Source organism: Syngnathus scovelli, chromosome 22 (assembly GCF_024217435.2).
Source record: "Syngnathus scovelli strain Florida chromosome 22, RoL_Ssco_1.2, whole genome shotgun sequence".
NCBI classification, from domain to species: Eukaryota; Metazoa; Chordata; class Actinopteri; order Syngnathiformes; family Syngnathidae; genus Syngnathus; species Syngnathus scovelli.
In genome coordinates this window covers 6,119,841-6,188,408 of record NC_090868.1, presented here as the reverse complement: position 1 = coordinate 6,188,408, position 68,568 = coordinate 6,119,841, and the positions used below count along the sequence as shown (strand labels likewise).

General features: G+C 42.7%; 3 protein-coding genes and 3 long non-coding RNA genes across 8 annotated transcripts; 2 read left to right on the top strand and 4 right to left on the bottom strand.

Moving 5' to 3' along the window:
• Positions 1 to 1,470: 1,470 nt before the first annotated feature.
• On the bottom strand, positions 1,471 to 4,343 carry lum (lumican). Its single transcript, XM_049760631.1, has 3 exons — positions 4,178 to 4,343; positions 2,730 to 3,605; positions 1,471 to 2,639 (listed from the first exon to the last, which is right to left on the bottom strand). Exons 2-3 carry the CDS (start codon positions 3,598 to 3,600, stop codon positions 2,485 to 2,487), a joined length of 1,026 nt encoding a protein of 341 aa, XP_049616588.1. The 5' UTR covers positions 3,601 to 3,605; positions 4,178 to 4,343; the 3' UTR covers positions 1,471 to 2,484.
• Positions 4,344 to 8,532: 4,189 nt separating this feature from the next.
• Positions 8,533 to 23,538, bottom strand: dcn (decorin). Its single transcript, XM_049760624.1, has 8 exons — positions 23,346 to 23,538; positions 14,057 to 14,265; positions 11,918 to 12,030; positions 11,220 to 11,433; positions 11,018 to 11,131; positions 10,849 to 10,942; positions 10,269 to 10,407; positions 8,533 to 9,226 (listed from the first exon to the last, which is right to left on the bottom strand). Exons 2-8 carry the CDS (start codon positions 14,259 to 14,261, stop codon positions 9,026 to 9,028), a joined length of 1,080 nt encoding a protein of 359 aa, XP_049616581.1. The 5' UTR covers positions 14,262 to 14,265; positions 23,346 to 23,538; the 3' UTR covers positions 8,533 to 9,025.
• A 10,011-nt stretch (positions 23,539 to 33,549) lies between these two features.
• On the bottom strand, positions 33,550 to 39,601 carry LOC137839838 (uncharacterized). Its single transcript, XR_011086178.1, has 3 exons — positions 39,455 to 39,601; positions 38,729 to 38,800; positions 33,550 to 35,583 (listed from the first exon to the last, which is right to left on the bottom strand). It is a non-coding gene; the product is annotated as an uncharacterized lncRNA (long non-coding RNA).
• LOC125992073 (uncharacterized) lies at positions 36,348 to 41,082 on the top strand. Of its 2 annotated transcripts, XR_007489521.1 has the most exons (3): positions 36,348 to 36,451; positions 36,574 to 36,689; positions 40,161 to 41,082. It is a non-coding gene; the product is annotated as an uncharacterized lncRNA (long non-coding RNA). The 2 variants fall into 2 exon arrangements; XR_007489520.1 differs by lacking the exon at positions 36,348 to 36,451 and having other exon boundaries at positions 36,487 to 36,689.
• Positions 41,083 to 41,493: 411 nt separating this feature from the next.
• Positions 41,494 to 43,439, bottom strand: wu:fc23c09. The gene is made up of 2 exons (XM_049761659.2): positions 42,886 to 43,439; positions 41,494 to 42,601 (listed from the first exon to the last, which is right to left on the bottom strand). The coding sequence occupies exons 1-2, from the start codon at positions 43,437 to 43,439 to the stop codon at positions 41,503 to 41,505; spliced, it is 1,653 nt and encodes a 550-aa protein (XP_049617616.1). The 3' UTR covers positions 41,494 to 41,502.
• A 4,026-nt stretch (positions 43,440 to 47,465) lies between these two features.
• Positions 47,466 to 51,241, top strand: LOC125992069 (uncharacterized). 2 transcript variants are annotated; one of them, XR_007489516.1, is made up of 3 exons: positions 47,466 to 47,611; positions 48,052 to 48,107; positions 50,121 to 51,241. It is a non-coding gene; the product is annotated as an uncharacterized lncRNA (long non-coding RNA). The 2 variants fall into 2 exon arrangements; XR_007489515.1 differs by having other exon boundaries at positions 47,810 to 48,107.
• The last annotated feature ends 17,327 nt before the right edge of the window (positions 51,242 to 68,568 follow it).

Sequence of the window (68,568 nt, the reverse complement as noted above, 5' to 3'; positions counted from 1 at the left end):
GACGAAAGTCTCCTCTGATTATATCTTGTCAAAATGGTGAAGCATATTGCAAAATGGAACAGAAACCACAAAAATATCTTCCTTCTTTTGCTTCCCCCCTCAAGTACACCACTTAACATTCTCAACATTGTCCATGCACCGCAATGTGAAAAAGCACAAAACCCAAAACTCCTTACCAAAAGAGCATTGGACAATGTGTTCTTGGATGTAATATGTAAAAATATAGCTGCCAGTGTTCTGTATGTGTCTGTATGCATGTGTTTTGTACACACAAGCCAAGAGCTCTGAAAGACATTTGGCGGGCCGACCTCAAGTAGTGTCAACGAGTACACAACAGACAAGGCTAAGAACCAAACATACAGATTGCCATGTACCCGAGCCAGTTCGCCTAGCTAGTTCCGTTTGCACCTTATTGTCCACATAAAAATTGATACATGCCCACAAAACTGTATTTGAGTCACAATTACCTCTTATAACTATCAAAATTGGCTAGCTGACTAGCCAACTGGTGAGAGCTTTGATACTGATGGTAGCAGCTAGCCATGTTAGTAAGCACAACACTTTTTTTTAAATAAACTACCGTAATTTCCGGACTATAAGCCGCGACTTTTTTCCCAAATTTTGAACCCTGCGGCTTATAGTCAGGTGCGGCTTATATAAGATTTTTTTTGGGTGATTTTTGTGATGACTTGATCACTTTTACACACTCGTAAAAAGGCTGTGGACCACTGTTGTGCGGTATCTTGAAGAAAAAAACAACAACAAAAATACTATTTTGAAACACTACTATGGCTGCTGCTTATTCTGGCTGTGTTGCTTGTGACTATTATGAGTTTTAGTAGGAATGCACGCTAGGTGACCTGCGTCAAAGGGCTCTAAACCCTTTCTCTTACTCTGCCATGTGACTCAGAGATTACACAAAGCAGTGGCACTGTTTGGACCATTTGCATTGTATTAAAACCCAATCAATCAGCATTTAAATTCAATTCTTCTGACATTTTGCTCATCAAAAACAAGTTGTAATGAATGTGAACTTTTAATGCATTTTATTCAGAAGGTTACTTTGAACCCTGAGGCTTAAATGGCGGCGCGGCGTATTTATGGATTTTTACGGCTTTCTGTGTACTGTCTTTCTTTGTAAAAAAAAAACTCATGTGCACGTGCGGCTTATAGTCCAGTGCGGCTTATGTAAGAAAAAAACTAAAATATCCCTGAATTTTAGCTGGTGCGGCTTATAGTCCGGTGCGGCTTATAGTACGGAAATTACAGTATATCTCTGTCGGCACCCATCCAAATAATTCTACAAACTCATACATGCTCCCAGCAAGCTATGTTAACATAAAGCTAACACTGAACACAATTTTAACTTAAAGAAATTCCACAAACGACTTTACTTAACTCTGACATGGATTTTCTGACGTGTTTCAATGCGACCACACTTTATATCAAAAAGCTCCATTCATACTAATGTATTGGGAAAATTATTTATTCGAACTGAGTTCCTCACAGTGAATTCATGAGCATTGCCCGTTCCAAAGTGGCTCCAAATCAAAGAAATGGAAATGAACCAGACAAGATATGCTTTGTGACAATGTCAGGTTAAGCCATTATAGACAACTTCCAGAACTGCAAAAGCTGTAGTTTATTATCAAACCAATGATACCATTTGAATTCATGCATGAAATGGAAAGAATACAAATCAGCAATGTGCATGACAAACAAATATGTGACGACTTAGCTTCATTGATTGATTGATTGATTGATTGATTGATTGATTGATTGATTGATTGATTGATATAACCTTATGTATCCCACAGTGGGGAAATTTTCTTGTCACAGCAGCGTACAAGAGCATGAGCTTTTGTTTGATTTTTCAAAAGTGAAGAAAGTACATTTAAATTTTATTCATGATTACGCTGAATACGCGGACTTTTTTTGCTGGCCCCTTGCACAGCAACGGCTTTATTAAAGACGATACTATACATGCTAAACACGGAACATACAATACAAAGACAAAGTGAAGCTACTATAGAGACTTTGGAGATGCTAACGTCATTGTTTACTCCGTATTGTCTCCGTTTGACAAGCTAATGTGTAATGGGAATGTTTGACGTGTTTTTTTTTTTTTTAAAATCAGTTATATGTGAGCAAGTTGGTGACTAGCTTCATCATTTGGATCTACAACAATGTGCATTCAAGACATTTGATAGCTACATCACCTCTTTTTGTCGTTACAAAGCTTTATTTCTATAAAAAATTTTTAGGGTTATTTTCCAATGAGTTTTTTTTTTGTATCTACAAATACTTGGTATGGTAACTTTAACATGCCCTGCCATTATATACTGTCATAATTGTTTTTAGATTGTCATTAAGAATTATACTGCTACTTTTTTTCCTTGTCAGTGATCGTGTGATTGTTGAGGATTATTTCAACTAACGTTGAGTACATTCATAAATGATGGAGGGCAAATGGAAGTAAGTTTCTTATTCAAACAGGATCTCGGAGGCCACGCGCAAGCAGTTGGAGGTTTCAGGGGGCATGCTGTGGGCTGTGATGTTGTTGGCATCCAGGCGCAGATGGTTCAGGTGGGAATAATTGATGGTGGTCACGTATTTGCAGAAACTTGACAAATCAAACTCTGTAAGAAAAGGAGAGGATTTGGTTAAAAATTGATTGTGATGTTAACACAATAGATTTGAAGGAAGACAATGAGCCAGTGCCTACTCACTGTTGATCTCATTAGCTTGGAGGTACAGTTGCTCCAGCTGTTCGTTGATATCAGGAATGCTCTGGAGCTTGTTGAAAGACAGGTCCAGCTCCAACAGTGATGTTACGTTGAACACACCCTCTGGGATTCCGGAGTCAACCAGCTTGTTGTGAGACACCCTCAGGTAACGCAGACCCGGCACCTTACCCAGGTAGCCTGAGCTAATGCTGTCAATATCGTTGTAGTCAGCATATAGGATCTCCAGTGAGGCTGGCATACCAGCGGGCAGCTTCTTCAACTTGTTGTGGCTCACGTCAAGGGACAGCAGTCCCTTGGACCCTTTGAACGCGCCGGCGATGGCATCAGAGGTGAGCTCATTGTGTTGTACGTTGACAGAAGTCAGATTTTCCTTGTCATTCAGGAGACCAGAAGGGAACTTGTTCAATTTGTTGTGCGTAAACTTGAGCTCTTCGAGAGCCTTGGAAGGAGGGATCACTGGCTCAGTGAGAAGGTTGTGGCTGAATAAGAGTTTCTCCAGGGCGGTCAGTTTGTCGATGGTACCTGCTGCAATCTTCCCGTTGGTGATCTGGTTATTATCGAGGACCAGCCACCGCAGTTCGGAGGTGACATTATCAAACACGCCAGACTTTATTTCTTCGATCTCGTTATTCTGGAGGTACAGGTACTTGATTCCTGAAGGCACCATCGGCACAGCTTTGAGCTTGCGGCTGTCACAATACATGGCGGTCGGGAAATTGACGGGACATTCGCACTCGCGGTCGCAGTTTGAGGTTGAGGGTCCTAAGAAGTTGGGTGACACATAGTCGTAGTCATACTGGCCTAGTGCCAGGCACACAAGCACTGCCAACAGGTGTACATGGAGAAGAAACATGGCTTCTGCAAAAACAATGAGAAACAGAGAAGATGTGAGGTGAAGATCAACAGAGCTTCAAGCACCAAAATAAAAAAATCAACCAAGGAGACTGATTCAACAGCACTGCCACACCCACTCCCCTGAAGCGTTATATAATCATTGAAGAGTTCAAGACTGGGAAACCCAAAGGAGCAATTTAAACCCTCGACAACGAATCATCTATCACCTTCACAGATTTCTGTGCCTACAGAGATAACGGCAGATGTAATGCAATACAGATGTCCCAAAAATCCATGAAGGTGCCTGAGTGCTAAGTGCCTAGGGTCGTCATTTAGCACTTAGTCCTACCATTAATGGCAGTCCTGCAGAGGATGGACAAGCACAATAATTTCAAACTTGGCCCAAACCGATTGCATTTCCAAAATTATCTTCATAAATGCAACAAGCTCAACCCTCGAGAATTCCTTGCTACCCTTTTGTTCCATGCATTATCTTAATCGCTACACCATTCCAGAGGAATTCAAAAGCTTACATCCGCAAAACAATCAAATGGGCAATCGATCAGTCACTCTGTCCCTGCAACATACTTGCTTACCTGCGCTCCTCTCACGGCGTACTGTCTGTGTTGGGTTAGAGGGCCAATGGTGGTAGAACACTTTGGTGTTCAAAAAAAGTAGACGTCTCTGGAGAAAAACACAGGAGAGAAAGACAGAGGGGGAGGAGAGAGAGCGAGAAAGACAGAGGGGGGAGATGGAGAGACATAGGGGAAAAAGGAGGAGTAAAGGAGGATGGCGGCTGGGAAATGGGAGGAGGAGATTTTTTTTTTGGGGGGGGGGGTATGGCAGTGATTGAGGAATTTTCCTGCAAATTCAGGCTGTAGGAAACCAAAAATGTCATAAGGATGGATGCAAGTGTCCAAAACCAACAACAGGTGCAACCAGATCGATGGGTGTCATCTTTTTTGGAAGCATCTTGGTGATCACTTTGGGAGATGTGGTTGTGTGCCAAGTAGATTGAGGAAAAATCTGAATACCCAGAGTCTTATGAGTAGGAATAAATTCTCAGTTTTGGAAAGCCTGACAAAACGCTGCCACGAGACGGCCGGAAAAATCTTACATAAGATAGAAACTGCAATACCAAGTACTTTTAGAAGGGAACTAGAAGCAGATCGCATCCATCTCATTTTTCTTTTAATGTTTTTATACAAACACTGCATTCTTTCCTCTCAGCACATTTGGATTTGGAAGGCCAGCAATTGTCTGACTCGACCACAGGTGTCAAACTCAAGGCCCAGGGGCCAGATATGGCCCGTCACATCATTTTACGTGGCCCACGAAGACAAACTGTGCATCAAATTCGTGTGTCATTACTGGAATTGCAAATTGTGTTCACGTTTAAAAATATCTTTTTTTTTTTATATTTGACCAGTTTTTACTAGTCTGATTTAAAAACGAGTTATTTGTCAGTTTGTTTTGTAGCTTATACTGTATATAGTATGAGGTGCTCATACATTTATTTGGGTTGACAGTCATAATGGCCCTCCGAAAGAAGCTATGACTACAATGCGGCCCGCGAAAAAAAACGAGTTTGACACCCCTGGTGTAGTCCATGGGTGTCAAACAAATAACTCGTTTTCAAATCAGACGAGTAAAAACTGGTCAAAAATATTAAAAGTGAAGACAATTTGCAATTCTAATAATGACACGAATTTGATGCACAATTTGTCTTCGCGGGCCACATAAAATGATGTGGCTGGCCGTATCTGGCCCCCGGGCCTTGAGTTTGTCACCTATGGACTAGACCCTCCCAATGGTTCTCTATTGAGAACGGAATCTGGGGGGCTTTTCCTTCTAGGGGGAAAACTTTGGGGCACAGTACGGAAGATGAGCCAAAGGCCTCCCCCATTTATTGGAGGACGTTCATCACCCTGTCAAAACACGGCAGGATGTCACAGCGGCTGCTTTTGATTGGTCGCACTCTGTTCTGTTGCTCCACCAGACGGAGAATCCAGTGTCCTGTCAGAGAGACTGATTACACACATGTTCTAAGCATTACCTCCACCAGTGAGATTAGGTTTCACCGCCATTTGGTAGACTTTGCGGACTTCGCATTGTACAGGTTGATGCAGTTTAGGATTCTTTTGCCTTGGATGAGGTTTGTGTTCTACCAACTAGTTGGAGATATAGGTTTTCATAACAACTAACTCAACTTGAGGAGTCTAATTTGTCCATATGCTAAAGGTTTTCAACCTTTTTTTTGGATATTACCAAGGAAAAATCATGAGTTGTTTTTGAGACAATAACATCACTTTTGTTTTAACTAAAATCATGAGTGCATTCATGAGGCAGAGAAAGTGGAGAAAAAAGCTAATGGGCTAATGGATTGCGAACTGAAGTAACAATCCTGGGCAGACACTTCATTGAGAAAACTGTCTGATTTTCCTTGGAAATATACACAAAAAAAAAGGTTCAGGTATTTGGTACCAGCTGATGTGATTTGTCCCTTATGGTCAAGAACATTTTCAGTCCTTTTGAAAACCTTTAGCATATGAACAAATGTTCTTTCTTCATAGACTGTCAAAAGGTTGCATTTTTAGCTACTAGTGTTGCATTAATGCTAACCACAGAAAATATCCAATGACTAACAGCCAATGCAATACAAAATAAATTGTGTAGCTATTCATACAAATCCATCTCCATTATTAATCTGATTATTTCATTTCTGTGTGTGCGTTAGACCTAGCAATAATAAAAATCGTTTTATGTACATTTGTTTTATTGTTGTTGCACTGGGAAAAGAAGGCTTCCCAGACCTACCGACACGCTCACCGAGTGAATAAGTGCAGAGAAACGCTCCAATGCAACGCACATTGTTGGGAATTATGTCAAATATTCTCATTAGATTCTATGAAAATGTGGAAGATCTTTGCTGTTGTGACAGTTCGAGTCATGAGTTGTTTTTGAAACACCTTTTGAAACAATAACGTCTTTGATGGAAACAATAACATCACTTTTGTTTTAACTACAATCATGAGTGCATTTGTGTAAACCCCACCCGTTAATTCTGTGTGTGTCTGCTTCCGCCCTTTTGCAAAAGTCGTTGGCCAATGAAGACAACTCTCTGCCTCTGATGAAATTCTTTGTGTAAATGTTAGTGAACCCAACACACATGCTCCGATGGGGCTGTTCACAGAGCCAGGCACACGCAGTATTAGCAAACACGGATATTCTGGGATGCCTTGGCACTGACACACTGAGTCCTCTAATAAACTCTCAGACAAGCAGTCAGACGCCACCTTCTGTCCCTGCCGTGCGGCCATGTGGTCACTCACTGCAAGCCCTCGTGGTGCCACATGTGCTGCACAAGCCCAGAAGAGAACCTCCACTAGTGATAAGATTATTATTGGAGGGGTTGGTTTAGATCATTCTAATGGGATTTGGTGTCAGATTAAATATTTTAACAATCGACGCCATGAATCAGTGATGCATCTGCTGGAGTTCAGGGTACGTTTGAAACTGGCTGCGAGGATCGATTCAGCGTGTGACCAAAGCAAATGGAAAAATGATTACCCCCCCATCCCCCACCCCTCACCCGCCTTTAGTCTACATGACACGTGAATGAAACTGGCGTTGGAGCCACCCGCTGAATTATGGGTAATGAGCCAAGGGGAGGCAATTAGGCTTACAGGACTTGACGACAGACAAATTGAGTGTGTGTTTTTTGTGTAGGTGTTTGTGTGCGAGTCAGAGAATAGCAGCAATGTTCCTCACTTCCACATGGGGGCAACAGACTGATGCATGAGGAAACCTCGTCCACACCAAAATATTCACCATCCCCAACATCTTCTGTGGTTTCTGTTTCAGGCTTCATTGAGTAAATATGTCAATCCTCATTACTTATTTTTCAGTGATACAGAAAATGTGCGTCACACAATGAGAATATTTGTTTGGTATCAACAAAAAGGCCAAATGAGTCAATAGTGACAGATGCCATCTGGTGGTTGAGATTCACTTGGGGGGTATGTGGACTATCATTTCTGGTTTGGATTGTTGTAAACCATTTCGAGCTAGTTTGATTCCACGCATTGACATGGAAACCAACGTAACGACAATGTAAATACCTGAAATGGACTCCGCTCCTCCTGGCAACCCTTGCACCTTGTCATCGTCATCATCAGAAAGCACTTCTTGGTTTTCTACCATCTCTAGATGGAGCCACCATTCCAGGCTTGGTCCTCATGTTGAAGTCCTGGAAAAGGTACATTTGATCCCAGCAGCCCGTTTTTCAGGGCTACTGTTTTCACAGATGTTGCAGCAGAAGATCGATGTCGATTTTCAACCGCAAAGAACTTATTTGAAGCTAAATGCTTTGTCTCACCCACTGTGTCCCGCTCCATTTCATTAACGTAAATATTCCCACAGTCTCTTGAGAGCTCTAAATCACAGAGGCCGAATGTGCTCCTTGTGTCAATATTTTTTTGTCTCGGACCATAAAAGTGGTCACGTAAAGTTAGGCGCTGCAAAGGTGGTGTTTCCTGCTCGCTAGTGGACCAGGATGTGGTATCATTCTGGAGTCCTTTTCTACGACCAACTTACCTCTTGGCTTTGTTTCCCAGGAAGTGTTTGATGACAATGCACAGTTTGTGTCATTACAACCATCGCAAAGGTTTTCCATGAGTATTTTTATTCTTTCAGGACACCTTTAGCGGGAGCTCCCTGCTGTGGAGATGTTCCTGATATATTAATTAAAAGCTTAAGCTATGATAAGTGCTTGTGCCTTTTGTATGCCATGAGAGGTTTTATACAGTATTTATATACAGTGTCTATACATACAATTCCACACCAACTTAGGGGTGCTGCGGTGCACCCTCTTCTTGAAACAAAGTAGGGGAAAGCACATTAGGAGGTGAATCCAGAATAAAAGCATGCATATAAATTTTTGGGCATGACATTTAAAACATATATGGTTTATTCTAAATTTCGAAAGGAATCTTGTTTCTCACTGGACAGCAAAACCGGAAAAGGAGAGACGAGTTTTGAGCGTAAGGAAGTGATGGAAGTCACGCTTCTTCAACACAGAAATGACTGAAAACTTTCTTGGCTTTGCCGCCTGTTCCACAGGCCTCGTCTACAAAAAAAAATAATAATAACTGTCCCGTAGGATGCACGTGACTATGCTACAGTATGAGTGTGAGAATATAATGCAGCTCTGGAGTGCGTGTTTTCTGCAAGCCATGTTTACTGTCAACTGAAGCTGAGCTGATTAACGGTAAAATTAAAACAATGTAATAGAACAAAAATGTGCTTGAGGTCCATGATCACCATCAGGAGGGAGTTGGGTCAAAGTGATGACACACACTTTCATACGCTCATTTACAAATGCACACTTCCTCTGTGGTGGTTGTGGTGGTGAAGAATAGCGAGTGTTGGGGACAGAACCCTCTCTACTTCTTCCTGTAGTTGCCCAGCTGGATGGCGGAGCGGTCAAAGACACAACGGAAGGTGATGGGCTGCACTTCCCAGTAGGGAACAGGATTGCTGAAGAGGCTGATGCCCGAGTACATGGCCTTCTTTGTATTGAAGCCGGGAGGGCAGAAGTCCTCTATTCCCACCGCACCAATCTTGTTGGCATGGAGGTAGACCACCTGCGGGAAGGGAGTGAATTAAGGCCTTCAAATTTAATAATTAATTGACAAATAATCGATTAGCACATTAATAAACTTTTAATAATTGAGTAATCATTTAGAATTGTCCAAATCCTCTAACAGTAATTATTTATTAACTTTTTTAGTCATTCATGAAAAAAAGCTTTTACTTTAATCAAAACAAGACATTTCTAAATGTCTGCTTTTACTTCTGTAAACAATAACCGCACCAGTAACTGAATCAGTTTGCTGTGTAAAAGATAATTTATTTAAACAATACATAATAAACAATAGTAAATGGGGAATTTGTTTTGTAATACACTGATGCAAAATAAAAATGTTCCGATTAATCGATGGAATAATTGTTAGAATAATCTAGAAATATTCGATAGAGACAGCACTGATAGTACTCGAGTTAATTAATTACAGTGTACAACCATTGTTTCCAGTTTATAATAATCACTCTAGATGACAAGCTAATCTGATCATAATGCTACACTGGAAACCAAGATGTACATGTAAACTACCAGGATAGTCAAGAAAACCGAGGCCAAGCAATCTAAATTTGGATCCCCTGAAAAAGAAAATGCTGACCAAGTTTCATGGCAATCAGTTGAGTTATTTTCGCCAAATCCTAACCACTCCAAAACGTTGCTGCTTGAGCACATAAATCAATTAAAACTCACAGAGGTATTGAGACACGCACAATTATATAACAATAGTAAAATATAATGAGCAATCTCACAAAGTGGATGGTTGCGAAATATTCCGACTCATTTCCAATGAATCCCGCAAAGAAACTGTTTCTCACGAGAGCCAGCCATTTTGGGGTCTCGCAAATTCTTGCGCAAATGGGGTGAAACATGCCATGATTGTCTTTTCAGAACATGAAACGCTTTAAAAGAGAGAAAACACACTTGGAAAAAAAATAGGACGTTAGTGGTCCTAACTGAATCCATGTGACGATGCTTTGATCAGAACAAACAAGCCATGTGTCATTGCTAATTAGCTGGAACCCAATCATTGTAATCACGAGTCTAACCTGGATATATTTGTGGTCGGGCAGGCCGGGGGGCACGGTGGTCAGGGCGTTGTTGTCAAGATGGAGCTCCCGCAGGTGGGGGACGTTCACCATGGTGCCGTTCTCCACCAGGCTGATCTCATTATGGCTCAGACCCAGCCTGTCGGGAACAAGTGACATCAGCACTTATCTCATTGTATTATTATCGTACAGAAGTAGTAGCCAGTGAGAATATTAGAACATGGAAACAGTCTTCTTGCACCTGTCCGCTGTCCCATTCCAACTTAAGTATGACAAAATGGAAAGTGAAACACATTCTATTGGTGCTGAAACAAAGCTCTCTTTGTTCATTCCCAATTTTCCACAGGTTATTTTATGTCCAAACCAATCATTTCGACAATCCCACAACTATCGCTTGCTTTGCCAATTTGTATTCAAGGAGATGAAGAGATTTGAAAAGGATGAGAAATCCCAAATCTATTGTAGTGTCAATCTTGAAGGAAGTGAGGCCCAAATATAGACTGCAAACTAAAAAGAAAGTCCATCAATTCTGGCAGACTAGATTGATGTATGTACGAGAGAAACAAAACATTTGTAATACTTGGCCAGCTGCTTGAGTCCCTTCATACTCTCAGCGGTGAGCTTGGAGATTTTGTTTCCATCCAGGTGAAGTTCTGAGAGTGAGCTCGGCAAACCTTTGCAGAAAAAAACAACACCGTGGAGACATCATTGCTGAAGCTGAAAAAAATCGTGTTAAATTAACAGAGTACCTTTGGGGATCTCCGTAATCTGAGTGTCCGCAATGCGAATATAGGAGACTCTCTTGAGGTCAGCGAAAGCGCCGGAATCGATCCCTGCGCTCTTCAGTGGGTTGGATCCCAGCTCTGAAATGAAAATTTAATCATGGGAAGTATGCGGACAATATGCATTCTCTGTGGAATACACAACGGACGTTTGCTGAATTTGATTTACCCATGACGATGACCTGGGACATTCCCTGGAAGGAGGCCTTCTTGATCTTGGTGATCTCATTCTCATGGATGCGTAGCTCCTGCAGACTCTTGGGCATGTTGGCTGGCATCTCCTTCAGATTATTCTTGGACAGGTAGAGGCGCTGCAGTTTGGTCAGTGGGTTGAGGGCCTTGGCGTGGATGCTGCTGATCTTGTTGTTCACCAAGATCAACGCCTGCAAATGGAAGAAAATTGGAAACTTCAACGAGTGCTCTGTTTCCAATCAGCACAATACTTCTGCATTGTAATTTGGAGGAATGACATAACCAGAGGACATGAATCAAGCCAGACCACAATGCTTTGCCAAGCCTATAACCATGTGTTCACACATCATAAAAAAAATATTTTCCAAGGCAGGTACCGCCTTGCACCATCCGACTCAATGTTTGGTCTTGTAAACACAAAATAAGCTAGTTAAAGTCCTTCCAGAATTCTGACATTTACATATCAAGTTTCTCAAAAATATTGTATTCCTCCAAGGTCATTGTAAACATTTCCATGACATACAGGGAGCTTATCAGTCGTCAGCACAAAGGGGGGGGGGGGGGGGGGGGCTGAGGGAGTGGCGGTACCAGAGGATTCGCCACTTTCATTGGAACTGGTGAATTCGTTAGTCGGTAGGTGTGTGGAAACCGAAAGACAGATCCGAGCTCCCTTACATGTAGCCCTTTGAGGTTCTTGAAGTCATTCTCCTTAATCTCAGTGATCTTGTTATTCTGCAGGTCGAGAAGGGTGGTGTCATCTGGGATGTCCTTGGGAACCTCCTTCAGACCTGGAAAAAAAAAATCCGGACACACCAAGTAAAATAATTCAAAATGTTTCTACATTTGAATGCTCACCAGGATTCAAAATTCTTACATCCCTCAATCACTTTTTGGATACATTTTTTGAGTCCACATAAGGTCCAAAAGGCTCAGTCCCAAGTGACCAAATAACATTCAATGTTCTCCGAGGCACACATGGCAGGAAATGGAACTGGAAACAAATTTCCTGAGCGACATACCTGCATGCCAACCTCAGGTTTTAGCATCACATGACGAGCCGCGGATGCCTCGCAAAACCGACACCTGCGTTCAAGATGAGAGATGTTTTGAAGGAGAGGCATCTGGCGGCTACAGCGTTTTGCCATCTGTGGCAACACGCAACGGGTTCATTTACATTTGAAGGGTGAATAAACCGATAATGTTTTCCAGGTCTGGTTTGAAGTTTGAGCTCCTCAGCCCATTCTAACAGATTTATTTCACATCAAACTTAAAAAATATTGCTGTAAAACAAAGGGTGCGGCCCAACTGGATATAGTAAACTTTACGCAACACTTGAAATCTGGTGGCCAATATTGTGTTGAGTATGACAAATCAGTAGGCGATTGTCGTCCAGGAAATGGATAAGAGAAGTACTGTAAGACTCGCCCCCATAGTTTTCCATCATCATGAATCACACCGCTTGATAGCGAAGCCGTTTAAATCACTTCTAATACGTTAAGCAGATTTCCTCACCAAGTCTGTGACAGTGGATCACGACAATGTGCAGTTTCTGTTTGATGAGTATTTGGTCAAGTACAAACTGTGCACTCAGCAAACAATGGCTCTGGATTGTTTGACATTAAACAATCAAATCCAGGTCCAGAAAGCTGAAACCCTGCCAAAGTTTGGTTTTTGCTTCTAATCAACCCAGGCTAATCAACTAGCTCCTGGGAGTTAGCTTGTTTACCTACCAGAAAGCATGCTAGCTCCTGTGTGTTAGCCTGTTTACCTGCCGGTTGATTAGAAGTACTTGTGGCTAAAGCAAAACTGGCAGGGTTCCTGGACCTGGATTTAACACCTCTGCATTAGAGGTGGCTCAGTACTCGCATTCCGTCCTAAAGACTTGTAAAAAAACACACACACACACACACATGAAGAGAATGGAAAAATAAGAAGTTTGCAAATTGAGTAATTTCCTTGTCAAGATAGTGACAAGATCTGGAATTTGTTACTCAGAAAATGTTCCACAGGGATGGGTTGATTGCAGAGTGAAAATCTTTCTACAGCATGTACGAGACAACATAAGGACCTTTAACTCGAGTAGCCCCGCCCCCAGGAAACCACTTGCGTCATTCCACTAATTTGGTCATAATGAAAGTCACCTGTCACCCTCGTGTTTGGTGTACCACTTTTAATGTCACATGTTTCTAATCAACGTACACGGACAAAGCCTCCTGGTGGCTCTCCACTTCCTGTTATTACCATCGCCACGACGACAGCCACAGTGTTTTCCTAACCCTTGCTAAGTGTCGTTTGAACCCAACTGGGTACTGCTACCGTGGATTTCATGTATAATGTTTATGTTGAGTATGTCAGTCGCCTGTGCGGCTTTAAAGAATCTAGCCATGGAGTACTGATGCAATGGAACACTGTTTGCCCATTATCAGAACATCTCAGTAAAGATAGTTGTTCTGCACTCGGTGTTTTACGATCACCCACCCAGTTTTTCCATGACTCTTCGCTTTACCCTGAAAGTGGAAGGAGCGCTTTTTCTTGTATATGCTGTACGTGAGCTTAGACAAACATGGAAGATAACGTTGGGGTAAACTGTTGTGACTGTGGAGTGTGAATGTGGTCTTTAAGTGGTCTCTTCGAAGAACATTTGGACTTCATTAACATTGGACTGTTCATCCATTCCAGGCCTATCAGTAACACAATTTCCACTCATCAGATTTAGACTGTGAAATGCTGCTGTTTAAGAACTGAAAATCCCTTGCGGTGTCGGGTGGATGGATCAATAACACCAGGAAATTTTACCCAACCTAGTGGTCTTACCGAGGTCAGAACACTGGACCACACGCAGGTGGCACTGGCAGCGGAATGGGCACTTGGGGCCTAAGGTTTCATCCACGTCTGTGGGCTCCTCGGGCAAAGCCGAGCCGGGTTCATCCTCCATCATGAAGTCTAGGAAGACAGATTGACGGAAGGGAAGTGCCCAGCAGGCGGTGACCAAGAGTAGAGAGAGACAGGCCGACCTCATGGTGCTGCTCGTGGAGTGGAACATGCAGAAAAAGGGACAAATGTCAATGGATTTCTTCACCTTGGAAATGAAATTGGATTATACTGTAGTTGTCCAGTAAATAAAACAGGTGAAGGGAGATGATGATGATGATGTTGAAGGTTAAAGCTAACAGGTGGTGTTTGAAGGCCATAGCAGGTTAAAAGCTTGGTTGTCATTGGACAAACTCGACCGGCTTGTCACTCAGAGGAGCAGACAAGATGTGTCATGAAGACTTTTTGTCATTGTGATGGAAATTATTTCAACTGAAGATTTTTTATCTCCTGTTTATTTGTGTTGTCATTCATTCTATTCATTTTTATACAAGACAATTCATCTGATGGCGCCGCGGATGGCTGCCACGGTGAGTCGCTCTCTGTTTCTTTGTCTTATTTTGTGTGTTTTCTGTGTCTTCTGCTGTCCATCCCGGATCACTTCTACTAGAGAAGCAGTGTTAAACATCGGTCAGTCTTCTTCTGGTATTTTCTCTCCTGTTCTCTCTGACTCAGACTGTTTGTCGGAGATTTTAGCCGGAGCGGCGGTGCTATACAAGCTAGCGCGACGGCGGCGACGCGGAAAACGAGCGGGAGCCCTCGTAAATCTGAGGCAGAGAGGGTTCCGTTCTGCCCTACCGTCAATTCATCTGGCGAATGTCCGCTCCCTGGCGAACAAGATGGACGAACTGCTGCTCCTCACTTCAAGGAACACGGACTTCAGCAGATCCGCCGCGCTGTCTTTTGTTGAGACGTGGCTTAGCGAACGAACCCCCCACCACGCCATGGAGTTAGCTGGGTTTCGGCTAACGCGTACAGATCGCAGCGCGGAGCTCTCCGGAAAATCAAAGGGAGGTGGTCTCTGTTTCTACATTAATGAACGTTGGTGTACCGATGTCATGGTGTTGAAAGAGTTTTGCAGCCCTCTCCTAGAAACACTTTTCATAAACTGCCGGCCGTTCTATTCACCACGGGAGTTCACCTCGATCGTCATGGCGGCTGTTTACATCCCACCACACGCACGTGCGAGTGAAGCCACGCAGATGCTGGCTGACCAGGTGACAGACATGGAGAAACTTCTACCAAATTCACTAATCATTGTTCTGGGTGATCTTAACAGGGCGAACCTCGCACACGAACTCCCCAGATACAGACAGCACATAACGTGTCCCACCAGAGGGGCACAGACACTGGACCACTGCTACACCGTAATTAAGGATGCATACCACTCTGTGGCTCGTGCAGCTTTAGGACTCTCGGACCACTGTCTAGTTCATCTTATCCCTGCCTACAGACAGAAACTAAAAACTTCTAAGCCTGTGGTGAGGACTGTCAGGAAGTGGACAGTGGAGTCAAGGCAGGACCTCCAAGCCTGCTTTGACTGCACCGATTGGAGTGTTTTTGAAGCTGCAAATTCAGACTTGCATGAACTCACTGACACTGTCACATCATACATCAGTTTTTGTGAGGATCTGTGTGTGCAGACTAAGACCTTCTGCACGTGCAACAACGACAAACCTTGGTTTACACCGAACCTTAGGAGGCTGCGCAAAGTCAAGGAGGAGGCCTACAGGAGCGGCGACCGGGACCTGTTCAAGCAGACCAGAAACACACTGAACCAAGAGGTCAGGAAAGCCAGGAGGTGTTACGGGGAGAGCCTGGAGAGACACATCTCTGCCAATCCTGATCCCTCAACAGCGTGGAAAGGCCTGCAGAGCATCACGGGCTTCAAGAAACGAACCCCCCGTCGTGTGGAGAGCCCAAGGCTCGCTGACCAGCTAAACAGGTTCTACTGCAGGTTTGATCGGTCCTCCCACACAACGGGACCTCCTGCAGCACAATCCACACAATCCACATACTCACCTCCCCCCACAACTGCTCTGTCCACACCTCCATCACCGTGGTCACCGACTCTCTCTCTTGCAGAGGCCGCGCCCGCACTCCAGATTCGCGAGGAGGAAGTGAGCCAGATGTTCCGGAGACAAAAGATCAGGAAGGCACCGGGCCCAGACGGCGTGTCACCTTCCTGCTTGAAAGTCTGCGCTGAGCAGCTGGCGCCCACCTTTGCACGGATCTTCAACCGTTCCCTGGAGCTGTGTGAGGTGCCCTCGTGCTTCAAGAGCTCCACCATCGTTCCAGTGGCCAAGAAGCCCGCCATCACAGGTATGAATGACTATAGACCTGTTGCACTGACATCTGTGGTCATGAAATCTTTCGAGAGATTAGTACTGAACCACCTGAAGGATGTCACGGGCCCCCTGCTGGACCCCCTCCAGTTTGCCTACCGGGCAAACAGGTCGGTGGATGATGCGGTCAACATGGGACTGCACTACATCCTGCAACACCTGGACACCCCAGGAAAGTACGCCAGGATCCTGTTTGTGGACTTCAGCTCGGCGTTCAACACCATCGCTCCTGACATCCTCCAACAGAAGCTCATCCAGCTTGCGGTGCCTGCCTCCACCTGTCAGTGGATCACCAGCTTCCTGACCAACAGGAGACAGCGTGTGAGGCTGGGGAGCATCACATCTGACACCCTGACCACCAACACTGGAGCCCCTCAGGGATGCGTCCTCTCCCCACTGCTCTTCTCCCTCTACACCAACGATTTCTCCGCAAGTGACTCTTCCGTGAAGCTCCTGAAGTATGCAGACGACACCACTCTCATCGGACTGATCCAGAACGGTGATGAGACTGCGTACAGACAGGAGGTGGAGCGGCTGGTCCACTGGTGCAGCCAAAACCACCTGGACCTGAACCCGCTCAAGACCGTGGAGATGACAGTGGACTTCAGGCGAGGCCCTTCACCACTTTCACCCCTCACTATCCGCAGTAATACTATTCTCTCATCAGACACCTTCAAGTTCCTGGGAACCACAATCTCCCGGGACCTGAAATGGACCGGCCACATAGACTCTGTCCGGAAGAAGGCCCAGCAGAGGCTGTACTTCCTGAGACAGCTCAAGAAGTTCAACCTGCCACGGGAGCTGCTGAAGACCTTCTACACTGCCATCATCCAGTCTGTCCTCTGCACCTCCATCACTGTCTGGTTTGGATCGGCCTCCAAACAAGACAAGCACAGACTGCAACGGACAATAAGGACTGCAGAAAAGATAATTGGAATCAACCTCCCATCTATCCAAGACTTGTACCTGTCCAGGACCAGGAAACGTGCAAGTAACATCTCAACAGACCCTTCGCACCCAGGTTGCAGCCTGTTTGAACTACTCCCCTCCGGACGCCGTTATAGAGCTCTGTACACTAAAACCAGCAGACACAGAGACAGCTTCTTCCCCCAGGCTGTCGCTCTGATGAACTCACACCACTCTTAGAGTCTCAGAGTCATTACTGTGCAATAACATCCCGCTTGCCACACCTTTTTTGTCTACACTGTTTGTACTATGTGTCCTCTCTGCATCCATTGCAGCCTGGTCATCCTAGAAGAGGGACCCTCCCATCTGTGGTCTCTTCTCAAGGTTTCTCATTTCCCCTAGCTGGAGTTTTGAGTTTTTCCTTGCCCTCTTGGGAGTTTAAGATCAGGGGGTGTTTGAGAATATCTTTCGTTCTTCACATGTCCTGAGTGTTGTTGTTAGTCACCTAAATGTTGAACAGAGGCTGTGATTTACCGAAGTCAAATTCCTTGTTTGGCACGCTCAAACATGGCGAATAAAAAATTCTTGAATCTTGAATCTTGAAATAGGGTTTGCGATATGTGGGGTGCGAACCGATTCAAGGACAGTTTTTTTGAACGATTTTATTTAATAAACATTACATATATGAGACATAAGAAGTTGATTCATTTATTCAGCACAGTAGTTGTGATTATTTTAACACTTAAAGCAATACCATGATGAAGACAACTTTAGTTGTCACAGAGTGATTAAAAGACGATAGAAGATACAACCACGCATTTACGGCTGTTTTAAAAAGAATTTCGATTGGCAAACAGAATAAACCGCCCCTGTGAATTTAAAAAAAATTTCATTCGGATTCAGCCTTGTTAATTTCGACTGAGGTATTTATATGGAGCTTTTTCATTCCGTTTGGGCATTCGGTTTCATTCAAAGCAGAATACATGTGAACGGGATTAAAAATTCCTGATTAAAAATTCCAATACATGCATGAGCAAAGTTTGTTAAATGCTCTCCAGTCAATATGATGTAATGCACAGCATTAAGACATTTTTGGTGATCTTATATAGCAAGACTTTGATGTGATGAATATGACCCCAGGGGGATTATAACATGATTTACGAATATGACATAATGAATCATATTGCAGTAAAAAAACGACATTATGAATTGCCATACTTTCTTAATTAAAAATGATACGTATAGTAAGACTTTATGGTATATTTTGTGCTATATTTTGATTTTCACCAACAATCAATAATGCATAGTTATGCAATAATTGGCTCATCTAAAATTGTAACAATTCGTCCAACAATACAACTAATGAGGTAATAAAAATATAAATTGTTTTCGACTGCCATTTTTTACAATTTGCCTGTTTCCAACCGCAACACACACTCGCTGACCTTTCGCAACGCAGTGACCCGTCAGTCTTCCTTCCATGCTTTGTAGTCTCTGTAAGCTCCCTAATGAAAGGGCACACATGAGCCACATGTGGCTAACAAATGATTTAGGGCAAGCGGGACGCAGAAACCGAGGCGTTTGCCACCGATTGACTGTTTATGCGCTTGTATAATCCGACGGCATCTTTACGGCGCTTGAAAGTGTGAATTTTGTCAATTCGAGATGAGGTTACATGGGGCCGCAGGGATGACAGTTTGACCCAAGCCATAATGATAACCCATGTCCAGCAAAAATGCCGCAATCCCAGTCTCCAATCACTTCCATGAAACTATAAAGGACCATCATTAGATTAGTAATCTTTTTAAAGAAAAGCCACATAGGTTTAAATTGCTTTGCTTGCTTGCCTTGTTTTCTAATGTTAGTTGCAACAAAGGCTTCTTGTCTGTGCTTCAAGAGATCCAGAGTACATGTTGTTCCACTTTCCTCACAGGCTGAGTCATCTTGGCCATGTCAAGCGCTCTTATCTCAAAAGAAGTACATATTCAGCAGAAAAACTAAAGACATCTTGTCTGCACACATGGTGGGCCAAGTTCTCTGCAAATGCCTTTAGGTTGTTTGTTTAGGGTGAGGTACTTCTTTGGAATTGTTCATTGTTGGGATTGTACGCACATCTGGCAGCACGCAACGACCTCGAGCATTTCTGTCGATGCGCGTGGAATAACAGCTTTCACCGTTAATTAGTCGACCGTGTCTATCGCTTCTGACCCATGACGTCTGCGCACCCCCGTCCACCATTTTGTCCCCGTAAAGATTTCGTCACCCTTCTGCAAGACAGCCAGTTTTCCATTGCAGCTAATCCCGACTGTAAAACAAGAGTGCTGCAGGATCTGACACTTGGTTCGTTTGTCTTTTTAGGCCACGCACCATCTCCCCCAAAAATCCACAGAGCTATTTTGTTTGATGTTTCTGTTTGATTTGATAAAACATGGAGTCTTTTTCAGTAGGGGAGTGTAGGGTGCGTCAACTGTCAGGATGTTGGTCAAAATGTGCTCTTTACATTTTCATTGATCTCAAGTTCAACTAGCTTTTTTAAATCATGCTTTTTTTTGTGTGTGGGGTGGGGCAACCAAGTTCAAAAGCAGAAATGGTGCATCCCCTCCCAAGAAAACAGCGTGAAAAGGGTTGCTTAACAATTTTATTGATATAAAACATTGTTTAGTTTGTTCCAATTATTTTTTTTGCTTTTATGAAATTATATTTTTTGAAAGCGAACCTCCGCACACCTGATTCCCCCAAAAACTGTATTCATTGGCAGTAGCTCAGTTTATTTAGGTTTGTGTGGCTAGACATGAGGCCTTTATTGATTTATTGGCTTCGTAACTCCACACACTGCAGATGTTGTAATTTGATACCCCCCACCCCCATAAACATTTCCTAAAAAATTAGCGAGGGGGTGCACCAATTCGGTCACGATTTTGAAGCGGGTACTTAACACTCCCAATCATATAGAACTTTTAACGACTGTTTTTGGTTTTACTGATAAATATCTGGCACCATCTAACATAATAACATAGATGGCGCACCACGTTGGAAAACTTATCATTTTTGATTATGTAAACAAAAGAGATAAACTTACTCAACGTTGCACTTTTAATCTGATGCACCCCCTGGAAGGTGTGCACCCACCCCGAAGGATTACAGTCTGGGAATCCCATTTTTTTGGTCCGCTGCCTTTTATGTGCTCCAAATTGTACTGTGTGATGGCGGTGCACCAGATTACACATTTCCATGGTGGTTTTTTTTTTCCTACAAGCAATCATGCAAAAAAATAGGGAGGGGTGCGCCATCTCTGTCAGGATGGCTTCAAATGTATCAAAACAGGCTGGCAGGATTCATAATATCACTAAGTTAAACTTTGTGAAACAGCACGTGGCTTATCATTATTTTTTAAGGTCACTCCATCTTTAGGTTGAGTGCAACCATGATACTCAGCCGACCTTGAATGCTGCATTTTGCATTTGAACTATATAATGCCTCCTCTTTCTTGCCTTGAATGAGCTAGAACAACATGAAACGACCTGCTAGACTGCAGGTCTTGTGGAGAATCCGCTGATAGCAGGACACGTGTCAAAACGTGCCACAACAAGCCTCTACCCTTAACACTTCTTATCAGGATCTCAAAGAAAAATTTTGTTTTCTCCCCCGCTTTAAAAAAAAACAAAAAAAACTGTTTATGTTTTGTTTCTCATCCAGTGAGCAAGGATATTTTCACAGAGATGATTGCTGATCATTTTTCACGGCATTCCTTTTTAAATAGGGTTGTAATATTTCCCAGCTGTGGCTTTATGTGTGTATGTGTGGCAGGTACTGCAGGGACTTACCATCGGGAGGATTTAGCTTTTTTTAAACATGCTTTTTGGTTGAGTCATCACAAGTTCTAAAACGTCCACCTAATCTTTCAAGTGGTTAGCTATTAGCCAAACCATACAGTGTTATGCACCCCTTTAAAAAGCCCCACCTCAAAACTGGCACTGCCCCTCAATTCTATATGTAACTAAAAAAATCCAACAGCCAGTTTAAAAGCATCGTGAAAGATTTTTTTTCTGGCTTAAAAAAAACATTATACTACATTATTTGATATAGATCCAACACAGAGTACATACAGAGCCAGTATCGGCGATAATGGTACCAATATTGATTTTCTTGATACTCAATGTAGACTTTTGTCTTCAGGGTGCTTCTGAGGTATTAAAAACTTATACTGATTCAATCCTGAGTACATGAAAGACTATCAGCGATATCGGTATAATTTTTTTTATGATTAAGGAGTGATAAAACCAAGCCATTATCTTAAGGATACTGCATGATTTGGTATCATTACCATAAGAAGTAAATCCCAATATTCTTTTGAATAGATAAGGTCAACACATCATCAATTGGTGAAATCAGAGTGAATTTAAACTGGTATCGATCAATACCGATGTTCGGGTACCTGGGGTGGTGATGTTTCTGAATTTGGCATCTATACTGGAAATGATCTATATGTTCTACATAATTGATATTTTAACGTGACCAACAAACTGAGGCGTCCTCCAAGTCAGTCCCATCCCCCCTTCATGGCAGAAAACGTGGCCCCGGCACTCCTAATGAATCCCAGACAGGAAGCAGAGCTGGCGCACGTGATTTTCCACTTCATTCGCTTTTGTGTCATTTTCCCAGTTTACATTTGACTTTTAACAAGACTGAAGGAGGCCATACTGTCCTTTCGTTGATGCTGTTTCCAAGGTCATGGGACATTTAAATCACGTGTCCCTTTTGACCCCCACTTCCAAGCCCCAAGCCTCCTCATCCTCCTCCCACATGGTTGTGATGAAAGTTTCTGGAAATGTTCCCGACGACGGATTTCTGACCTATCGGGGATTTCACAAGAGAGAACATGTGCAAACACTCAAGAGTGGCTAAATAAGACTCCCTTTATAGGACAATAGATCGAATAATTATTGGGATTTTTTTCGACCATGTTTCTGCCCCCACCAAATTCCATCCACCCGTCGCTTTTGGTATGTTCCTCTTCTCTGTTTGATCCTCCTAAGCAGAAAGACATGTGCAACTCACATTGTTCTTTAACTTTTGGATTCCAGATGGAAAAGAAGAGCCCAAGATCTCGTCTGCAAAAACCTTCCATTCACTCGTCTGCTTTAAATGTTAAACATCTGCTTGGCTCCATGCTGATTGTCCTCCAAGCCCAGATTTTCATCACTTTTGTCTGTTTTTTTTTTTTCTTCCACTGCAGCTGAGTCCTATTAGTTCTTTTGCTGCTGGCAAAGAGGATGTAATGAGTTAGCTGAGCCCTTGCAATGATAGAGGATGGAAGCTGTACAATTACAGAATTAATGGCAGGTACAAGTTTTTTTTTTTCTCATCAAAGCCTTTAAACTGGCCCTGGAGCAATTTGGCTTCTACAGCGAAGCAGTGGGTTGGAGGAGCAATTATTATTTTTTTGACAGATAAGAGGTTTGCTGGTGGAAAAACAAGCCATTATTAATATTAATGGAGTGAATCATCAGTGAGAAATGCTTTTCCTCATTTATGCAGCAAATCCAAACATTTTTCCAACACTAATGACAACAGGCGCCCTTCCCCCGGAGTCCAGTTCTCTCTGTGTAAACACAGAAACATTAGATTTTCAAGTCGTCGACACCCAGGAATGCAGGAGGTTCCACATGGGCTCCATCTAAACAATCAATCGGCCAAGTGTCAAAACAGTCCACTTGGCTACGAGAAAGGATGAATTGGATGGAATAATAGGCCAAAAGGGGGGTAGAGTGAGGGGCCAGCATCAACAGGCACCTACCACACCCCCTTTACCCGTGCCTGAGTAGAATTTCAAGTGGGATTCAGAAAAGCTTGCAAAGACATAGACGAAAACTCGACATGAAATAACATCATCTAAAAAACTTTCCCATTACTTTTCAACACTTTTTCCCCCACAATTCCCATCATTCTCCCTAAAAAGTAAAAAGGATGCCATAACCAACCTGTTCCCGTGAGAAGCAGAAGGTAAAGAGCAGACGCTGGAACTCCCCGAAAAAAAAAAATCCAGGCGAGTTTGTTTTTTCGGGGGTGGGGGGATGAGACAGCGAAAAAGCGGCTGCTCGGGCCTTTGGGGTAATTGGACTCGGGAGCGCTCGACAGCGGAGATCAAGCAGGTGTGCTCTGTCACAATAAGGGGAGGGGAGAGAGACACGGAGAGAGGAGAGAGAGAGGAGAAAGCAAGAGGAGGGGAGGGCAAAGACCCGAAACAATTGGTGGAGCCCGGGCAGTGAAAACAGCTGGAAAGCGAAGACGAAGGAGAGGAAGGAGGGGAAGAAAGGGAGAGTTGAGCAGTGATTCAGCTGGCAGCCACTGAGACATCTGGTAATGATAGGGAGGACTTGAAAACTCCTTTGCTTCATTCTCATTAACACACTCCTGCCTAATTTATTCCCATTATACAACCTATTTAGAACAACCATCATCAGGGTTACAATCCACAGAAGTCAAGAAGGAGACATCCTGTGCTCCATATCTAATGACTTGATTCATCAAATGCTAGTTTTGCTGGTGTCACTACCAGCAAAAGAATAACAAAAGCAGCCAAGATTCAAAAAGACAACATTTTGGTTACTAGGCAACCTGAGCCACAGCAAGACCAGCAACCTGGTAGCTGTGGCTTAGTTCAAAGAGCGACTTGTTTAGTGACCAAAGTTTGTCTTGTTTTGCTTTTCGCTGGTCTTGCGAGTGACACCCGCAAGACTAGCACGAAAACCCGACAAAAACCTAACAAAACTATACTGGTCCATACATGTTTGTTTTTTTCCAACAGGGTTGGTATCACTTTCTAGAACTCAAAATTTAACCCCCGAAGCCAGTTTTACATAATTAGAAATTTGGCAGCTGTGTCTATCATGGGTAGACCCACAAAAAAATCCACAAGTAGCTATACTTGAAATGGCACAGGAAGTCTTTTAAACAGCCAGTTCAGCTCAGCAGCACATACTAGTATTTTTTTTAATTCAGCCCCTGAAGCCAGTAACACATAGTAATGTGAAATTACTGTACTGATCATGAAAAAGTCTCAATAAGTCATGACCGAAAACACACAAGAAGTCTCCCATTTTGGCTGAAGCGACTATTTTAGGATCATTTTGTCATTTCTGTGAGTCTTCAAAAGTGGATTCTGCTTAGATCAATCGATTTCTTCCAAGTTTTTTTTTTTATTTGCGTTGAGGATCATTCCAAGGGCTCAGACACACACACACACACACACACACACACACAGATACACAAACACACACACAGGCACGCACAAGGCAAAGGGCAGACCACACACACATCAAATGTATTGAAGGGATCCATCTTCACTCATTTGACACGAGACAATAACTGAAGCAAAGCCCAGTTCGTCGCCTGAGGCTGAATTTTTAGCTTTAAAGTTCAGTTTGAGCCCACTGGAGGGAGGAAATGAAGTATTGGAACAAGATTATTTGGGAAATAATAATATCACGTAAGGAAGGTTTTGTTTTTATCTGTCAATCCTTGGCACATAATGGAAGGTGGATCAGACAATGAGAAGGGAATGCTTTTTGTTGGGGATTTTTTTTTGGTCTTATATGTTTGGAATGCTTTTGTTGGCCATACGGCTATAACTATAAAGTATACGAGAGATTGTTTCCACATGTAGGACACAACCAGGACTTTAAGCCAAATTCACTATAAATTTGTCCCGCAAAGTGAGTTTCACTAGCAACATGACTTTTGGTAGACACCCCACAAAAAATCTAGAGAAACTAGGCCTGAAAAGACAAAGGAAGGCTTCCATTTTGGATTACAGTTGCCATTTTGACTCAGGGGCACCCTTGAGAATATTTTTAAATTCATCTCCTAAAGTCAGCTTCACTGAGCAACCTGAAATTTGGTGGACATTTGACCAACACAAAATTCTCAAGAATGCCACGCCCACAAAAATACACTAAGTCTGTCATTTTGGTTAGAATCAATCAATTTAGTAATTTCCAGGATTTCTGCTAAAACAAATTCCTCTTCTGTTCCATTGTTACAAAATTTGAACCACCTTGTATCAAACAGACATGCGTCACAAAATTCTGAATCATTCAAGATTTTGTCATTGAGTGCGGGTGGAGTGTGGCGTCAAAGTTTGATGACTCACCATAAAAGTACATCTGCTTCACAAGGTCATAGTTTGACCAGAGTTTGGAAATCAACCTTGGAAGCAAATTTCACTTAACATATTTGACCCATCACAAAAAAGTCTCAGTTAGCCTACCAATTTGCTTTGAAGCGGCCATTTTAGGCTAGAAAGAAATAAGAAATGGAGGCTATGAGTGAGAGCTTATTTGCTCAGAAATGTTTTTCGATTGAGGGGAAAGGTCACCAGAAGCTAAATTTTTCCACAAATCACAGCGGATTCATCTTGAGCACATAAGCTGTATTGATGTGTTGACTCAAGCATTTTCTCTTCAATACATTGCGGATTGCACCTGAATTGACAATAAGCCACCGATTTGAAAATCAAATTGTTTACTTCGGTCACTGTTTCCACCATTATTCCTCCACAGGCCAGATCCCCGCCTATTTTTTTTATATTCATACTAGCGGAAATATTTCAAGAATTAGAGTTGGGGGCGTGCAAGTAAATCCCAGACTGGACGGGTTGTTAAGTTCTTTCGCAGGAGCAGGAGCAAAGTTGTCCCCATTTTCTGACCGGCTGTATCTTGGCTAATGGAATAAACAGATCACTCAAACACACACACACACACACACACACGGGTGCGCACACTTGCACGGGGCCCTGTGGGAAATGACCTCTGTGGGCCGAGCAAACGAATATGGCCGTTGACGCGTATTCATGTGATAATGATGCTTCACCGGAGGAAGTTTGCTTCAATGTTTGCACTGTTTTCTTTCGTAACACACACACGCACGCACGCACGCGTGAGAACACACACAAACACTCTCCCACTGGTCTCTCATTAGGGCAAAGTAACGTCCATTCACTGCAATTAGTGGCTCATTTAAAGCCATTTTACGCCCATTTGAATTTCTGACTAAGACAAGGTAGAAAAAGTTGTTACTCTGCACTTGAGTAGACGTACAGATACTTGACTTGAGTGAAACTAGAAGTACTGATTCTATTTAAAATTTCATTACAGAAAACTATAGATATGCTTCTTCTGGCGAGCGTCCCTTGGCCATTACGGGCTAGTATAACAAAATCATAAATAACAGAAGAATTTCACATTTAAGTGAGTCGGTATGATGCAGTAATATATATAAAAAACAAATCCTGTGAGTACTGTTATAATGTCTGTCTTGTGTCTTCAAGATGGCGGCGCATGCACACGCAACGGCCACTCTCTGTCCCGTTCGGTGTTTTGTGAGTGTTTACTGCGTGTTTGTCCAGCAGTTTTGTGTGTGTTCGTCTCGTGTGATACGTCGTGCTACTAGTGCGGCGGGCATGTTCTGCTCAACATCGGCGTAAGTGGGTTTTACGGCGTTCTGGACTTTGGTGCGGAGAGATTAAGGGCGCTCAGACTGCTTCGTCATGGAGCGACGCCGGACTGGCCTGCTCTTCCTCCCCCGGTTGGACTGCGTCGTGAGCTCGGACTGCTCCATCCTGGAGCATTGTTGGGATGCGTCGGCAGCGGATCTGCGAGGCAGCGGAAGAGGGGCCAGCGCGGAGACGTCGGGCTAGGCTTGCGGCCAACCCAGCTCGCCCAGCCGTGCCTTCCATTCTCCTGGCGTACGTTCGTTCGCGGGACGACAAGATGGGTTGCGTTCGCCTGATAGGATCCACGAACCGGACAGTGCGTGCCTGTTGCGTGCTCGTGTTCACAGTGGCCTGGTTGACTGTCATCTTACCGGACTCTGCTGTGCATCGGGAGCGGCTAGCGTGCTATCACGCTTATTGTTCATTGATGTTGACTTCTTGTGTTATTTTTCCTGTGTTGTTTACTTGTATGTGCGTTGTAAACTCTGTCTTGTCACCCTGGGATAGTGAGAAACGTAATTTCGATCTCTTTGTGTGTCTTGACATGCGGAGGAATTGACAATAAAGGAGACTTTGACTTTGACTTTTGACTTTGATTTTCCACATGTACAACAATGCTAGTTTCGTTAGCTAGCCAATGACGTTTGACATTGTGTGTTAGCATTAAGCGAGTGGATTTTCACATTTAAGTGACTCGGTATGATGCAGTAATATATAAAAACAATTAATTCCTATGAGTACTATCATAATGTCTGTCTTGTGTTATTTTCCACATGTACAACAATGCTAGTTTCGTTAGCCAGCCAATGACATTTGACATTGTGTGTTAGCATTAACCTAAAGTGGGCTTTCGTAAGTTACTATGTGGTTTCTGTTTTGCTATCTGTTGCTTGTTTTGAAGTTACCTGACTTCATTCAATTGGAGCAAAATAACCATATGCTGCTTCACCAAAATATTCTCGTCCGTTTTGATGAATGCTTCAGTTTACCCTCACTGTGGGGGACTCTCGCTTCCAAGTCTGTGCCGTCTCCTGGGTAACCGGCCTTGGGAACATTTCCGTCGTGGCACAAGAGGAATATGTTAATGTCGGCAAACACAGCTGCCTGCCAGGCTGCCAGCCTGCCAGCTTGCCCGACAACTCAATTAATTGTGATTTGCTGGATTTACAAGTTATTACACCAAAGAGCTTTAGTGGAATAACAGAAGAATCAAATCGTAGGCCAAACACGGGTGGCTGCAAGCTAATATTACGAGCGTTGCAGCGCCAGTTTAATACTATTACGACGCATTTTTTCCAACTGGGAAGCGGGGTCAACGTCTTGATTAGAAGAAAGGTGGCGATTCAGAGTGGATGGAAAAAGTATACTTTAATGAAGTCGGCGCTTTATGTTTAGAAATAAGGCAGGTAAGATAGTTTGATAGTTTAAATTTTATTATTTAATCAATATTTTAATTAAGATTTGGTAACCCAGTAGTTATCGATTTTCGTTTCTTTATCATGTAATGTTTATATAATAACATTTATGAATAAAATAAATGTGTATTTTATTGCTTTAAAAACATAAATTAAAAAATGAGTGCAATAAAATGCATTATTTTAACATAATATTTTGTAAACTGTTTTTTAAATACACTTTAATGAATGGAGAGAAACAAGTGTGTAGCATCACAATGATGTCCATTTAATATTTTTACATGTTTTGGATTTCAATCTCTTAATTAAATCATTCATATCATTAATTATGATTACATAATTATTTAAATTAATTATGATTACAATTGAATAAGTCATTCATTTAATTTGAGTGTTTGATTAATATATATATATATATATATATATATATATATATATATATATATATATATATATATATAATAGTTTTAATATGCCAAAGTAAACTGAACAAAATCACTGTGTGCGAGCTCATTTTTATCCCATCCGTCATTCCTTTCTCTTTGCCAGAATCTTCTGCCATAAATCTGCATTCGCAACAAGTGTTTAATGGTTACCGAGGAGCTGAAATGGATCCTACGTATCTTCCCCATTGGCCGGGCTTCCCTATCTTTCCATCGTGACGGACTTCACTTTTGATTGGCTCACTAGTAAGTTGAATGGCCAAGAGGTTTTGCCAACTAAGCGCAACTCTCTCCCAGAATTGTTTTTTTATTTCAGGCGCCAAGATTTTAAGTGAAAATAAAATGCTTTGAAAGTCATATGGACATTTTTCCCCCCTCCAGCTACTCGGTAAATGTCGTCCCAACAAAATGAATCTCAGAGAGAGTAAAACCACGTACGAACCCAACAAACGTCTTGTAATAACATTGCACCAACTCAACCGATTTGAAAGCTTTTTAATAGCAAAGCGAACATCTTGTTCGAGACAATATAGCTTTCACAGTCCCAAAGCACACAGAAAATCGACAATGTGGAGCAGGGGTATCAAACAAATTTTTTTCGCGGGGCGCATTGTAGTCATAGCTTCTTTCGGAGGGCCATTATGACTGTCAACCCAAATAAATGTAGGAGCATCTCATATTATATATACAGTAAAAGCTACAAAACAAACTGACAAATAACTCGTTTTCAAATCAGACAGTGTACGCTTGTCCGTTGATTGTTTTGAAATTCAAAGGTGAACAAATTTACGACCATCATGGACCATGAACCTATACAAGGTTTTAAAATCACTAGAGCACCTGTAGTTATTGATTTACGACCAAAGTATTTCGGATTTTAGTTTCTCTTACAGGTCTAGTGAATAAAATCTAACCATAGAGGATATTTTATCATATTAATCAAACAAAAAAAATTTCATTTGTGAGGGTTCATAGTCTTCTTTAAGTTAACTATTTTAAACAATTATTTTAGTCAGATAGGGAAGATTTTACCTGCTTTACATGTTTCGGCTACTCCCTATAGCAGGTGTGTCAAACTCATTTTTTTCGTGGGCCGCATTGTAGTCATAGCTTCTTTCGGAGGGCCATTATGACTGTCAACCCAAATAAATGTATGAGCACCTCATATTATAAACAGTAAAAGCTACAAAACAAACTGACAAATGAGTCGTTTTCAAATCAGACGAGTAAAAACTGGTCAATTATTAAAAAAAAGATATTAAAAGTGAAGACAATTTGCAATTCTAGTAATGACACACGAATTTGATGCACAATTTGTCTTTGCGGGCCACATAAAATGATGTGGCGGGCCGTATCTGGCCCCCGGGCCTTCAGTTTGACACCTGTGATGTGGAGGAAATGACAGTGTATCGCATCTGCATCCAATCATATTTCTGCAAAGTGTTGCCACTCACATTTCCCACGGGGCAGGGCATACTGAGTTGATATAATATGTGCTGTGTGCGTGTTTAGGCATTCAAGATTCCTTTTGTGTGTTTTTAAATTAGATTTAATTGTTGTGATTGATTGTAATCTTGGTGTCAAAAGGTTTGTTAGTTTAACATGTCCTGCCTTGAAATTACACCAGATGACACCCACGGTTAAATTAGACATGACTTTCTTGGTTTTCTTTTGGCATGTTTGATAAATATTTGTATACGCATTACTTGTGCGTGTTCAGACGTTGTATTAATGGAATCTGGACAATAACATGACAGGACACATTCAGAGCCAGTCAGTGATTTTTTTTCTTTCTTTTAATTAGCCTTCAGGGATCATGTATGTCACTCAAAAAGGCTCGAGCAATCACATGCATGGATCACACGCACTTTGAGGGGCTATACGGTTAATTCATGAATAATTTATTATTATTATTATTATTATTATTATTATATGAATGAAGTGTAGTATCTCCAGAATATTTGGGTATTTTTTAATAAATTATTTTTTGTAGTTTGGTTTGATATTTAGCTCTAATATGAGATTTGTTGAAATTCAGTTTTGAAAATATAAAGAAACAATTTTTTTTTTTTTATTTGAATTTGTATGCATTTCAAAATATTGTAAGTTAGTTTTTACTTTCTTCTCATTTTGTATCAATATATTTGTGATTTTCATTAAAACTTAATAACCACGTAATTTAAATACCGTATTTGCCGGTGTACAGGTCGACTCGGTGTATAAGTCGACCCCCTAAAATTCGACGGAAATTTACGATTTTATGATATATCCTTTGTATAAGTCGAGCTCAATTGTTGCATTATATTAAACTTCAAAATTCAATATGCGAAATTTATTGACGAAATGTGTTCAAATTCCGGGAGGCCGTGCGCATGCGGCTGTTTATAAGCACCGCGGAGGAGATCGCGGCCGGCGAGCTCGCGCACGCCGCCCGGCACCAACGGGAGGCCGGAAATAGCTCCAAGCCGAGCGGATTGGCACTTTATAAGCACCGCGGAGGAGATCGCGGCGCCTCATTTGACTTCCAGCGGCCGGCGAGCTCGCGCACGCCGCCCGGCACCAACGGGAGGCCGGAAATAGCTCCAAGCCGAGCGGATCGGCACTTTATAAGCACCGCGGAGGAGATAGCGGCGCCTCATTGGACTTCCAGCGGCCGGCGAGCTCACGCACCCGCCCGGCACATCCGGGAGGCCGTGCGCACGCGCCAAGTGGCCGAAAATAGCCCCCGCCGAGCGGATCGGCACCGCGGAGGAGATCGCGGCGCCTCATTGGACTTCCAGCGGCCGGCGAGCTCGCGCACCCGCCCGGCACATCCGGGAGGCCGTGCGCACGCGCCAAGTGGCCGAAAATAGCCCCCGCCGAGCGGATCGGCTGTTTATAAGCACTGCGTAGGAGATCGCGGCGCCTCATTGGACTTCCAGCGGCCGGCGAGCTCGCGCACCCGCCCGGCACATCCGGGAGGCCGTGCGCACGCGCCAAGTGGCCGAAAATACCCCCCCCCCCCCCGAGCGGATCGGCTGTTTATAAGCACCGCGGAGGAGATCGCGGAGCCTCATTCGACTTCCAGCGGCCGGCGAGCTCGCGCACCCGCCCGGCACATCCGGGAGGCCGTGCGCACGCGCCAAGTGGCCGAAAATAGCCCCCGCCGAGCGGATCGGCTGTTTATAAGCACCGCAGAGGAGATCGCGGCCGGCGAGCTCGCGCACGCCGCCCGGCACCAACGGGAGGCTGGAAATAGCTCCAAGCCGAGCGGATCGGCACTTTATAAGCACTGTGCAGGAGATCGCGGCGCCTCATTCGACTTCCAGCGGGCCGCGTACTCGCGCACGCCGCCCGGTTCAAATTTTCTAAGTGCAACGCACAATGAGATGCATGAGAAACGGCCTTGGTTACCATCACATTTGAAGCGATGAATACGAAGTTAAATTTTATGACTCGGTGTATAAGTCGAGGTCGATTTTTTTCGGTCGATTTTGGATCGAAAAAGGTCGACCAATACACCGGCAAATACGGTACATTTTATTTGATATTTAATTTGTCTTGTTTATTTTTTCACATTATTTCTTCAACTTACACCACCAAATTTTGATTTAAAACAAACAGTTCTCTACCTTTACTAATAAAATCAACAAGTAGACAAATACCATGACTGTCACGGTCGGGTGTAGCATGGAGCAGGACGACCAAGTGCAGCTTGGACCAGGGTTTATTGAAGCAACTCAAAAGGCAAACTGACATGACTTAACAAACAATAACTTGACTGACTGACCGGGACGTGAAACAAGAAGACAGCAGGACATGACGACATCAAGACAGTACGCCAACACCGAACGACAGCAACCAAAACCAAAACCAACCAATACCAATCCCAATGATCCGACAGGGAGTGAGGGGCAGACAGGACTTTTATACACGACAGGTAACGAGAGGCAGGTGGGAACAATCACACTGATCATGGGCACACAGGAGGGGAGGGGCGAGCACACAGACAGAAACCAAGACAACAGACACATAATGGAGCAGTTGGGGACGAGACGTGACAGAACCCCCCCCCCCTCCACAAGGGACGTCTCCCGACGTCCCAAAAAAAAAAAACTAGGGGAACCAAACCGCACTCGGGCGGCGACTTGGGGAACCGAACCGCACTCGGGCGGCGACTTGGGGAACCGAACCGCACCGCACTCGGGCGGCGACTTGGGGAACCGAACCGCACCGCACTCGGGCGGCGACTTGGGGAACCGCACCGCACTCGGGCGGCAACTTGGGGAACCGAACCGCACTCGGGCGGCGACTTGGGGAACCGAACCGCACTCGGGCGGCGACTTGGGGAACCGAACCGCACTCGGGCGGCGACTTGGGGAACCGAACCGCACTGCACTCGGGCGGCGACTTGGGGAACCGAACCGCACCGCACTCGGGCGGCGACTTGGGGAACCGAACCGCACTCGGGCGGCGACTTGGGGGACAGAACCGCACTCGGGCGGCGACTTGAGGGACAGAACCGCACTCGGGCGGCCACTTTGGGGACAGAACCGCACTCGGGCGGCGACTTCGGGGACAGATCCGCACTCGGGCGGCGACTGCGGGGACAGATCCGCACTCGGGCGGCGACTGCGGGGACAGATCCGCACTCGGGCGGCGACTGCGGGGACAGATCCGCACTCTGGCGGTGACCTAGGGGACAGAACCGCACTCTGGCGGTGACCTAGGGGACAGAACCGCACTCCGGCGGCGACTGCGGGGACAGATCCGCACTCTGGCGGTGACCTAGGGGACAGAACCGCACTCCGGCGGCGCACTAGGGGACAGAGCCGCACTCTGGCGGTGACCTAGGGGACAGAGCCGCACTCTGGCGGTGACTTGGGGAACAGAACCGCGCTCGGGCGGCGACTTCGGGGAACAGAACCGCGCTCGGGCAGCGACTTCGGGGAACAGAACCGCACACGGGTGGCGACTTGGGGAAACAGAACCGCACTCCGCGGGAACTCGGGGAAACACAACCGCACTGGGGCGGCGACTTGGGAAGTCTGTACCGCGATCGGCGGCCACTCACAAAGTCCGTACAGTGATCGGCGACATTCGGAAGGCGGGGCTGTGCGCGGCGGCAAGAGCCATCACGCGCCGCAGCAGTGGGAGTGGAGCCAGGGAAGATCGCGGGTCCGACGCAGCTGGCTTGGATGTCTGGCGACGTTCGCGGGTCCTGCGACGCTGGGGTGGAGCCCGATGGCGGCCGTGAGTCTGATGACGCCGGGAGGCACTCCAACGGCGGCCGTGGGTCCGGCGTCGCGGCACCAGAGTCCGATCGCGGCCGCAAAGCCGCTGGCGCCAGAAGCACTCCGATGGCGGCCGCGGGTCCGGCGTCGTGGCAGCGAAGTCCGACGACGGTCGCAGAGGCGATGGTGCCGGGAGGAACTCCGATGGCGGCCGTGAGTCCGGCGTCGCTGGAGCAAGATCCGATGGCAGCTGCAAGCCCATGGCGCTGGAACAAGCTCGGACGACGATCGGGCGTCGCAGCGGGAGCTGGTGGTGGAGGGGGGTCCAAGCGCTGGTCGTTGTGATGGTCGGATCATTCTGTCACGGTTCGGGTGTAGCATGGAGCAGGACGACCAAGTGCAGCTTGGACCAGGGTTTATTGAAGCAACTCAAAATACAGACTCGGTAAACTGACATGACTTAAACAATAACTTGACTGACCGGGACGTGAAACAAGAAGACAACAGGACATGACGGCATCAAGACAGTACGCCAACACCGAACGACAGCAACCAAAACCAAAACCAAAACCAACCAATACCAATACCAAACCCAATGATCCGACAGGGAGTGAGGGGCAGACAGGACTTTTATACACGACAGGTAACGAGAGGCAGGTGGGAACAATCACACTGATCATGGGCACACAGGAGGGGAGGGGCGAGCACACAGACAGAAACCATGACAACAGACACATAATGGAGCAGTTGGGGACGAGACGTGACAATGACAAATAAAAAATACAATAACATTTAATAAACCCTTCTTTTACAAGGTCCCATGGTATTATTCAATATTTTTAGGGTAATATACTTGTATTTTTTCAAATTTTATTATTATTATTATTCATTTTAATAGAATATCCATTCATGTCATTTTGATTCCGGATCCCTTGTGTTTCTTCATTTCTCCCTGAAGCGTAGAACCACAACGACGGCCGTTTCCCAGTCGTCAGGAATGTTGTCGAGACCTCAGTTTATTTGATCTGGACTATAAAATGTGTGTGAATATGTATGTGTTTTGTGAGTGTGTGTGTTTTGTGAATGTGTGTGTGTGTGTGTGTGTGTGTGTGTGTGTGTGTGTGTGTATGTGTGTGTGTGTGCGTGTGTGTGTGTGTGCGTGTGTGTGTGTGCGTGCGTGCGTGCGTGCGTGCGTGCGTGCATACATGCGTGCGTGCATGCGTGTGCTTATTGCAAGCAGACCAGCAGCGTCCGCTCCATTGATTCTTCTTGGAAAAATCTTGGCCATGTTTGGCAAAAAGTGGCTGTGGATCTGATGGAAATTTCCTACCAAACATCTTGAAACGTTCGACAACAACATGTAAAATGTTGCCAGTAGAGTTGGTGGGGATGGTGGTGGTGGGTCGAGGGGTGGGGGTAGGGGATTGGGCGGTATTCAAGGGTTTGGTATCCATACCCGGAGCAGGAACAAATCAGCCGACATCAGCAGTTCGCCTGATGAAACAACTTACGTATAACGTTTTCCCGCTGCTTTTACTGGAAGCTCCCGTCTGGACTTGTCCGTCGCAGAAATCAGGGATTTGGCGTGCAGATGGTTTAGTCCAACATCATCCACACCCTTGGCAGGCCCAATTGGTCTCCGGGGCTCATCCTGACTGAACACAATGATGCCGGTTATTCCGCTCACTACACAAGAAACTTTTTGATTCTGACTAGACAGGACGAGACAGACGGAAACTGACAAATGGTCCCTCTTCACTGACCGCATTGATCAGTCAATGTCTAGTTTGAACCTTTTCTTTATTTCTTTAGTCTTGTGGTCAGAACTCATTCTGGAACAGGGTGTCCCCAGCAGAACACATTTTCACAAAAATCGAGCTTCACTGGCGAACCAAACTTGATTTTGTGGTGGTTTTGTTTGTGTGCAAGTAATGACTGTGTGACATGCCGTGTCATAATGTCTTCTACATAGGCTGGATTGGTCTCTGGAACTAATGTTGCAGTCATGCTGGTTGCTCTGGAACAGGATCTTCATCCAGTACAAATAGCTTACAAATTCTTCATTTTTCTGATTGCTTCAGTGTTGACCTGTGTGACAAAGGCATGCAGTTTTGTAGCATTTACAGCCAAGTCAACTAATTTGTCTCTCGATTGGTCTTTGGAGCTCATCTTTATTGAACACAGTGGTAGGCTGGTTGTTCTGGAACAGGATATTGCTGCAAGATGTGATGTGATGACATATTTCTAATGGTTTGTTCGCTAAGCTGGATGGTTTTATAGTGTCCACACCCACGAGAGTGCATCTGTCTCTGGATTGGAATCTGGGTCTTATCTTGATTGGACACAGTTGTGTTGTTCTGGAACAGGATGTTCATGCTGTACAGCATGATGGATTGTTGACAAACACAAGCAGGAATGATGTTTTGCAGCAATGCCACTACTCAAAGAATCATTCAGATTCTTTAGGGGCTCTTTCTGATTGGACATGACCTCATGACTCTTCAATAAACTGGACTGTCATAGGTATAGCTACGCTTAAATGAGCATTTGCTCCCAAGTGTTCTTGTTCCCGCTGCTCTAACTGTGACAAAGTGACAAAGACGTGCAGTAGCATTCAGTCACGACGGCTCTGTTGTCTCCTCTAGTGTACTGCAATCAAAGTAATGACACCATACGCGGATCCATTTAAAGCTGCGACACGGATGTGGACTGGTCGTCGACAGTGCCTCGCCGCAAGACCGTAAATCGAGTTTCATCACAAGTGAGTTCACTTTTTAACGTTAGACTTTTGTGCGTGAAAACAGTATTCTGTTCCACATTTAGTTCTGTAATATTTTTTACTCATTAGGCCTGATGGTGTACATCTGGATTTCTCACCGCTCAGCAGTCAATCAGTTTGTTTCTTTTGGGTTATTCCCAGTTTATTCCAGCGTCTGCACCACAAACGTCCCGCCGCCACATCCAACTTTGTGTCACGGTTCTCCTGCTTGGTCAGACTTAGGTAGTAATATAAAGAGACACAGTTTAACACTTTTTCTCATGCCCGAGGTGATACTGGGCCTGAGTGGAGGAGCTTAGAAATAAAATTAGGACACGTGGATGATGAGAGCATCAAATTTCAGCCTCAACACATCAACGAGCCCTCAGGAGCAATGTGGTGCCGTTCTTTTCCGAGGGTTTGTTGCCGAGATGTGTGAATTTGACGTGTTTATTTTTGGATCCGTCTACTACAAAACTAAGGGCTCTAATAGTCAGCGTAAATGACTGTGGTTACATTACCTTCGCAAACTCTTCCCCCAAAAGCAGTGAGTGATGAAATTTAAAAAACAAACAATGACCTGTCTGGATGGATTAATATGTGGACATTAATCTAAGTTAGAGGTAGAGTTATACTACACTTCTTAGACAGCATGTTTCGGAAAGTTCATAGAGTTGGACTGTGAACCAAGATAGCAATAGCAGTTAGCATTAGCCAAGGTTTTAGCAGAAACAGCAGTAGCCTGATTGACTAGCAATATTCATACATTGTCCTTTCTGTTTAGGTGCGGCGCGAATGAAGCAGCTACCTTGATAGTATCCCATGGTCAAATTCAGACGAGAAATAAGTCGTTTCACCTTCTGTGTGAGCCTAGCATGATACTGTATTGCTCAACTAAAGGTTTTTGTCATATGGAAAGTAATAGCACGCCTACACACAATGAAACGCTTAGTCAAATGTCAACTCAGCGTAAATTCATCCAAAAAAATGACACTTATTACGTGCAGTTTGAACGTTTAGCACTTTTGATTACAGCTTAGCATTGCATCATCAGAAGTGAGCTAAAGTAGCATACAGTAAAGTATGTGTGCCCAAATGTCACCCAAATTAAAAAAAATGCCCATTTGTTGTGATAATCGCACATAATCACATCTCAGTGTCCCCAACTCTATTTCACAGCTGCAGGAACGACAACACTTTCTGCGTCAAATGACTCAAAATGTATAATTAGCCACTTTGCTGACTACTGCAGAATCGCCTGCACTTCTTTTTCTCCGCTTGTGACGTCTCAGAGAGGGCAACAGCTTAGGTAATGTCTGCTCTTGGCATTGGAAAACTGCACATATGACCTTTAATGCTCAGCGGCAATTCCCTGACTTTTTGCACACTTCAGCGACGATGTTTTATTATTCACTTGCCCGTCTAGACTGCAACTAAGGCTGGACAGGAAGCAGAAGGGCAAGCGCTTCCTGCAGTGACCTGCTTTATGGTTTTGCTTCCCGAGGCCCGACAGATGGCTGAAGGGAATTTTACAAGACCACTTGAGTGTGTGCGTGTCGCCATGGGCCTGATGAGTCAACAATGGTGTCATTAAAATCTACACTGGAAGGTAGAATCGAAGTATTATTCCGAAGAACTCATCAGCAAGTCTGCTCAATTCATCTGACCTGTGACATTACTCAGATAGGTTGGTACGCTAATAATGTTTATGGACTTGTTTTTGCTCTCAATCCGCGCTGCACCTGAAGGCTGAAACCAGAGGTTTCCCAAGTCGGGCTTACTGTGACTACAGCCAAATTAGCTGCAAAGCCCTTAAAAAGGATTTAGGTATCTTGTCTTTCAAATGGACAAATCATAGATGACCTTGCCGTTATCGTATGAACACATTTGTAAAGTTTCTAAAATTTTCAATTAATCCATTCCAGCCATTTTTGTAAGAAAAATAGTACTTTATATTTTCCCTCCTTTATTTTTTCCTTATTGTACTTAATTTTACTAATAAAACATACAGTAATGACATAAGCAAACGTGTAAATACTTACAGTGTCTGATACATTTTTGCTTCAATTCATTCGACACTGTGCTGTTCCAACTGGTATGCGCAATTCGGCCACCTGGGGGCAGTAGAATGTGAATATATGGTACATTGAGCCAGTTGTTCTTCGCAGAGGATAAAAAAAATAAGCCTGTGATTATTATATTAACTGTCGACACGTGCTGCCCCACCGTTTCTTTTCAATTATGTATTTCTTTAAGGGTTATAACACTAGATGCTATTTGTTTGCACGTCTATGGCGTTTCCCATGTGTTTGCATTAACCTGGTGGACTTTAAGGCAAAGGTTATGTGGTTGTTTTAAATCTATAGTGTGTAGCTCTGGCTTTGTTGGACAGTACAGTCAACTTCAACTGGGCATATCAATAAACAGCTTGAGGCTTCGTTCTTTGAGTGGGGGGGATTGTTCACTCTGCAAAACTGCTTGTTGTGAATGAAATAAGCAGAGATGAGTCTCCCAGTACGAGTCTACATGAGTATTTGGAGTCTTTAACCGCTGAAGCTTTCATGGTGTTTAATCTAACGATCACACGTTATAATTATTTAGCATCCATATTGGGGTAAAAAAGCACAGCTTGTTTGTTATTTCTCTTGTTAGCCAGTCTTTTGTATTTTCACTGCTACTGTTTGCAGCCCCACTGGCCTTCTTGTGGAGCTACTCCAGGGGGTTTAAGGCTTTACTGGAAAGTTGCAAAAAAACAAAGTGAGTTTTACCTTTTAAAAAGGCACAATGTGGTGACAGGAAGCATGCCGTGGATGGCGTTTGAGATATACGTGTGGTGTAGTGTGCGTGGAGGTCCCTCTGGCTCCCATGGTTCCCCTCCTTCCCTCCTCTACTCTCTCGACTAACTCAAGCGCCACCTCCTTTCCCTCGCATGCAATCGCACTTTGCTGTGGATGTGAGGTGCCAGTTAACCCTTCACCAGGAGTTTTTTTTAATTATTTTCAGAAAGATAACAAATGATACACTATGTCCTAACCCTTTCACGTCTGGTATTTGTAGTAGTACCCACTACAGAAAAGGAATCACTTTAAGAGGATCCCCTTTTTAACTTTTCCCAGCTATTTTCCCTTTTAAGAAAGATTCCTTCAAAGTGTTTACAAAGCACCCACTTAATACGTGGTAGGACTTCCAGTCATGCTGGATGTGGTCAGAACCGCAACATATGGAGGTGCTTTCAAGCTGTGAGTAAATAACAACAATGTTAATGGATGATCAAGTGGTTAAAAGATTGCTTAATCTGGAAACACTCAAGGAAAATATAGCAACATATTGTGAGGGAAAAAAATGTGAATCCTACTTTGTACATTAAACTAAAAAAGAAAATAATGTTTGATTCCATTTGCACCCGGTTGGATTCTTAACTGCATATTGAAAATGACAATAATGTAAAAGACAGGATTGTATGGTTGTTTACAGGTACTTGTGATTTGGGTCAGGGTCCTGCTGGACTGTAGGGAGGTGCTGGTGAGCTGTCTGCCCAGCCACGGCTCTTCCCTTCACGGACACCAAGCCAACAACGCCTGGTTAAATCCTCCATCCTCCCCCCATCATCCCACCTTCCTCTCTTCTTCCTCCCTCCCTCCCAATCCTTCCCTCCTCCTCATCGTCGGGCCTTCGGCGGTGCGATGCCACGTTGCCTAGAAGGACTTAATCAAGTGATGCAGAAACATACCCGTGCAGATCATATTCTGCTCTTAAATATCTTTAAGGTTCTCGTCAAAGTCTTTGCTGCAGTTAAAATATAGCATTTAAACCCACAAGGTCAACTTCCTCACACATGTTTGCCTCAAGGGACAGTTTTGTGCAAACATTAGGGTAACTGTCACAATACGATATTCTGTCTGTATGCTACTGCCATCTAGTGGCTTACTCAATAATACAAGTCACTTCGCTTAGGTTTTGTTGACTGAAGCTACTGTGCTTTATTTATTTTTGGAACATCTGAAAATATACATCTTGACCATGATATACTAGCACATATTTACATTCTTAAAAAAAGATTAAATGGGGAAGTCTTTCGGTTTTTAAGAGCAACAATGTGTCCTACTCATCGAAACATGGAGGTCGATTGAATACAAAGCACACATTCTAATAAATATAGCTTTTTTTTCTGAAATGCATGTAAACATTTGCAGGACTTTATCAAAAACTATATACAGGGTAAAATATACTTATAATAGAGGTGTAATAAATTAGACTGTTGTTGAAAAGTTTAGTTCAATAGTTGATTATAAAAAGTGAAACTTTCCACCCAATCGGCCTCGCAGGAAACAAAATGGATAATTGCACAATAAATTGTAAAATGCATTTCTTTCTGAATAAAAGTGTCCTAAATGTTGATCTGATTGCATAATTTATGACATCATAAATCAACATAACTATGCTGGTCTACGTTTTGTGTCACGGATGGAATGGAGCAGGGCGACCAAATGCAGCTTGGACCAGAGTTTATTGGAGAACTCAAATACAGACTATAAGAAGCTCGACTAGGGACAAGACTAACTGAATAAAAAGACATGATAAAGAGGCAGGTGACTGTGGTTACATTGATTGAGGTGACACAGGAGGGGAGGGGAGGGGAGGGGAGGGGAGGGGAGGGGAGGGGAGGGGAGGGGAGGGGAGGGGAGGGGAGGGGAGGGGAGGGGAGGGGAGGGGAGGGGAGGGGAGGGGCGACGCGAACAGAAACCATGGTAACCTAGACACATAGCAAAACTGGGGACGAGACGTGACGTTTTGCCTTTTTTCCTGAGACTTTGTTTCAGTAGAAATGCACCACCTGGAATCCCCTCAAGCATCTGAAAGCCTTAGAGTCTAGCTTTCCCATGTCCATCAAGTTGTTCTCTAACTGCACTTGAACCAGTTCGCTGAGACCGGAGCTCGCTTGACCCCAACAAAAGGCGTCCCGGGGCACCGAATGGATCTTGTTGTGAGTTAGCACCACCAAGTGGAGGCCACGTGGTAGTTGTCTGGGTACCTGGCGCAAGACGTTGTGGCAAAGGTCCAACTGGTGCAGGGCGGGCAAACTCAAGAATGCACCCGGGACTACTTTAGAGATCTTATTCCGGGCTAGTCCTAGGTGTTCTAGGTTTTTCAAGGAGTTGAAAGCAACTCTTCTAATCGCGGAGATGATGTTGCCCTCAAGGTTTAAAGTTTTGATCGACGAGGGAAGGTGCCGGGGTACTTTTTTGAGTCGATTGCCCTCCAGGTTGAGGCTCTCCAGGTGGGTGGCTTTGACCAGAGCATCTTTGGGTAGGCCCTTGTTGCTCAGTCGGTTGGCACTCAGGTCCAAAATCCCCAGCTGGGATTTCCCGTTAAATGCTTTGCCGCTGAAATGTTCAATGAGATTCCCTCTGAGGTACAGCTCTTTGATGGACAGAGGCAACCCATGGGGAACGGTCGTCAGTTGGTTGTGGTCTAAGTTCAAAGTCCTCAAGTAGTGCAGGGGAGAAAACACGGCATCCGGAAGAGATCCCGATTCATTCCCCAGACTGTTGTTGCTGAGGCTTAACACCAAAAGGCCAGGACAACGAGTCCAACATGACTCCGACATCACCCTCACACGGTTGTTGTCCAGCCGAAGCTCCTCGAGGGAAGCCGGAAGGTCCGTCGGTATGCTCGCCAGCAGGTTCTGATCCAGGTATAGACGCTTCAACACCGGGATGCCCTCAAACGCCCCTTCCACAGAGCCATCTGTAAGGTGATTTTTACTCAGGACCAGGAACTCCATGGAGGTGTATCCCCGGAGGAGATCCAGTTGAATGCTGTTGATGTGGTTGTTCATCAGGAGGATGTAACGGGAGCTGTAGGGGATGCCGTACGGGATCTTGTCCACCAATTTGTCTGAACATTGGACCACCCTGGAAAACAGGCAGATTTTTTTTTTTATTGGGTTGTAGTACAATTTTCATTGGGCATTTCTATGAACTCTGCCAGGCAACAAATGACCAAGCAGACTCTCCAATTTCTCCCTTAACGTTTTATGTTTGAATGGAATATTAACAACGGATTTTTCAACCAATGACTCTTTTCAGAGAGGCAAACATCTTCTGAGACTACTATCCAATCCAGTTTTAATTTATTTAATGATCTAAGGATGAGAAGACTGAGATGCATGAGAATATTCACGGGAATCATTTCTTACCCTCCATAGCAGGCACAATCAGGAGGACAGTAGTTATCCATGAAGTAAGGAAAATACTCCATCTTTTTAGTCTTCGTTTCTTTGGTTTGTTTTCTAACATTCTTTTTCCTTCCATTTCCCTTTTTGCGATTTTGAATAGTCTTATTTTTATCACTTTTGATCTTGTGTAGTTCGACTGAAGGTTTGGTCACTTTATTTTGGTCGTACTCTCCTCTTTCAATGATGGCGTTTGTTGTTCTTGTGTCAAGAGTGTTCCTCACAGGTTGGACTTCAACATCTGGACTAGTCTGTTCAGAATAATGTCTTGGAGTTTGTAGCACCTCTGTGAGGATGTCTTCCATCAGTGAGATGGACTTGTGGTTTTTGGGAGTCACTGTTGAGAAGAGAATGAGGGCTTCGGGATTGGAATGAGGAGTCGGAATATCACTATTTGATTCGTTTTGAATCGCCTCGTGAGGGATGATCCCTCCCACAAGCATGCCCTCCTGCTCTTTTTTCAGTGCGTCTCGCTTGGCATCTTTGCTCTCCTCTTTTGTCTTCGTTAACTGTTCCATGTCAATGTTCAAAGCTTGTCCTAAAATTACAAGATTAAAAACTTTAGAAAGATTTCTATGAGCATGGATGGCTTATTATAAATTTTTTTGATACTTACTTGGTTGTGGGATGGACAAATGTAAAGGCGCTATGAAGAGTAGCAGCACGAGTGTGAGAATTTCCATTTCATTGGCTGGCATCAGAATAATGTTGAGGGTGGTCAGATGCAAAATATGCAAAATATAAGATGAAACAAATCAGTTAATGTCATATTGGTAATAACTTTTTTTAATATACTACAAATGTTTTAGCATTTTGGATTTAGTTTGTTGTTTCTTTTATATTATTTTTTTAATGGCACAATTATTAAATATTAGATTTGTATTCAATTTGTTTTCATAGACAAATACAGTTAAAAATAAAGTTAACTAATACTGTTTGATTTTTTTAATTGTTCAAAAAAATAATACAACCACTTTACATACTATATTATTAAAATGTGATTCTGTTTTGCAATATTGAATTACATTAAAAAAATGGTTTATTGGCTAGAAATCACATCATTTTCTCATGTCTCATAATGAGGCATAGAGGCCCAAATATGGCTTCTTCCATCAGAAAGACTTACAATTACAGAAGACAAATTGAATGAAAACGTTAAGCAATAACAATACCTGATGTTTAATTCCTTGTGTGTCCGTGTGTGCAGCCTGCCTCGGTTTGTGTGTGTTTGCCGTACAGAACCGCCCAGACTCAACAAATCAACCTTTGAACCGCACACCACCGCCATCACCGCCCCCCTCCAAGCCCGCAGATGACCATAAATGATGCATGGTCACACTCAAGATGCCTTTTTGGTGAAGAGTATTGTCGCACGTACCCTCAATCTGAGATCAATGGCGGGAAAGGAGGGCAGGCCCGTATAGGAGGTCAGAGGGGACAATTGTTTTTTTTTTTCTTTTTCTGTTGTTTTTACAGGGCTGCTGCTTGGAAGTTAGCATCCTGGTGTGTAGATGAGCCTGGCGACAACCTTTGACCTCTGTGCTCATTCAGGAAATCTAGACCAATGCTACTAATTTGTATCAAAGAAAGGGCTGTGTTGGATTTGAATGGATGCGAATGTGTAAAATATAACTTAAACTTGATATTAGTTTGCCAGATAAATCTCCAAAGATGCTGTAAAAGTTTTTTACTCTGACATAAACCAAAATCAGGTGGTGAGCCATTTTTTGAGAAAGCAATTAAGAGAGAATATTAATGGAGTGATGATCAAATAAAATAAAAATAATTCATGTACATTGTTTCTTGGCTAGAACCTGTTTGACTGTTTGCGCACAAATCAATCACATTTTGGAAAACCAGAAGCCACAAAACAGCATAAACAAAAAAATAATAAAATAAAATAAAAAAAAGATTGTTTGCCATAATAAAAACCCCCAGAAGTTGCAGAACAATTTGAAAAAAAAAATGTTTTTCACTTATATGCTGTAATAAATTAATTTGCCAAATCTAAACAGTCATGATAAAGAATATAAATTAAATTGAATGTAACTAAATTCAAATAACTTGATTGAAGTCTGAGAAACTGTCCCAAACTACCAAGATGTCACACAAACTTACTCGATCCTACCCTCTGGCGTAAAAAAGGCCACAAATGCTCGACACCAAAACTGAAAATGGAGTTCCATTATAATGCAGCAGGGGGTGGCACAGGCCTACATAGGAGGCGCACACGAGTCGAGTTTATATTTATTGCATAACACATATGGCATTGGCGCATTTGTCATGAAATAGGTTTTTAATGATAAATGTTACACAACCACACATGCATCCATCCATCCATTTTCTGAACCGCTTAGTCCCCACGGGGGTCGCGGGCGCGCATGTCCATCTGATTTGTCCTCATTTAAAAAGTAAAAAGAAAAAAGAAAAAAAAACTCAAACGGCAGCTTTCACTTCCGTACACATGCTTTTATGTTGAAATCGTTGTGAATGATTAGCACTTTATCATTCTTTTACAACATCTTCATTGGAACAGAAGCTTCCAGAAAAATTGCTGCACATTCAAAAAATGACGCAAGGCCATGTCGAATATTATTTATGCTGATTTTTTTCTAGCACATCAGAAAGTATTGTAATGTTTTTGTGTTTTGTTTTTAGGTTTGCCCTATAAAAGCTTGCGCAATATGACTTTAATTATTTAATTACAAGTGATGGTAATTAATAGCGATGGCGTTTACACAGTAATCCACCTGTTTTGGAACTTAACCCTTAATTCATAAATACGACTAAACATTAAATAATGAATATAATAATTGTTAATAATGTAAAAATCCAATGTGCTACATAAAAGACGATGGTCAATTTGGAATTAGTACAACACACGTGTGCAACAATGTGATAATGTTGACAAAATAATCAAAATGTGACTTCTGTTTTGTGCAAGAAATTGACAGGACACGGAAGTTTGATTGGCAGCGACCCCTCCTCGCCAGGCCGAATTTAGCCCCTCCCTCACCCCCATCTGCTTGTCTGCTGGCTGAAGCCTCATTGGTGAGGTTAACAAGGGCGAAGGTCAAGGGTTGCAGACTATGATTGATTTTGTTGGCTAAAAGCGCTGCCTCCAAATGGGTGTGAGCTCACACAATGGGATTTTTTTCCCCTTTTTTTACTTTCCTGCTCCTCCACATTCCAAATGAAGAAAAGATAATTTTTCAGTTTACAGCATGTTATGACATGTCATCTCGAGTTCGGGAACACTATTATTTGAGGTGAACTAAATACAGATCCATTACTAAGAAGAATCACAATTACATCTTGGGAGTATACTTATATTTCCCTTGCCAGAGGAGAAAATTGTGTTTGGTCCGAGGAACTAGCGAATGCTGTCTTCGCCATGCCTGCATATCCAAATATTATTCCACTCACACTCGAAAGACTCGCCATGTTGTCTTAACCCTGCCCAGACTACCTTCCAATCAAATTAAATGTGTGTTTTCGTGTACAACAGGCATGTGGGAGCACCGGGAGAGCAAGAGAACTGGATTTAAGTTTTTTTTTTTTTTTTTTTTGTCTGAGAAAGGTATTGTTTACAGTTCTTCCTTTGGGTTCCACATGATGGTCTTGCAACCTAGCACAGGTGCTTGTTTCTTTCATGTTAGTGAACAACATAGTAGGTCATTGTGCCCCAATCCATGACATCTGGCTATGGAAGAGGTTGATCCAAACAACAGAAATTGGCCAAACTGGTACAATTTGTGGAAATGGCGCATAGGCTACAGGCCAGAATATGAAGGATGTTGAAGTTGGAGCTATTAATGCTCTATGATGCATGTTGAACAATTCGAATGCTGCATCCATTTCTCTTTCATGACACGTTCATGCTCGGCAAGCTATTTTGTGTTTGTATCAAGCTACTTGCAATCTGCAGACCTGCAACACATGTGAAAGGCGTGTACAGAAATGCATAGTATACTTATAAGGCTTATATTGTCTCAAGAGCAGATGGGCAAACAAAGCTGGGCCTGCTGATTTGGGTCATTGAATTCCCCATTAAGGGCTACATAACATTAAGGAAAATCCCCCACTTAATCTGCAATATTTCTTATCAAAAACATGGAAAATCATAAAAAGACTTTACAATGAATGACTGTTGTTCGATAAATGCAGGGTCATTGTTTATTTACCTGCAATTTTCCACATTTTGACATTTTTTAAACCCGGAAGTGATCGGGATAAACAAATACGTAGTTGGAAAACCCACACACAGTTTGGTTGAAAAAAAGTTGTAAAACAACACAACAGGTATTTCTTTTTAAAATACAAAATGTACAAGTGAGTGCATGTCTTTTGTAATCGCAGCGACAGGGTTTTGTTGTGACATCCCGCTGCTTTTCAATGGAACAGCTGTGTGTTTGTGGACGAGTGTGTGAGCGCGTCCCGACATGGCGCAGGCTGCCTAGTAACTGGCCTCCCATAGGTCCACTTTCCGCCCCCACCGGCCAATGGTGTGAGAGCCACGATGCGGAAGTTACAGGCTGACAAAAAATAACAACGGAGCCTCTTGGAAAAGACGTGGTGGGGCAAGAATAACACTCGACACTGTGGGAAAGTTCTGTCTAAAGAGTTAAAAATTGTGGGGTTTGTTGTTAATGACACAGAAATTCCAGACAACTTTCAAAGCAATTAAAAGGTAACTCAATTTCCACCAAATATTCCTTTTAGTTTTGCTTAAGTGATATCAGTGACATTTTCAAAAGTCACATACAAAACAGACTACACCCAATTCTTATTGAACCTGTGCATGGTTAAATGAAGTAAAATCCAAATGAATACATTTCTTATGGCCATTTGGAGTAACTAAAGAAGGTGATGACTTTATTTGTCACAGGCTTTTCAACTTGGCAAGCTGAGACGTGCCAGAGTCGAACCTGCATTTGCAACAGCTTGGTGTGGGCTTTTGTGGGATTTGAGTCTCATCTCAGGGGGATCAGGGGTGTTTGTTTTCACTGAGGGCCATGACGCACGTGCTCGCTCGCCAGGGAGGCAGGAACAAGAAACGTTGCAGGACTTTTGTGGACTGTGTGCATGTTGTTGATAAAATACCTCATTTGTTCTGTAATCTCCCTTCAGAATTTCATGGAACCGCAGTTAAAATTTCTTCTGCAACCAACACGACTTCAAGTGAGGTGAAGAATTGCACGCAGTTGTTCACAAATACTGGTTTGCATTTGTCAACATCATTGTAGCAAATCCCATTTTCTGTGAAAATATCTGCTTGGTTGCGTCATTAATGGCTGTATGAGGGAAACATAAAATGGCAAAGTGGTGGAGAGTAACTGACAGTGGGAATGAAAATCAGCAATAATCATCATGATGATGATGATGATGACAATAATGATACAGTTGCTTTTCACATTAGACACATAACGACCTGGCACAAATGCAGGTTTCATAAGTAACTCAAATAAGCATGAGTTAAAGTCCACATAAACTAATTACATACCAAATATTGACATTTTCCACTGCAGTAAATATTAATACCATTAAAATGATTCTTCACGCAATGATAATGTTTGCATGTAGGTCAACCGACGTGCTAACTTGAATTCTCATTGTCATTAAGGAACTGGTGAGATGTGACTTGGCATCAGATGTGCTGGCATGCGAGCAGATTTTTAAATGAAAGTGTCTCACATGAGAAGCACGTCGATTAGTTGCCTGTGGCAAATGATGTTTTCTTCTCACACGGAAGCCAAACTAAATTGAACATGCGTGTCAGGGAGGGAACAGATTAATGGAACAGCAGCTCTGTAGAGTCAGGCCTGGCACAATCCAATACTTTTAGAATTTATCGATTATTCTATCAATCGAATAATTGGATACAATTTTGTGCATGTAGGTGTATTACAAAATCATTTACTATTGTTTACTTGGTATTTTCTTAATGATAAAAACAATTAAATAACAAATAACAAACAAGCGGGATTACTTTTGTACTCACTACACATTTTGAAACTGATTCAGTTACTGATGTGGTTATTGTTAGAAGTAAAATCAGGTGTTGTTTTGAGTGATACAAATGTTTTCATGAAAATACAAAGTTGATTACTGTTGAGGCTAACAGAGGATTTTAACACTTATAAATTAAAATGGCTCTAAATGATTATTCAGTTATTAAGATAGTTGTTGATTAATTTGATAATCTGTTATTTGTCGATTAAATCAATTAATTTTGATAGCTTTAGTGGACTGCCCTACAAGATTTCATGGACACATACGTACGTACGTACATTCTATATGTAGGCATTGGGATACATGTTTGTTTGGAAATTGATTCCACATTTATTCTCAAAACATAATTCATTTTTGGTATTAGAATTACACTCACTGGTACCAAGAATCGGCGGCACGGTGGACATATCCGCCTCACAATTAAGAGGGTGTGGGTTCGATTCTACCTCCAGCCCTCCCTGTGTGGTTTTTGCATGTTCTCCCCGTGCCCAAGTGGGTTTTCTCCGGGCACTCTGGTTTCCATCCACATCCCCAAAACATGCATGGTAGGCCGATTGAGCACTCCAAATTGACCATAGGTGTGAGTGCGAGTGCAGATGGTTGTTCGTCTCCGTGTGCCCTGCGATTGGCTAGCAACCGGTTCAGGGTGTCCCCCACTTACTGCCCGATAACGGCTGGGATAGGCTCCAGTACGCCCGCAGCACCTGTGGGGACAAAGCGGTCCAGAAAATGGATGAATGCTACCAAAAATCAACAATTTTCTATTTTTCAGTGGATAAAATCAACACAGAGCCCCGCATATGAAAAAATCATCATTGTATTCTCATTGCATTGCCCAAACAATCTGATCTTAATCCATAGTCCAGTCCTGGATTGTCATGTCTGCTTCGCTTCACCTTTTTTTGCGGACAACAGATGACAGGTGTCCTTCCCAGATTATTCCACATCAAATCAAAACAGAACATTTAGCCCGGAAGACGATGCTATTACTGCTGAGTCTTGCCTTTTGTCGCTTTTAATTTCACAAATGTGGTTTCAGATTAAGGCAAACTGAGCAGACAGTTCCGTGACTGTTTTGTGAAGCTCCCCAGCAAATCTCCCATTAGCTTCATGATCTCATTTTTTTTCTGTCCCATGCTCTGTGAAAAATGTGCTGAAATGCAAAATGCACTTTTCTTTTTTCACAGGCGGGGCCTTCAAAGACTTTCCCAATGGTCATCTGACTCATGGAGGTCAGCATGGCTCTGAAAGGAAGTACTATAGCAGGTAAGTGACTCTTTCATACTTGCTATCTGAGCCGTCTTTTTCCCAGCTCAGTGGCCTATGTGAAATGTATATTTTCGGCCTGCAAATTGTCCGTATTTTCAAAATAATAGGCATCCATTTCAGAAAGGACCAATTGAACTGGGGCATTGTCATGTCTGACATTTATTCACCCAGTAGGACCAATTGAACTGGGGCATTGTCATGTCTGACATTTATTCACCCAGTAAATGCGGCTTCCTGCTTTCAGATAATTCCAGTAATAATTACAGACATGGTGATGTCATCGTGACAATGAGAATTGCTTTCAACAGAAAGCGGTGTGGGCTGATTACAAATATGCCTCAGAGATGTTAAAATGAATCGATTAATCAACAGCAAATTATCAAATTAATCGCCTTGTATTCTAATAATCGAGTAATTGTTTAAAACCGTTTTATGTAACTAAAGATAGTCTAAATCTTCTCATTGCAGGCTCTCAAAAATAATTCTCTGAAAGCAGATTGGTTTATCTTTTGTGTTTAATCAAAATAAGACATTTGCAGACATCTGTTTACCTTAGAAAACAATGACTATCAATCCCTCTTGTCTGATATTGCTTAGCTATGTAGTTAGTTTAGAATTACTAAATAATGCCAATAAACAAAGATAATTGGTTAATAAGGAGTAAATGGGAAACAAATGTTTCAATCCAAATAAAATTGTATCCGATTAAGCGATGGAATAATCTATTTTAAAATTATTTAGCCATAGTGCCATTATGTAGGGGTGAGTTGTGTGTAATGTCAAGTTTACCACCCGAGATGCACTGGCTAAGTCCTTTGTGTTGGAAGCAGTTGTCGCTATCCCAGACGCTGACGTCGACACATTTTATGTGTGAAGCCATAAAGACTGCGTGAATGCGCACTGCAGACTTTTACATGTGTCCTCATGTAGTACAACTAAACTAAAGTAAGGTAAGTAGTGTTTCACACTTAACATATTTGTGTCTGCATGCTGTTAATTGTTTACATTGTTGAATAAAATTAATTGTGACTTATCTTTTTCCCAGCCTTTCTCCCATTATATCGATCATACCAAGACATTTTTCCAAATTAACTACTTTTTTATGTAGCGAGTACTTTGAAAACAACAGCTGAAACAAACACACATAAAAATGATTCAACTAAACATTATTGATAAAGAATGTTTAAAACAATCAACCTAACAATTGGATAAAACTTCCCACAGATGCACTCTTCCCAGAAGGCGGGACTGATTCCATATTTTCCTGCCTTATCTAAAATATATTTATATTAAGTATACCTCGTTCATTTTCTACGTATCCAAAAACTCCAACTCAAACACCAACATTTCAGAAATGTAAATCCTCTTGAAAGTTAACGATCATTATGTAATGGGTTAGATTTTTTTTTTTTAATCAGGATAAGCTGTTATCTATGGTTGCTTGGTAACTAATTCATCATGAAAAAAAAAACTCCCTCAAGCGGAAAGAGATATTTGCATATGCAAAATAAAAAGCCAGGGAGTCCAAACAATCAGTGGGCTGTTTCTAATAAGAATCTTCAAAGAATAAAAGCACATTAAAAAAATATTTAACATGGATTTCCTGGGTGTGTTTTTTGACAATGCTTCATTATGACATTCACCAAATGCAGGCTCCTCTTTTCAAACGTTACTTCAATCAAAACGGAGCAAAGACTCGATGATGGAGGAAAAAAAAGGAGGCTCGTTGGTTAACATTAGCCCTGTGCAAACAAAGTACAAATATGAAAGGTGCTTCGGAGAATAGATAATATTGCCCCCCCCCCCCCCCCCCCCCCCCCCCCCCACACACACACACACACACACACACACACACACTTTGCCCTCCATTATCTAAAGGTCTCTTTAATCAAACACAGGGTTGAGCCCCAGAAGGGACCGGGGCATTATTATCTTTAACGGGAATAACACGGGAGGTAAGCAGAGAATAATGTTCCTAAGCAACAGCGGACAGTGAATCGTGTCCATACATAAACAAGTAGTTTAAAAAAAATTAACTGTTTCCCATTCTTAGTCTCACATGCGAACTTTTAAATACATGCCAAGGCAACCGGTGGCGCTGTAACCCCAAGTGAAGGTGAAGAAGGTCATTTATAGAAAAGACATAAAGGACTTCTTTTACAACATATATCACAAAATATAAGTATTTGATCAGGTAGCAATGGTTCTTTGTGTGAAAAGCAAATTATTGATTCATTTAAATGCACTTTTTCCTTTTCCCCATTGCGTTATTTGCCTCTCTGAGGATGTGCAGACTTGCTTCCAAACTTCGAAAAATAATGGAAAATAAAAAAGAGCATGCTTACCTATCTGCGATTACTTATTTATTTGATTTATTTATTTTATTTTGTTTGTTCTGTTGGCAATTATTGTATTGAGATGGCTTGTTTGCCAAACATGAGCTCTTTTTTGTTTACGTAACCCTCCCTGTCACCATTTCATAACTGCCTTTCCCTCGGACATTTGCTTCTTTGCTTCCCACACAGCTGATGGAGCTCGACAACATTCGCAATTTTTTATTTTATTGTTATTAAGAAAGTATTGCATTTTTTTTGGGCCTTGCTCTTTTCCATCCATCCATTTTCTGAACCGCTTAGTCCCCACGGGGGTCGCGGGCGTGCTGGAGCCTATCCCAGCCGTCATCGGGCAGTAGGCGGGGGACACCCTGGACTGGTTGCCAGCCAATCGCAGGGCACACAGAGACAGACAACCAATCTCACCCACACTCACACCTAGGGACAATTTGGAGTCTTCAATCGGCCTACCAAGCATGTTTTTGGAATGTGGGAGGAAACCGGAGTGCCCGGAGAAAACCCACGCAGGCCCGGGGAGAACATGCAAACTCCACACAGGGAGGGCCGGAGGTGGAATCGAACCCGCACCCTCCTAACTGTGAGGCGGACGTGCTACCCAGTGCGCCACCGAGCCGCCGCCTTGCTCTTTTCAAAACCTCAAATTACACAACACTATCCAGGGGCTTGTTTTTCCTCAACCATTAGAATAATTTTGTAATGATAACTGACCCGGTGACCTTTACCAGTAGAATAATTTTGCAATGATAACTGATCCGGTGACTTTTATGTTACAAATACGCCCACCACTCGCAGTTGGGTCTTAGCCAGAGTCTTATGATGTTGCTTCTTACGATATTTTTTTTATATTTATTCTGCTTCATCCCAAGACGTGACTATTGGATTCGGCACGCCTCATGAATCTCACCAGCTGTTGGTTCAGATTGGTCTGCCCTGAGTCACAGGCTTTAATGCCCGATGTCGAAATCGTGCGAACACAAAAATTAAGTTGGCAGTTGTATGGAAAGTACGCATAGCATTACGTCAACAAGGTGTCATAGTTATGCTACGGTGATCATTAACTGCGGAAACTGGTACTTAATGATTAATCAATTTGAATGAAGTTACGGTTGGTGGTTTAGCGTGGAAACATGTTTTAGTAGTCACGACTCATAACCACAATAAACAAGTTAATAAGTTAACAATTACTTTGTCTAGACAAACATAGCTCATTGGATATCAATGAGTTATATTCGACCAATTTTGTAATCATGGAGTGTAATAATCGTAACTGTAATTGAATTTCGATTAATTGCACAGCCCTTACCACAAACAATATGCTAATCAGCTGCTAATTAGAAAATGTTTAGTACGAAATCTAAAAGAACAGACAAATATTCAATTTCACTGCTTTTGATTGAATGAATGAACTAATTATTTAGATTACAAATCCCATGAGAAATTTGCGTTACAGGTAAAGCCACATACAGTAGCTCACATCTCCTGTTAGTCATTTTGAAACAAATGAAGCACGTTTATCCCTGTACATAGTAAGACGTCTGTTCTCAGGGCGCCACTTTGCTGCCTTCTGCTTATCAATATGTCCTCCAAAAACAACACGACAACATAGTGACGGAAAGCAGCGCAAAAGCTGCTTTGAGCGTATGTCAGCGACGCTGCCAGGCGGCAAAACTGCTAGACACACACTGAAAACCTTCAGCGATGACTGAGCGGGCTTGCGGGTGTACTGTTGCCATGACATCTGGAATTTGCAAAAAGATCTTGCTGGGCTTTTGCTGCATGAGATGCCTACTGACAGCACCGATATGTCATCAGTAAGCAACTATTGTGTGTGCACAGCACACGTAAGTCGTCCCCTATTGGGCATTGGTTATCAGTAGTGATGGAAAATGAATGCTTCAAATTTGTACCACGAAACAGTTGTTGTATGTTTTGACTCCCGTAGATTGTTCAGCATTGGATTAAAAGTACACTGTCTTGACATTTCTTAAACCTCTGTATTCAAGCCAACACTGCCACCTAGAGGAGTAAAAAATACAAGTGGTTCATGAAACAAATCTGAATCTTCATTTTCCCATCACTAGTTATCAGCGTGTCATTATGTGTTAACGACAAGACGTAATGGATTTTTGTTCGAAGGTAGCAAAAGCAAAATAAACAACTTGATTTTTTCTTTATTGTCCAGAGATTGCTTAAATGAATCCTGGAACGTTCAGTACATACTAAAATGTGAAGCAAGCAGAAGTTAGTCTTCACCAATGTGAGAGTCAGAAAGAATTGGGGAATGGAGAACTTTATTAATTGCTGGCCCGTGACGCAACAACGAGTGTTTTGTGAAGCGATCTTTAATTTCTTTGAAAATGTACTTGCAAAGTTAAAACACTGCAGTTGCTACACTTTTGGGAGTTTGGTGACAAATATTTAGTTTTTTGGAAAGCCTTTATGTAGTCTTGTGTTTAGTTTTAGGATATATATGTAAGATAATTATAGTGAGTCTGTTTGAATTCTCAATGCTGCTGAAACTTTGTGTTGCTTATCTCCCAGCAGCTTTCGTCAGCGGGATTAGCGGCAAAGTGGTATAAACAAATTGAGCTAAGTAGGCACAAACGCCCTAAATTCGTTATGTCAGGCATAAATCACGTTGGGATTTAAAAAAAAAAAAAAAAAAAAAAAAAAACAGCAAGGCAACAACACAGCGGAGAAGAGGGAATGTAAGTTTTACATTTTTTGCTTTGACAAATACAGCAAAAAAAAAAATTCCATAGATTATTAAAGCGTACTGAGATACTGAAGTAGATTCTGTGATAATTCTCCATTTTGATTAATCTACCCACTTCCTGTTCATCAGCATAGCTCATCTGGTTAAAATATTTATCACCCGTTATCCATTTATGACCGTTCCTGTAATCCCGTCATCGGTTACCATCAGCTCAATCACATTTTCCTTGTTGATCCTGAGCTTCCGACGACTTTACTCCCCCGCCTTGCCATTTTTTCCTTCGTCTAGGCACCCTCGGTAGAAATCCTAGTGCTGCTTCCTATCCCTCACTACCCCCGGTCGGTTTGGGTTCCCGCATCCTCTCACCTATGATACTATCACAAACACACTCTGTCAGGGCCTGGAGGTTCATTTGCACCTCTGTAGCAGCCTCCACTGAACTGTTGCTTGGGTCATGGCTTCAACCTTCAGAGAGCAAGCTACTATGGCAACGGAGCCTTGTCGAAGTCACATTGTGTGCGAGAAATCGGCAGAGTTTGTAGAAACACAATGTGTTGATTTCAAGCTTGTCAACAAAAGACCACTTTCTTCAGTTGGTCTTATTGCTTTTAGAAAAGATAACAACCACAACAAATTCCATCTAAAATAGTGCCATTGATCTTATTCACGTGGCACATATATGAGGAGATATTATGTGATTGCTATTGCTCGTAAATGAACTTACAGTACGTCATATCACAGACTCTTGTTTGCGCTCAGCTGTAAAGTCTGCATGGCAGTAAAACCAACCCTTTGTCTGTCTTCCTGGAAAATTGCTTAATAAATGTGACAATATTGGTGTGCTGGATCAACACCAGGTCACCTCACCAAACAATTGAAGCTGTTATATCACATTTGAGGTCGGCGGAACATTGCCTCAAGGTGCGGGTCACCATAGAAACGCTGGATGGTCTTCTTGCGTCAGCCAGCCTCTGAATGAGGAAATCCTGTTTGAACGAGACAAAAATCTGATTCTATCAGACTTGAAGGTTCTTTTAACACATTGCTGTGTATTTTTAATGCTTGCCTGAGCTTGAACAGCCAAGTGAAGGACTCATGTTAAAGATGCCCAAACAATCATCCTAGTACCGCAGTATCAAGCTTTTCCTGACAATCTAAATAATGATTAATTTTGCATCGTTCATTAATATTCCATTTTCATCTCTGGCGTTCTCACCACAAAAAAAAAAAAAAAAAACTGAAATGTTTATGAATAATTTAATGCAGCAATCAAGGTGCATTTCAGTCACCGAAAAACCTTGATCCTGCACATGCTAGCTTTGCCTTAATATCCTGGACCAGTTCCCAAGACAAAAAAATTAATGAGGAAAAATACACATGACAAGCTAACCAAAAGCGACAAGCATATATTTTGTCTGGAGTTAGCACCACTTGTAGAAAATGTGAATCCATCCTCGTGCCGCATCATACTCATGCGTGACAATACAATTAGCGTAAACACGCGATGCAGCCTCGCTCGTATTGCTCGCGTGTCTACAAGCACACAAATTCATACTTTGCCCCATTTTTCTGTATAATGAAGCTCCTCGGTTTCCCAAGTAGACATTTTTTCCATTGTTTCCAGCATCCATCACACACGCAAATAATTGGTCTCAAAACATGTCTGTTCTACAAATTATGACAGCTCACCAGCGATGAACTGTTCAAAACGGTAAAAAGGAATCATATAAATCTAAGTTTGTGCTGTTGTTGCCCCGTGGTGCCCTACATCTGTCTCGTTAGAAACACCAAAAGTGAATTCCCCAATGTGTGTGTCTGCATAGCAACAAATCTCGCCAAGGCACGAGGTAGGGGGGCGGGGGCAGTAAAGCTTAAAGTCGACTGTATGCGAGTATGATTGTCTGGTGCAGTGGATGTAGTCTGCAGGGGGTCTGTTCCTTTTTGTCAACAACTCTCCGTCAACAGCCAATCAGATAATGCGCTAAAATGACCGCCCATGCCCCGGCAGTAACCTCGTAGAAACACACAGACATACTTCACTGCCATGTAAAGTGCAAGCGGACACAGAGCAGAGGTGCTCATGACGATCTGACCTCATTTCTTCCCATGTACTATGTATGCCTCCATTTTGGGGTGGGGTGGGGGGGGATGGAGACAGACATGCATTAGCGGTAGTCTGTTGTCCCCCATGGCCCGACGTAATGGCATACCCTGAATACAGCGGGCGGGGGGCGCCGCCCGTGGAGACAATGTGGCGTGAACGCTCCGGCCTGTTGTTGTTGGCGTTTGCACTCCTTCCGTCCTTGTTTGTCCTCCTGGAAGGAAGCCTTAATGAAATCCAACACGGATCCCGTCCTTGTCTGGCGTGGAGCAGGAGGCGAGGTGACCCAAGCTGTTCCAATAATGACACCTTAATCAGTCATTAGGCGTGGGGGACATTCCGCCTTTGTCAAAGGCCGCAATATCATGGCAGCCATAGTTATTGTCTTAAATCGCACCAATATAATGTTTTGTAGAGTTTTTTATTTTATTCATTCAGTCGTTCGCACGTTTGTCCGTCGGTCCCTCCATTTATTTATTTTTTATTTATTTATTTATTTATTTTTTCAGCTTCTGAGGAAGGCTATAGGGCACAGGTATCAAACTGAAGGCCCGGGGGCCAGATACGGCCCACCACATAATTTTATGTGGGCCGCGAAGACAAATTGCGCATCAAATTCGTGTGTCACTGCTAGAATTGCAAATTGTGTTCACTTTTAATGGTATCTTTTATTTTTTAAATATTTCACCAGTTTTTACTCGTCTGATTTGAAAATGAGTTATTTTTCAGTTTGTTTTGTAGCTTTTACTGTTTATAATATGAGGTGCTCATACATTTATTTGGGTTGACAGTCATAATGGCCCTCCGAAAGAAGCTATGACTACAATGCGGCCCGCGAAAAAAATGAGTTTGACACCCTTGCTATAGGGAGTAGCCGAAACATGTAAAGCAGGTAAAATCTTCCCTATCTGAATTGTTTAAAATAGTTAACTTAAAGAAGACAGTATGAACCCTCACAAATGAAATTTTTTTGTTTGATTAATATGATAAAATATCCTCTATGGTTAGATTTTATTCACTAGACCTGTAAGAGAAACTAAAATCCGAAATACTTTGGTCGTAAATCAATAACTACTGGTGCTCTAGTGATTTTAAAACCTTCTATAGGTTCATGGTCCATGATGGTAGTAAATTTGTTCACCTTTGAATTTCAAAACAATCAACAGACAAGCGTACACTTTAAGTTTCGTCACGCCTTCCTCTGAAGACACATTGTTACATCTGGTACGCTGTTTTTTTTTTCAACTCGCCATTTTCACATTTATCCTTCCTGCCCAATTAAGTTCCATGCTGCTCAACACTCCATTTCAACTATCAAGCCTATGAACGTGATTTAGTGAATCATTCGGAGTCAAGGACGCGTTAAAAACAGCGGCGGGACAATAGACCCCGGGGTCAGATCCATTTTCATTTGCCATCACATTTCATAGGTGACTCAATGCAGATAGATTGATTCAGCGCTACCGCGCGCATTAGAGGAGACACGACACCTTAAAGGCACACGCACAAAGCAATACGTCTTCATAAAGTGTGCGTGCCAATGAAAATGTATGCAATGTATGTTCTTGCTGATGGCCAATAAAAGATCTAAAAGGCTTCATTGTAAATACAGTCAATCAAAGTGGGCTGTTTATTTCATTCCAGGCAGAAATTTAGAATTTTTTTGCTACCCAGGTTAAGGGATTTAAACACGCTGAGTTGAGATTATTCAAATAAAGTCCAGACAGCGACACATTGGAGGTGTGAGCTCAGTGAGGCTAAATACGGGATTGTCTTTTACCACGTGCTCATTGAATCCGGGAAAACAGCCTGATTGTGCCTCTTGGGATACTGTGCGAGTGAGCGTATTGCATCCATCTGCCTCATCACGACCCCCTCCAAAGATCCCCCTATTGCCTCCCTTGTTTGCCTCATTTCATCTCCAGGTGGGCCTCCTTACAGCCTGCTGCATGCATGTATTAGTGCGACCTTCAAATGTGTTTTAGTTTCCATAGCAGCCAGCTTGATGGACACCCAGCATGTTCATTTGATGTGAATTCCATCTATTTAAAACATCTGTTCTTTCATGAAGGAACCAATAAGATGACGTAAAATGGCGTTGGAGTGATTTAAGACGTATAAACACAGATAAAGGTTGTATTGAATACTCTAGCGTGAGGTTGGCTCCTTTGTTCAGAATTTTCTCTCTGGATCCACGGGACCATACTGTAGCAAGATTCCAAGATAATCAGATGAGATATAAAAAGCAATTTTCCATGTTTTCTTGGGCTGCATTCAGGCTGTAGACATATCAGATTCCAATCCTCAAATCAGATTTTTAGGATTGCACTGTTTTTAGCAAGTTTCCAAATCCGGCCCTGTTCAGAGTGACGTCTGACATCATACAATATATTTGCGACACTGGCAGCACATGAAAGACTTTTTATTGATGGACTTGTTTCGATACATACCCTTGATCTCCCCACAGACCATGCGTTTCTTTCTAGGACTGCTGTTTTTAGTTTCAGTGTGATCCATGTTTTTACCGCTCCATAATTGGCAGTCTCTGGTCTGGCGCATTGGGTGTTGCGTGTGTTTGGAGCTGTTCATACTGAGACTCTGCGATATGAAACTACCACCCAAATGTGGTTTCCAGACACTTTCCAAATATCTGATTCCACGAGGTTTGTGACTGTTCACACTCCAAAAAACGCAATCCGGTTTTAATCTGAATGGGCTAAAAATTGGAATTTGGCTGGCAGTCTGAACAAAACCTGTTTGACATCGGAGCATTGTTTCATTTAAAACATTCTAGTGACCCCTCAACTATAAGGACAATAGTATGGTGTAGAAGCGATGCCCGAATGGAATAAGGTCTCCAGAAGCTCTTAGTTTCATGGAATTCGTTCCAATGGAATGGAGTTTTTAACCCCTCTAAATGGACTGCCAAACTCAGTAAAGGTGGATTAAGCAGACATCATCCTCATTCACTATATGAAACTCATCAAAGTGAACAAACAATGTTTAGCAGTATTAATCCCCAAAACACAGGCAAGCTTCGACACAGACAGCGGCAGTGCACAGACGGGTGCTGGGATTAGATGTGCGAAGAGTCCGGGATCAGACAGACTCATCAGTGGATACGGATACTGGATTAAAACATATATACACAGTCCTTCCTGTTGACAACCCTTTAATCTAGGGAGGAACTGCATTTTTGGCAGGTTATTTATGTTCTGGAAATATGGAAGTCTTTGTTCAGACAATTTGACCAACATTTGGTTGAGGCAACGCTACCGAGGAGTCAGTCTGTCCCTGATTTATCCACCGTCGAGTCTTTCATTGAGATTCCAGTATTGGAATTGCCAATGCTCTAGGAAATAGGTGTCAAACTCAAAGCCCGGGGGCCAGATACGGCCCGCCACATCATTTTATGTGGCCCTCAAAGACAAATTATCCGCCGACTATACATGTCAATACTGAAATTACAAATTGTCTTCACTTATATAAAATACAAATTTGCTAGCAATTTTTATTACCATCCAACTTTTCAAAATATTTTAACAATTTTGACTAGTCACCAGTTTGTTGTGAAGCCCATACTGTAAATAACATAAGGCGTTAAAACTCATAATGGCCCTCTGAAGAAAAGTATGACGACAATGCGGCCCGCAACAAAAATGAGTTTGACACCCCTGCTCTAGGATATTAAAATATACCAACTTTGTGACAAAAATGTTGGGACATGAGTAGCATGTGGTCTCTGTGTGTCCTTCATAGCCAAGCCAAAAATGTTGTCATGCAATAACAATTGCCCATCTTACCATACAGACTGACGCCACTGCATGAGCGTTAATAATGTAATCATCATCCGTCTATCACTTTAGGGAGAAAGGGACAAAATCAACCCACATCTGTAATACTTTTTATTTCATGATGTAAAGTTTTCTTACTATATATACTTTTTGATCACACCCTGTTTCTACTTCCGTCTTCCCGGTCCCAAAATGATGAGTATTTCCAAAGGCAACCTTTAAAATTTGTCTCACTAAGTTTGAGTGTGTGTGGATGAAGTGAGAATCCATCAGCTGACACAAGATCCAGAATTCGCTGTCATATCCACACCCTAGGTAATTGTGTGGTTTAAGTGTGTTTGGGAATTTGTGCTCTTGTGTAGCAGCGGCAGTAATGAAAGCAATTACTACAGCTTCAGCCAACATCTGGGGGCCTTTGTGTGGCGGCGACAAGATGGCCACACACAAGACACGTGAAAACCAACAAGATGGTTGTATTTCAGCGTTATGGACATGAGTTTTTTTAAGAGATGAAGAGGACCTTTGATCATGTTATTTTCTTAAAGACTTTTTTTTTTGTTTGCTGAGGAAAGTAACCTCTCAGCACAACAGATGCGTTCATTGCACAGACGTAAACTGCTCTCCTGATGCTCGTTGAGTGATTCATCTTTGCACAGATTTGCACTTGGTGGGTGGCTGTGCTTATTGGCTGCTTTATTATGTGATGATTTACAAGACAACTTACCTTTAACAAAGTGGTTTAATAGCTAGCATCTTCAGCATCTAGCATACAGTGAAGATCACACATCTCGACTTTGTAAAACGATCCAAGTGGTTATTTCAGAACGCTGTCTTGCAGAAAGTCTTCCTGGAAGTAAAGATGGGAAAATGAAGCTTCAAATTTGCTTCATGAACCAGTTTCATGTATTTGATGATGCCTAGCTAATTCTTGAACTCCTCCGTTTCTCCATTTAGTCTCCATATTTTCTTCCAATTGTCACATCCCGTTCGCTGTACACATTCATGGTTATGCTCATTCTTAAAGAATTGACTCCACCTGTGCTTTTGTAATGTGGTCCTTTAGCATAGGTTGAGTCCATGGTGATGTATAAGGATGAAGATGATGGTGAAGAAGGTGGGGGTCACAGCGGCTTATGTCAAGATGTTGCCACGGGGTGTAGGAGGCAAACAAAAATAGGTGCACCTTTTCTTGTTTTTGTGCACAAATGTCAGCGTGAAAGCCTCCAGATAGGATTCAGGTGTCACATCTATTCAAAGCTTAAAAGCCATGTGACTTCTCATTTGGGGATCGCACCATTCCCTTGTGCTTTCTTCTCTCTGGGCCATTCAGGCATTTTTGAATCCCGATCCATCCTCAGTTGTATGCAAAAATATATTTGCATGAAATACACGGGAAAGGTTTATATTTGGGTAGCGAGGATAGATTCATGGATCATGATGGTAGCTAACAAATTGCTAACTTTCTACAAATTTATCAGCTTTTGCTTGGCTGACGGCAAATGTTTCACATTGACATTGGTGTGATGTTTGTGAACACGCCATTTGACTTTGATCGATACACACTGCAGGGGTTGTTTGAGGTTGATGCAGCGCAACGACGTATTAGTACAACATGCACATGATGAGCCTATGAATGTCTCTTCTGTTGGTGGCGACCATGTGAACTCTCTCAGGCTCAGAATCAAAACATAGCCGTCTGTCACTCAGTTTAGTATTTAAATGTAGTGATGGGGAAAATGAAGCTTCAAATTTCCTTCATGAACCAGTTATTGTATTTTTGGGGGTGGGCTCCTCGAGGTGGTACTGGCACTCTCTGTTCAACATCAAAAGAACACTGACTTGCTATTTTTCAAACACCTTCATTTAAATCAACAGTGTAATCTAGGGAGTCAAAAATACAACTGGTTCATAAAGCAAATTTGAAGCTTCATTTTCCCATCACCACTTAAATGTGAAAAAAAAAAGATCTAGCTCTTTTAACAAATACTCATATTTGCCAATAGCGAACACTGGTCCCAACAAACAAAAACAGTTAAACAAAGGTCATCTGTCTCTATCATAGCAAACAAAATTTTAGCCCCAAACCGCCTGTGTTTGTGCTCAGGCCTGTTGTACAGTCTGAGCTGTAAGAAGTGGGTCATCTCTCCACGGGATGACACAATAACAGAAATACATAAATATAACTCACAATAGTCCCGCTGTCTGCCTGCACAAATATAATTACACAGCCGGCGGTCGGTACACGCTTTTCCCTGGCTGGGGAATGAACATCCCCTGATCACGCTGTTTTTTTGTTGTTGTCAAATGCAGAGATTAGGAGAGAAATGGCTTGTGAACACATTATTACTGTGAGGTGAGGATCGGGGGGTTGGAAAGCTGAGTTGAGCTTTTGTCTTTATGGCCATTCTTGCATTGCAGACAGATTCAGTGGCTCCTTCTTCAGCTAGAAGCTGTCTGCATACTCAGTTATCTAATTCCTCCAACATATAAACTTCCTCATATCGGTCTTTAAAAAAAAAAAAAAAAAACGCTTGAAGGCATTCCTACTCGCCTCCTTGTGATCTGCCAAGTGCTGGCCTGTCCTCGCTGATGTCTCTTTGTGACGCATTCTGGCCTTTTATTCTTAGTATTGAGTGGACACACATGCTGGGTGTCCTCCGAGGCCTTCAGAAAGACCACAGAGGCGTCCCGCTCGGCGCCTGCCCGCACTTTTACATCTTCACAAGGCCAAACGTGGCTTGAAAGGCTCCCCCAGGGCGACCCTCGGGATTAAAACCGCTGTGTGATGGATGGGGATTTGGGAGCATTAATGTTGCTTTTCAGAAGCGTGCGGAAGACTTGGAAATAAATAAAGAGGAAATGAAGTCGTCTACCTGAAACAAAGACATCTCAGATTTCAAGATTATCAGTGTATTAAGACAATAACACAATTTTGTGAGTTTTCTCATTTGTGGCCTAAATTCACAACACCAAAATAAGTTATACAGAAAGCGGATGGACGGACTGATGGACAGGCTTCTTGTGTACAATGATGTCCATCCAAATGCAGCATTAGGCCAATCGTGGCAGGACAATAGAGGCTGCATGTGGATGATTTAGTTTTTGGAACAATAGGCCGGCTAGTTGGTGAGGATTATAGGTCAGGAACAAAGGGAAAAAAAATAACAAAAAAAACAAAATCCATGAAACTGGGATTATTTTGAGGAACACATGTTGCTTCAGGGCCTCTTTCTGATGAGCATCTTTGCCCCCCCCACACACACACACACCCCACACACACAAACACACACACACACACACACACACACACACGCACACACACACACACACACACATACTTTTCTACCCTACCACCGTCTATTCTCTTCAACTAACACACAAAGGGGCGCTTGGCAATGCACGAGCCAAACAAGTATGTGTCTTGTTGCCGACGGTTACGCAAAAGGACCAGGACTTGGCTACTTGTAGGTCATTGAGGACCCATTGGAGATCTTCGACTGAGGTATCTATGGTGATGACAGTGAAAGAACATTTCTTCACATTAGGGAAAGGAGGTGTTGGGGGGGCATGCTCCAAAGCCAAAATGCGAGGCAGGTGTTCCTTTTTAGTCTTTTTTTTGGCGTGTTTTTGTTCTTTTATGAACAAACCCCTTCCATGTTTGCATCTTTTTTTCCATTTACTTGAATGTATTGCTGTTTATTATTCCATCTTGAATTCAAGTCATTTGTGCATTGAATCCTGATTTAAATAGACAAAATGTTTCTCTTGCATGACATCTGTTTTAGGCAGGCACACAAAACAAAATATTTCAAATCATGCGGTGAACATAACAAATTCAAGTGTCCAGTGTCCACACGGGAGGAGAACATCTAATCTGTCATCCATTAGGGACAGTAAAAATAGTAAGTAATGTTCCCATTCGGCAAGGTGATGCAACCATGCTCTGTACAGGCACACCCTTATATGGTTAGACCTCTTAGTTTTTGTTTTGCACCAATTTTATATTTTTCCTCGATAAGCGTGATGATTCATACTACGGAGAGTATGAGGGCAAAGCTGTTTGTCTGTTAGGAGTGAATTTTATAGTGTATTAAAAAATTTAAATGAGAAATCATAATGATTGCAAGTGACAACTGTAGTTTTAGATTTGTTGTCAGATATGTGGCATACAAGAACTTTAAAGTTTTGATTGCAATGCCTTTTTTATATTCTTAAATGAGCAAACAACCTCACTATTATTCCTTTTAGTGTGATTCCAGTGAGTGTTGATGTATACAACTTCTTTTGCGCCACTCAGCCCTAAAACGAACACCATAAAAACTGGAGGCACAAACTCAGTGAGTGTTGTCTGACGTCGCTCAGATGCTAAGTATTGACGTACGCTATTGATCTTTACTACAGCAATCCTCATTTGGTCCCTGAGCACTTTCAATTTCCTGTCTGGAGAAAAGATGTGCAATGATTGGCTTTTGAAAAGAACAAAAAACAAGTAGAAGTTAAATTATGAGCTGTAACATAAAAAAAAGAAATACTTTAAAACAAAATAATCGTCAAAATATTTGGCTGTGGCCTACAGTCAACCAACAGTACTTGAAAAGCTGGGTTAACATCTATGACACTCCGTCGTGTCAATAAACATTTTATGGGTGCGGCCAAAGATTTTGCTCAGCTAGGCACCGAACTGAGCGTAATAACCTGCAGTTATCTTAAACCATCTGATACTAAAATTAAAATGGTTCTTTTAAAGTTTAGAACCAGCGGACAGCAGGTAATCCCGTCCCTCCATTCCTTCCAAATGTAAACGTTAGAAGTGTCTTCTTTACAAAGATCAAATTGTCTTCAGTAGAATAATATTAATGCAGTTTATACATTGAAAATAGATTAAGATCACAAGGACATGGTTGGGAACAACACCTGTTACCTGTCCAAGTGTGGGGGAGGGGGTGATATTGCAGAGTGTAAATTTACATAAGGTGATACAAGCTACAGATGTTACGTCATATTTTCCTGGATGGATTCCTGCCGCTAGCACTGCATACAGACTTACGTCATTAGGTTATACAGTACACAGGAATTATTTGTCAGGCTATTTTAGGATTTGGAACTGCCAGGCTAAACGGAAACATATGGATAACGGGCCTGTCGATTGGGATTTTGCTTTACATGAGGTGATGTTGTGCAATACAAGGTGACTGTTTGGGAAAGGACCCGGACAGGCCGCATGCATCAACGCTACATGACTCAATTATGATTCATACTGAAACTAATGTGACATCAAACTCAAAAAAATATTTAGAAAATATTACACAAATAGGGCCACCTAGAAAAAAACAACTTAGTTTTATTGGAATAACCTTGTTTTTTGTAGGGATGCTCAATACATCTAGACCTGATACCAGAGTACGCAGGTCTTGATCAGTCACCAATAGCGATACCAAGAACTGTTGCTACAAGTACTTTTGATACATTTTTAAAGACCTTTATATCCCAATATATAAAATTCCTTGGATTTGCATGCAATTATTAGCAATTTTCTATAGTCCCGTTTAAAAGTTCTAGTTCCTGATCATAAAACGGCGATTATAGGGCGGATACTATATCGGCACTGATACCTTGTATCGGTACTTGCCCACCTCTAGTTTTTAATCATTACCAGATTGCTGGCTTTTGGATAGTACAGTATTTTGAATCCCAGTTCAGCAGTTCATGCAAAGGAAAAGCTTCTGTTGTGTTCAACAATTATTGGGTATTCTTGTGGAAGTGTGTGTGTGTGAACAACACCCCTATCTGACCAGTTTCCTGTCTCCACTTGAGCTTGTCCTCAAAGAGCCCCACTAACTTTGACAAGGCAATTTCCCCAAATGCATCTATTGCATTCACACGTGCATGGTGTTTTACTGCTTAGTATACGGTAGGTGTCAGTCCCAGCAGTACTTCATTGCAAAGTAGTACCTCTGCCAAGGATTTTCTTTACAAGATATTTTCAGACATGGAGCAAGGAAATTGTATTCAATGTTGCGGATCCAGGATTATCTTTCCGCAGTTGACACAGATTCATGCAGCTGTTGAAAGCGATGCATTCCTAAATGTTGTTCAATCCTGTAAAAGAGCTGATGAAAAGTGACCTTTCTAAGATGGATGACAGGCAGAAGCAAAAGGACGCTGCTGGAAAGCTTAGACAAAGCTTCCTGATACTGTATATACTCCCACTCCCCTTCTTTTATCAGATCATGGCACAAATAGGACAAAGAAGAAGAAGGAACATTTTCTTTATTGTTATTGAGGAGCATTTGGCCACAAATGTGATTACTGGCAAACTTTTGACTCAAAGTTGGCACAGGACTGAGAATGTAAAGAAAGTTTGACACACAGGGTGAGATAAAGGAGGCCTTGAGAGTGGGGGCCGAGCATTGTTGACATGCAGTTTTGGTGTCTGCTCCATCTGTCTGGCTTCCATCCCCCCCCCCCCCCCCCCCCCCCCCCCCCAAGGCCTCAGCCTTCCTTCCCCCCTAAGCGAGCTCACACCCTCCATTGTAGCACGGTCAGTCACTCCCCTGCGGGCTGGCAGACGACCAGGAAGCTTCTAGCAACTGGTGGCTTTGTCCGTCTAGGATGTGAGCATCTGCTCACGAAATAGGCACGCCACAAATTGGCGTCAGGGTTCATGTTGCGCTCAATTGTTGAGTTGTGTTTTCTTGGTTTCAGCTTGAAGACATTTTTTTTTTTCAAGTTTTTAAAAGTTCACACATGTAGCAATCAATCTAACAAAAGAGAATGAAAGATTCCCTTGGTCGGGAAAGAAAAGTCAGATATTTGGCAACAACTATGTTGAGCTTGTTTGATTTCGAGAAAGAAATGGAAAAACACTCAGCTCCCATGCAGTCGGGTTTCGTGTACACAACAAACACGATACTTATCACGCTCTCACTGAAAAACAAGGTTATTGAAATCATTTGCTCACAACTAGGAGCCATGTAGACTACTGGTGTCAAATTCAAGACCAGAGGGCTTGATCCGGCTTGTCACATCATTTTATTTGGCAAAGGCAAATCTTCATCAACTTCACGTTTCGTAGTCTTCATTCTTAACAACATTGCGATTTGAGATATTCCACTTCTGCTCTTTGATGTTTGAGTCTTTTTAATTGAGCCGAATTAAAATCACAGTGACTCATGTTTGACATTTCAGACAAAGCCATGAATGTGCATTCCAAGTCCGTTTTGGCCCCAGTGGGTTACGGATGAGTTTTTAAGTGGTGTGCCGCAGCTTTCATTTCTCGCCGCCGCAGTGCCGACACCCATGGATAAAACCAGAAACATGCCAACGGCGACCGAGCACGTAAACAACATCAACGCACGAGTTTTCGCAGCAGAGCGAAGAGTCACAGCACCGCGACATTCC

Excerpts from the sequence above, each read along its gene's own strand:
- lum (XM_049760631.1), bottom strand. The coding sequence starts at position 3,600 with ATGTTTCTTCTCCATGTACACCTGTTGGCAGTGCTTGTGTGCCTGGCA. Across the intron at positions 2,640-2,729 it reads CCAAGCTAATGAGATCAACA|AGTTTGATTTGTCAAGTTTC; the intron begins GTGAGTAGGCAC and ends CTTTTCTTACAG.
- dcn (XM_049760624.1), bottom strand. The coding sequence starts at position 14,261 with ATGAGGTCGGCCTGTCTCTCTCTACTCTTGGTCACCGCCTGCTGGGCA. Across the intron at positions 11,434-11,917 it reads AGAACCTCAAAGGGCTACAT|GCGTTGATCTTGGTGAACAA; the intron begins GTAAGGGAGCTC and ends TTCCATTTGCAG. Across the intron at positions 9,227-10,268 it reads CCGACCACAAATATATCCAG|GTGGTCTACCTCCATGCCAA; the intron begins GTTAGACTCGTG and ends CCCTTCCCGCAG.
- wu:fc23c09 (XM_049761659.2), bottom strand. The coding sequence starts at position 43,439 with ATGGAACAGTTAACGAAGACAAAAGAGGAGAGCAAAGATGCCAAGCGA. Across the intron at positions 42,602-42,885 it reads GATTGTGCCTGCTATGGAGG|GGTGGTCCAATGTTCAGACA; the intron begins GTAAGAAATGAT and ends CCTGTTTTCCAG.